This window comes from Tetrao urogallus (genome assembly GCF_951394365.1).
Source record: "Tetrao urogallus genome assembly, chromosome: 6".
Taxonomy (NCBI): domain Eukaryota; kingdom Metazoa; phylum Chordata; class Aves; order Galliformes; family Phasianidae; genus Tetrao; species Tetrao urogallus.
In genome coordinates, this window is record NC_136819.1 from 22755838 (window position 1) to 22827926 (window position 72089).

General features: G+C 34.9%; 1 protein-coding gene across 2 annotated transcripts; it reads left to right on the plus strand.

The window, feature by feature from the left end:
• Nucleotides 1-22451: 22451 nt before the first annotated feature.
• FUT8 (fucosyltransferase 8) lies at nt 22452-57112 on the plus strand (the record flags this gene model as incomplete). Of its 2 annotated transcripts, none has more annotated exons than XM_079536833.1 (9): nt 22452-22654; nt 31282-31397; nt 31523-31688; nt 37651-37765; nt 42928-43165; nt 46828-47074; nt 48781-48957; nt 52924-53074; nt 56795-57112. In XM_079536833.1, the coding sequence occupies 9 exons, from the start codon at nt 22452-22454 to the stop codon at nt 57110-57112; spliced, it is 1731 nt and encodes a 576-aa protein (XP_079392959.1). The 2 variants fall into 2 exon arrangements, with proteins under 2 accessions (XP_079392959.1, XP_079392960.1); XM_079536834.1 differs by having other exon boundaries at nt 31526-31688.
• Between the last annotated feature and the right edge of the window lie 14977 nt (nt 57113-72089).

Here is a 72089-nt window from a genome sequence, read left to right on the forward strand (position 1 = left end):
GAAGTGATGCAGTAACTCCATGCCTTGTGTATAGTCAATGGATATAAAGCTGTTATAGTTATGAAATAAATAAGAGAGCTTGGCAAAGCAGATTATAATAATAAAAAAGAAAATAGATGGAATGCTTATCCATATTCTGGGCTCACTGCAAAACTCAGAGGAGGGATCTCCAGAAGAGATCCTTTCCCACTGGTAGCCAGCTCTTCAGTAGATCTAGGAGAGGCACAGCCAGGCTTCACTCCTTCCGGCAGCACAGGTGAATTGTTGAATTGCCTTCACCTGTGCTCCTGTGGCTGACTCACTGCTCACCTCAGGTGATCAATCAGAGGTTCAGGCTGTGATTCAGCAGTTCCATACACCTTGATAACTCAAAAGTAAGATTTCATTGAAGACAATAACTTCCTTAGCATGTACACTCTGCTATGCATGTTATGTAAAAATATAAACAGACCAATTTAATTTTCTTATATGTTGTTTAAAGGTAGATCCTATTTTTGCCTTTGTAGCAAATATTTTGGTTTGAGTAGTTTATTTTATTTTTGGCATCTGAGACTGTTTTAGAATCCTTGGGCTATAATTTTTTGCAGTTCTTTCCCTCCCCCACCCAGGCCTGGCTATATATATCCAAAGAATTACTCTGCTGCTTTCTTTTCCCCTCACATCCTGAGTTTGTTTCCTAGCTGCCTTGAAAGCCTATACTTTTTTTTTTTTTTTTTTTTTTGGGGGGGGGGGTGGAGGGTGGAGGATGGGAGTGAAGCAGGCATTGCTATTTTTTTCAAATTGCAGTATCAAGAAAGATTATTTATGTCTATTGATTTCTGTTTTCATGGGAGTTACGAGACATGTCGGTTGTCTAATCGTAAAACTGAGCAACTTTTTAAAAATATGGATGTTTACACGCATCTCTTGACTGTATGTAGTGGATAAAGGATGAAAACACATATAAAGATTTAAAAAGAAAAGGGGTAAAAATTAACAATCTTCTTTTCCTCTTCTGTTTTCAGAGAATTAACTAGGCTTCAAAATGAAAGTGAGGAAGAAGAGTCCTGGAAAGTATTAATTTGAACAGGAATTATTGTTGGTAAGTAGATACTTCTTTATTTCTGTGATATTGCTGCCACCAAGACAATGGCTAATGTGATGAAGCTAGATGAGGAACTGTGCTTCTTAAGTAACAACTGAAAACTGCCCTTCTAATGGCAAATCAGTGTCATCTGGAGAAGGCAAACTTTGCAGCACAGAGGTCAGGTCCTTTGCTAGACGTTTTGTGGATTCAGTTTGAAGAATGCCTTTTTCTTTAATGTCAGATTGTTGACAAAACTGGGTCAGTCGAACACCTGTTTCACCTTCCTTTTCTTTCCCTATCTCCTCTAGGAAGTGATTGTTTTATGGATACATTGTGTATCCTCTCTCCTGTGTAAAAGTCCTTCATCTCTATTCTTAGGTCCTTTCATCTTCTCTGAATTGCAGATACTGCATTTGTCAAAGATAAGCAGTACTTCTGTAGAAGTTATACAACGCATGTGATTCTCCCAGGTTTCTCTGTCAGAACTGTGAGAACTACATAATTGCAGCTGGAAATAATTGTGTGCTTTGGGATATTCTAAATCCAGGGCTATGTTTCCTCAAATAGTGACATATTAAAAATGTAATGTTACATGCTCATATGCTTTTGAAGGTCTATTCATGAGCTGTAACATGCATTTAAATAAATGAATAATAATAAATATATCTTAAAATCTTCTTTTTAAATACTGATTATAGAGTGAAATGAACTTCACTGAAATGTCAATTCAGGTGCGAATCTAGAACCCAAGCCTGTTATGACATTATTCTTGTTTGATGCAACTATAGGAAAGACTCTTATGATCATTAGTGGTTATGGTAAGCATAAGAAGATTTTAACAGCTTCCTGAACTTTCAAGACTGAGTTTCACAACCATCTCAGAGCAAGTTTGTTGCAGATGAGATGCTTTTACTGTTCACACAATTTCAGTAATGATTGTGAAGTTATCTGAAGACAGCTAAAGTAGTCTGAATTATTGTGATCTATTTATATGGAATTAACTCTTGAAGGTTACTTAAGGATTTGATGGATGATTTAAAAAACAAAAACAACCTAAAAAACAACAAAAAAAGAGTTTTTGAGGATCTCTTGGCTAAAATAGAACAAGAATATAGAGATAGGTTTCCTCAAATTGGGTTAGCCGTTGTTAGCCTGCAGTTGGAAGACGTTGGCTGTATTTCCTGAACACTGCTCTCACTTCACTTTGTTCTATTTCTGACTAAGTTGAAACCATTTGTGAATTGATTTATGTCAGAAATGTAGCAAAAAGGTGAGTCAGTGGGTTGGATTAACTCAGATAAGATTTCAGAAAGTGTTAAAACGATGCAAAGGAAGAAACAAGAACATGCAGGTGGTAACAATGAGTGTGAGAGCATAACCTGACCATTTAGGCAGCAGAAAGTCAGTCGATCTGTCCAACTTGTGGAAGGGCTTTGTCGAAGTTATTAGGCCAGAAATAGCCTATGTCATTTTTGAGTGGAACAGAGTACAGCTTTTGTGACAGTGTTGGACTAAAACTGGGTAATCTTGCCAAATTTTTCCTGGTCTTTGCTGCGAGTAGGGAGTGACCTTCCAGTACTGAATAGAAACAATGATAGAAAATAAGTTTTGAAAATCTCTTAGCAGGCAACATCTGTAATAGTCTTTCTTCCTCCCTATATGTAAAACCTGTAAATATGTATCGACTTATAAAGATCGTGCAAACCATTTATTTTCAGAATTTGCTGATCCCTTGAACGTGCTGCCCTACAAATTCATAATACAGCAATTGCTCCGTGTCTTTTTACATATTTTTCTATGTACCCATTTGGTTTGCTTGTGTAGTTGATGTTGCAAAGCACTGTAAAATTAAAAGGGTGATCTATATTTGTTTTTAGTTTGAGCCTGAATGTATGTGTTATTGTTGATATTTTACTTGTTGATATTTAGTTTCTGTAGTACAGTTTGTGCTGTGCTCACGCTGCCTTGGTTTGTTGGTGATGGTGGCAATTGTTCCTCTGCTAGAGAATCAGTCCTTCTTTCCTAACTGAAGGAACACTGAGGTTTAGAACTACATGAAACTCTTTTTGCTGAATGGTGAATTTTTCATATTCTGAAAGACATTTTGATCCTTGATTGGAGATGCTGGAAGTTGTTTTTTGTCTATGAGAGAGATAAATACTCCCTGAAAAGGCTTGTATGTGTTGAGTTTTCAATTCATTGAATGGGCACCTGAAATCTTGAATAGATTTTTTTTATTTCTATGGGTAAAAATGTATCAACATGTGATCCCCAATGGAAAAGAAAAATATCTTTCCAAAGGAGTATGTTGCTTATTTAGTTCTTCTTACCAAGATAAAAGCTGAACCATCCCTGTGTGTTTCCAAAGTTTCAGTCTAGTATCTTTCTTGTTTGCAGAAGCAGCATATAATCTTTCCGTGTATTACAATGAGTTTTGGATTTTTATTTTCTGGATGAAACCTTTTCCTCTAATGGTCTAAGTAACTTTACGTCATGAATTGATCTGAATTTAAATTTAAACATTCCAGATCTTAAACATTGAATGGGAATATGAGAAGTTATTCTGATGGATATTATCTGGCTACAAATTAGTATTTTTATAGTGCCTGAAAAATCAAATTTCAAGTATCATTGATAATCTATATCATTTATAATGTCTGAAGTTAATCTTTTACACCAAACTAAGACTGAAATATTGAGGAGTTATTTAAGGAGGTAAGATCAGAGGAAATAGGCAAGAATAAACCAAGAGGTGAACAAATATGAACTTGCTACTTGAAATAAGCGTATGTTTGAAATAATAACTTATTCTTATTTTGGAATTGAGAGGCATTTAATTGACCCAAATAACTGAATAACTTCTTATAGCTTATACTGGTAATATGTCAGTAACTGGGAGATGCAGCTTGAGAATGTTAATGTAATGAAAGCTTATGTGTCCGTTTCTTTAATCAGAAATGCGTTCTGTAATTTGTAGAGTTTGACCGCTTGAATGATTTTAACCTGTTGTAGCCAAATGTCATTGTCTGTCATGCATCCAAATATGCATGCAGCATATGTAATACCAAATGAAGATCATAAAGACAAAAACCTGCATCAATGTGGTAATTCAATTTTTCTGATAGCACGTTCAGATCTACTTGGTGGCCAATTCTTGGTTCTGTAAACCTGTTCCCTTTGATCTGTTTTTTTTTGACTCTGTTCTGGTAGCTGTCAGCTTCAAGTACAAATAGGAGAAGATTAAAAACAAAAAAAGTTTTGTCAAATGTAGATAAACATCAGGATTACTTTTATATAGAAACATTCATAGTTTCTTTTTTATATAGTATGATGTAATCATATTACACGTATTGCAGTATTCTATTGTGTTTACAATTTGGTTATTAAAAGGTAGCTAAGAAACTTCAGAAACTGACAGAACCTGTCAGTTGCTTTTACACTCAGTTGTGGCTGGTTTTTTTTTGTTTTTTTTTTTGGTGTCTTGTTCTGTTTTTAAAGAAATGTTGAAGTAAACCTGAGTCTAAAATGGCTGAGAAAAAAGAAATGCCTTGCCAATTATAGAGTGATGCACTTGAAATTATCCCAGTGATGCTCATACCAACTTTTTGATCAGCTTGATCTTTCCTAAAGATACTTGTTGTAATTGATATTAGCTGTGTTGAAATTGGTTAATGAACAAAAACAACGTTACTCAACAAGGAAATTTCATACCCTGAAGAGGATTCCTTTAAGGCTGAATAATGGGGGCTTTTTAGTCACTGTTTTTGCTAGCTCTTAGAAATACTATATGGCTCAAAATAAACGTGTAAAATTCTATGTTTAGTTACACAACAGTACTGTAATAGTAGGAATAGATCACTAATTGTTAAATTGCTTGGTTAGTTGGGCTTATTTGAAGAACTTGCATTTGGTTAGAGACAAATGTGCGGTCCCAGATCTAGTAACATATTAGTGTAGATAACACTTAAAGGTTAGAGATGGTATTTGGTATTAGATGCTTGAAAAACTGATTTTGATTAGGAAAAAGGAGAAAAAAGTTTGAGAGAGGAATTTTCTCAGCTTCTCTTGTGATTTTAAATGTTCATCAGCCTTTAAATGGTATTAAAAGCTCATCAGCAAGCAGAGATGGGAGGTGTGATACATTAGTGACAGTGCAACAGGACTGTGTAGCATGCTGTCCACTTGAGAATGAAAAAAAGGGAAGATTGTCATTGACTTTGAAAATGGGACTGAAATCTTACTTTACTGCTGAGGGAATGAACGTGTTACAGAATGCTGCAGTCATACCATTACGCTTCTCAGTATCACGCTTCCTTTTGCTAACATCTTAGCAACTGTCTCACTCTTAGCCAAATTCAGCATATTACTGGTAACATTTTACACCAACTTTTATGTAAAACATAATGTGTAACAGTAACAGGGATATTAAATACAGTGAAATCTGTCCTTATCTTGAGGCATTACAAGCTTCTTTTCAATCAAACGCGTATTAAAGGGTCATGTTGCATCATCTTTTACAGTAGTTTTATCACTCCTTTTTTCTCTTTAGAAGTATTTTCCCTGCCAGACTAAGTGTAGAATACTTATGACCAAATATTTGCATTGTAATTCTGCCATTGAATATATGCTTTTCCAAGAAAAATACGAATTGGTTTTTAGAAAATCCTGTTCTTAACGGTGCTTTTTGCACCCTCCTGCCCAACCATGTTAATTAATATTATTTATTTATTTATTTATTTATTAACCATAGAATGTACTCCTTTTACTTCTATATTTAAAATTGGCTTAGGAAGGCAGAACTGGTGTATGTATCTATTCACTCTTGATCCATCTCATTTCAGAACTTCCATTGCCTTAAAATGTTTGTTTTTTTTTTCCTGCATATTACAATTGCAGTGCTACACAAGAAGTCATGCATTTAATATCTCTTTATATGCAGTGATTTCTGTTTAGTTCATATTTCCAATTTCCAATTGATTATCTGGTGACCGATAGTAGTCTGGGATTGCAAACTTCCAGAGAACAATCATTCCATTTTTCCACATTCCCAAATGATTTTGACTGCTGTCAGTGGTGTTAGATGGCAGTTTTGGCACAAATGTATGCTTCCTGTATTAGAAGGATGTGAGGAGATTGCTCATTGTCCTGTGACTGTAACAGTGAATGATCTTATAACTCAGAGCTTTTTTTTCCTCACAGACCCAAAAGCACCACTCAGCACTGTGCAGCTGGTCTGTGAATGCTTGCAGCAGTTGGTGATTTTTATGCACCATCTGTATCATGCTTCCTTTCTCCTTGATTATCTAGTCTTCATTTCAGCTTGATTTGATAGTTGCTGAAGTCAAGCAAATATGGAAAAATTATGTGTGCTTTTGTTATACGTACGTAATACTCATCTGAGAAGGATGATGTTTCTTTGGTAGGGTAGGAGAGTGAAAACTAGTGTAAGGAGCCACAGATATTTTTGGAAGGGCGCCCTAGAAAGCAATTAATGGAGTTGTGGGAACTCTGAGTTTTCATAATTCCTTATTGCTGTGATTAGTATTCTATAGAACATTGCAAAGCCATCTAGTAATTGTATCGTAGGCAATGGTAAAGATGCCTCTGGAATGTCACCTGTATTGGACATGTTTCTGTTGATGGAAGATCTTATGAACAGGAGCTGGAACGTGGGCAAGGACAAGTGTGTGTGAGCTGTAATCTGCCACTGGTAACAGTAGGTTTGTTCTTAAAACTTCCAATATAGCAATGCTATTGGAGTATGTTCTTAAGTTATTTTACTCAAAATATTTTATGGTGTTTGTATTTTTCCTAAGTACTTTCTAAACTAAACTCTATATAAACTATTTGTATTCTCAATAAACATCCAGATCTTAGATACTTGCACTAATTTTGTCCCACTCCGTTTTTTTTTCCCAATCTACCACTCTTTATTTTCTTATACTCTTTTAGCTTGTTACCTGTTTCTCCTAGGGGATTCCGGAAAAGTTACTTATGTGTACTTGGAACCTCTGTTTTTCAGTTAGTAATTGTAGCTATTACCTTGTGGATATTTCTAAACTGTGTTACAGTATGAAATAATTTGTATGTGAATCTGAATTATTAAGCTTAGTTGGAGGGAGGAAGGCAATTAGTGCTGATGCATCTAAAATTATTTTGCACAAATAGTAAATTGAACATTCATTCCATGTCAGCAGTACATGGAACAATTGAACATTCATTCCATGTTAGCAGTACATGGAACTTTGCAGTACGTTTGAAGCCATACATTTCTGAAAATGGCTTGTGTTGTGCTGCATACACTTTGAGTCAAAAGTGATAGCATGCACATGCGTTCCAAACATACTACAGAATCACAGAACTGTTACAACGATTCCAACGTATTTCAACTGGTAGCTTACGGTTTTTAGTTTTTGCTGTTCAGTGCAGTAGCAACAATCCAGGGCATGTCAGTAGGATGTGCTCAGTATAAAATAATCTCTTGTGTTTGGGGGCATTTTACAACGACACTAATACTAGAGTTTGTTGTTATTTTGGTGGTTTTCTAGAGCAGAGAGCATAGCAGAGAATGATGCTAAGTGCAAAGAAAAGTTAAACTCTGTTCACAGAATTGTTTGGATGTAATGCATGCACTCTAATGGCTTCAGGTAGTGTCTTGATAACATAAATGCTCCCACCCCCTCACTCTGCTTGTTTCTTCCACATACGTGCCTTTTGAAGCAATGATCTTTCAGGCTTGAATTCTGTAAATCCCTCCAGGTTTTCCACTCCTGTGTTTGTTTTTTGTTGTTGTTTTCCCACTTGTCTTATATTGAATGATTGCTCCTTGCCTGCATTTCATTCTTTCCTTTGCATTTACTGTTTCATAATTTAGTAACTGGTTGTATACACATCATCTGGAGAAGGAGTAGATGACAGAGAGCATGAGATATTTCCCTGATGCATGCCAAATATGATTCTGAATGGTTTCTTGACAGCTACAGATCTTGTCTAGCACTGTATGTACTGAGACTCAAAACAGGCTATAAAGAAGCATCAGAAGAATTAACTGACTGATAATTTGAACAGAATGTTCTTGCAAGTTAGTGCGTCCATGCAGGTATGCTTTGTTCAAATCTGTAGACTGTCACCAAGTCACTGCCAGCTACTTTCATTAGTGTTTTTTATTTCAGCTCTTTTTCAGTGACCTTTAGAGTGAGTATATACCCACAAGCATACGATGATTTTCGCATTTAGAATCTATACTTTTTAGCATTCAGAGTACAAACAAATGCTTTATTCTTTTTTCTTTTTGTATACACCTACGTTGTTTTTTTGAAATGCAATTTGTTACTCTGCTTAATGCTTTTGATTTTTTTTTTTTCATCTAATTCTTAGGCAGTTGTGATGAGTAATGAACTGTCCTACTCATCTAAAGATTGTTGTATTTATGAATTGATTATCTTTCCTCAGCTGCTCACTATGACTACTGAAGACTCCTGAAGGCATGAAGTATTGTGCTATTTCTCCCTCACCCCCTTTTTCCTCTGAACTGCTTCATTCAGTTGGATTCTTCAGTGTTTTTTCTGGGTGTTTTGGTTTTTTTTCCCCTGTCATTTTATTGTGCAGAATTCAGGAACAGATTGGAAATAAGTTTTTCCTAAGTGAGCAAGTTATTTTGTAACAAGCTAAGAACCAGATGATCACTAAGCTACATCTTAAAAAATAAATAAATAAATAAAATTATGAGAATTCTTTTGAGGTTGTTTTGATAGAACTGATAGCAGCTCAAAGTGTTCAGGGGAAACTGGTGTTTGTTATCAGAAAAAAAAGGATTTTTTTGGTCCCACTTTGTTGTATTATTGGTAATAATCTCCTGAACATTTTAAAATCATCTGGAATTACCAGAATGATAAATATGTAAGGATCTTTCACTGGTAATGTGAGTGCTGTTTTCATAGGATGTAGCTCTATCTCAGTTGATCGTAATCTATTAGGACCAGATAATGCTTATATTTATTTAATAGAATTTTATTGTATAAAATTAAGTATATTGATATCTGTACCAGGAAAAAAAATAGAAGATGACAAATTTAACAGAATCCTATTTTAAAAAAATTCCAAAGGTTGTGTTGGAGGCAAAAGATCTCTAAGTTTTGTTTTTGTACCGGGCAAATCTGGAGAAACTTTGAGAAAGAGTTGTTGGGTGTATGCCCAAGTGTGGTTTATTGGTTTGTTTGGTGATCTGATCAATAAAATGTAATTTGTTTTCTGTTGTTTGCATAGCTTTTCAACGCTCACTGCTGGGAGAATGAAGATGTCCTGTAATAAGAGAAACTGACATTTTGTGAACTTGTAACTCAGTGAGGGAACAGGAAAAACTGGAATCTATGGTTATTTTTCTTAATAAAGTGTAGTACGAGCATAAATCTTATACCATTCAAGGAACTGTGCTGGATCACATGTAGTTCATCGTAAGAATAAATTATCAGGAGAGCAGAGACTCAGAGTTTTTCTAAATAGACTGTATTGAAAACTTCTGCATTATACACAGAAGTAATATTGAGCTAGTGACAATTTGTGTGTGCTCATCTCTTAGGCAGAGTGGGAGTAAAGAAAGTTAGCAATGAGCATGTGTTAGGATCTGGAGGAGGTCTTCCTTTGGGTAGATAGTGCATTTAAAACAAATAACAAATAAGGAAGCAATCTGAATTTAACAAAATAAACCTACAAATGTAGCATTTCATGAAGAAATGGTTGTGTATTCACTATAGCAAGGCAACATCATTTTACACAGTGTTTAAAAACATAAAATATCAAACAGAAACAACAACAAAAAATCAACCAAACTATTTTACACTTTATAGACATAAACTTCCATGGGGTACAAACATTGTTGTTCCTTCCCTTGTGCCCCGAGCCTTTCTATATTTCACTGAAACTGTTTTTATGCACTTAAATAACCAGCAAATTTTTCAGTTTAATTCAATGTGTGTTGGTTCAAATTTAGCAAAATGTCAAAAAACTGCTTTGAGTTCATTTCTGGTTCAAGAGAAAGCAAGATTTTAAGTGAAATTTTTGAGTTCAATTCAACTCACTGCATTAAAGGCATAATTCAAAACAGTGGCCTTAAATGTTCTTGATGTTAGGGAACATTCCTTAGGGAAAAGAACTGAAACATTTTGTGTAGCAGTTGTTGCTGTTTATGGCATCAATTATTTAGTTTTGTGTATTGTAATATGAATATTCAAATATTTTTAAAGTATTTTCTGTGCTCCGACAATGCATTTTTATATTGATGTGTAACTGAGTTTCTTTTAGTTTTTTTTTTTTTTTAATAATTAAATAATTTGAAACAGACTCTTTGGCATTTGTAAATCTGGTGGTAACACACAGTTATTCTTCCTAGCATCCGAAATATCTTGCAGTTTGAGAAGTATTAATGGAGCCACAAAAAGCAGATCAGTATCCTGCTTTCCTTATTTTTTGTTAAATATGCACTGGATCTGAACTTCTAGTCACCCAGTGCTGATTTAGACCTATGTCTCCTGTCATTGCTCTGAAAATAAAGGCAGGCTGATATACTTAAAATGTGTTTATGTTTTTAAAAGTTCTAACGTATGACTGAAATAAAAGATTAAATCAAGCTCTCCAATTCAGGGTATTTTAGTTAATGAGAACTGGATCAGAAGTATTCCTTTTCTGTGGAGCCACCTGTGCAAATCACAGTGAGATAAACTCAGCTTAGATAATTTGCCTTCTGTTGTTGCAAGGAGTTTTTCTTTGAGAAATCTTAAAGTGTGTTCTATAAGTATTAGACAGCTTATAAATAAGGCAGCATAGAAGCATGAAGTATTGGTTTTTGTTTGTTTGTTTTGTAATATGAGTAACTTAAAGAAGAAAAGTTTAAATGTTGGGTATATAAAATAACCAGTTACAGCTTACAGTATATATGGTCACAACTTCCTTTCCCTAAAGGAAAATTAATACCCTCCTTAATATTTAGTATTTGAAAATAAGTTTCTGAAAATCATGACCTAAAAAAATACCCTTATTCTGCTACAGCAGTAGAACATCATAATATTGCATGAATGTTCTCAAGTACAGCTGGTTATGGTTTTGTTTTTTTTTTATTTGGCTCCTTTTCCTTCAGTGTTGCTGTCCTTAATGTCAATTTGAAATTATTTAATAAATAAGTAAAATTCACCTGACTGTCATTGCAAATGGTGTCTTTTTGGCTTTGCTTATTTAAGAAAGCTTACATCAGTTTTGACTTTCTGATACACGGATGCTGATGTCACCTGATGCAGAAGTCATATTTAGTGATCTGTTATTGTGCTCTCTGCAGCCTTGTTGAAAAACATATGGTGATGCTCTCTTCTCATGCTATGGAATCTAAAGTGATAAGAACGTGAAATTCGTGGGTGTTATATGTAAGTTATTTGAATTCCATTACCACAGGTGTAGAGAATGATTTAAGTTCCTTCATAGTAACTGCTTATATGTGTACTTTGTTTAGCTTTCCTGCTATGGCCCTGTATTTCAGCTGTTGCAGTTTAAACATCATTCTGCCTTACAGAATCTTCAAGTGTTTTAGTTTCATTATGCTTATAAAAATGGCTTGTAAAATCCTGTCTTTTGACTCAGGCAAGCTACCATAGGGTTTCACTAGTGTTAAGCATCTGTTTATCTATGTGGGTGATTACATTTCATAGTTAAAATCTGCCTTCCTGTATTCTTTAGGATTTTTTTCATTAAAAATTTACTTTCTATGTGAGAATGATATCAGTATCATCTAAGATCAGGTTTATGAGACCCTTTCTGTCTTATTTTCTTTCTTCTTATTGTCCCTTGGCCCACGAACCTGGAGCTGGTTGCTGGAGATCTTTAAATGTCTTCTCAATGTACTTCTCTGCGTAAAATCTTTGATTTTAGCAAAACCAACTTAAAAAACTGGAATTCATTCTGAGTACTCTGTGGTAGATAGTTGTGTAAATTATGTTGGGGGTATTTGGGGAAGCTCTTCCCCTCCACTTTCTTCTGCTGCCATTTAGGTTTTAGTTCCAAGTTTCTATGTTGACTTTTAAACGACGGGCTGTAAAAATCTGTATGGAACATGGCTTGTCTTTCACATCAGTGTTAAAATGCACCACCCGCTGCCTCACTGTGCTCACGTGTTGTTTGGTCTCCATAAATGTTCAGCAATTGCTGTCAGTGAGTGTCCATGGGTGCTGTTTTTTCAGCATGGAGGAATTCAATTACAAAACTTTGCTTCACGTGCAAGTCTACGTCAGACATCATTTTGTCAGGTGGCCTCTGCTGCCATCTGTTACGTGGCAACATGTAACAAAATATCGGTGGGAAGGTTCAGCCTCTACTGCCATATCTCTAGCGTCCGTCTCCTACACTGTGGGCCAACATGATTAAATAGGAGGTGTTACTTTTGGAGCAGTCATTGTAGATCAGTCTGTACTTGGACATATTTTGCTGGAACAAGTCTCTGAGATTGGCATGCAGTTTTCATCTGTGACTGGCCTGTGTGTGGCGGAACCTACAGTAGAAGTATCTCCAGAGTGGGGGCTGTGGCTGGAGGTGGCTCAGAGCCATGGAGAGCCTTTTGAAGTAGAACAACACACCTCTGTACTAATGTGGCTGCTACAGGGAGGCTGAGCTATTCAGTAATAAAGGAAGCTGAGTGGGTGTCCTAACAAAAGCCACACAGAAAGTGGGGACAAAAGGATAATATCTGATATAAAAGAATAGAGAGTTATTGGAGGAAATGCCACTTGTAAGGTCAAGGGGTTATGGCATGCTAATAATCAACAGCTAAACATAGGAAGACTTGACCATGAAATAGTTACATATATATTACAAAGCGGGCAGGGCGTTTACTGGGGAGGAAAATAATGCTTCTCTCTCGAGTATTGAGTAGGTGCAAGGATTCTGTGAGTTGTTGTTGTTGTTTGTTTGTTTTTTTCTGAAGGCTTGGCCTTTTTTAAAAGCATATTTAGACCCCACGTTACTAATTTGAAATATTTGAATGGCATTTCATTAGAGTTAATTATGAGAAAACAGACAAATTTAAGTCCTTCTTTACAATAAGGCCTTCATGTAGTTTTAATAACTACAGACTTCTTATGACAGTAGCTGTATTTTTAGATTGCTTACTTCTTGAAGTAAAAGAGCCTTTGTTTAATAAAAATAAAGGTTTTTTTTTTTTCTGGATTAATTGTATGTATATATAACTATATATAAATAACATGATCTTGCATATTAAAGAAAATCGCTCACTGAGGTTGATAGTTTCTTACACCACCATGCTTTGTTGGCCAATTTATGACTTACTGATAGGTTGCATTAAAAACAAAAACAGAAAATCTGATTAACAGTTGTACAATCAGTAGGTGTACAATCAATAAATGTACGAAGGGTAGGTGAAGTAGGATTATCGTGGTGGAAAGATAACATGAAAAATGCTCACAGTGTTGTAGGCTCACTATAAACTCCACAAGGAGTGATCTCCAGAAAGAGATCTTTCCTCAGTGGTAGTCAACGCTTATATGGGATCTAGGGATCTGAAGTCACTGTAGTCTGAAGTCACTGTGAAGGTGTAAGCCAATAAGCAGCAACTGAATAAACAATTTCTGGCTTAAATACAGTCATGACCTGCAGCCATAAATAGAAAAAAAACAAGCAGAAAAAAACCCTAAAAAAACAACCCACAAGAAGTGTAGACCTGTGCTCTCACGGCTGACTCATTGCTTGCCTCAGGTGATCAATCAGAGGTTCAAGCTGTGATCAACAGTTCCCATACAACAGTGTAATCCTAATCCTTAATGTTTTTATTAAGCAAAATTAAACAAAGAGCTAATACGTTCAAAAAGTACTTTAAACACAGTACATTTTAAAGCCATATGTCATTCTCCTTTGGTAATGTGTTATATAAATTCTGAAAGAAAAGTTGTTGCCAGCTTTGTCTGGGATTTTGACTTGCAGCTTTCACAGTCTGGTTTATTCATGGCCTTGCTACTGTAGGAAGTAATTTTGAGCGTTTCAATTTATTCATCTTTTAGTGAAAAAAAAAACAACATCACAGATCAGGGCTCTTTACTGTAGTGATGCCAAGATCAGATACAGTAAGCAGTCAAATTTTGGTGGCCCGGAGCTGTAAAGCAGTTTAAATGAGGCAACATAAACCTGCTAATTCAAGTAGCTTGCCGTACTTGAATTAGTTCATTGCTTATAAATCAGGTGTCTGCTGTATTTTTTATGGAGTGTAAAGTTAGAATCATAGAATGGGCTGGGTTTAAAAGGACCACGATGATCATCGAGTTTCAACCCCCTGCTAAGTACAGGGTCACCAACCAGCAAACCAGGCTGCCCAGAGCCACATCCAGCCTGGCCTTGAATGCCTCCAGGGATGGGGCATCCACAACCTCCTTGGGCAACCTGTTCCAGTGTGTCACCACCCTCTGGGTGAAGAACTTCCTCCTAATATCTAATCTAAACCTTCCCTGTCTCAGTTTAAAGCCATTCCTTCTCCCTTGTCCTGTCACTATCCACCTTCGTAAACAGCCATTTCCCCTCTTGTTTATACGTTCCCTTCAAGTACTTCAAGGCCACAATGAGGTCTCCCTGGAGCTTTCTCTTCTCCAAGATAAACAATCCCAGTTCCCTCAACCTTTCTTCATTGGAGAGGTGCTCCAGCTCTCTGATCATCTTAGTGGCCCTCTTCTGGATCTGCTCCAAGAGCTCCACATCATTCCTGTACGGGGGGCCCCAGGCCTGGATGCAGTACTCCAGATGGGGCATCACAAGAGCCGAGTAGAGGGTACAGTCACTTCCCTCTCCCTGCTGGCCACCCCTTTTTTAATGCAGCCCAGCTCAGTGTCCTGAAATATCTATGAAAATAGAATAGCATTTAAAAGAAAATTAGAGAGCCAAGGGGAATTTTTACCCACTAAGATGTGTATATTATGGCACAGTCTATTAAAATTAAGGTACCTTCTTTATCGTATGTCAAAGTTAGTATTTCAATGGTCTTTCACAGTGTTTTTCTTTTTTCTTTTTTCTTTTTTCTTTTTTCTTTTTTCTTTTTTCTTTTTTCTTTTTTCTTTTTTCTTTTTTCTTTTTTCTTTTTTCTTTTTTCTTTTTTCTTTTTTCTTTTTTCTTTTTTCTTTTTTCTTTTTTTTTTTTTTTTTGTAGTAAATGCATTGCAGAAAATAGTTCATTTTAAATTACGAGATAGTTATTCCAAGTGAATCTTTTTATTTCAATAACGACCACTTCAGACATTTTCTCTCTAACGTGGCCCACTCAGAATCATATTCTGACATATCTGTTGCTCAGTTGTCAAATCACCCGATCTCCAACACTCCCATGTGTAGCAAGGAATGCTTTTAGCTCAGTTCTGTGAATTTTCCAGCTTCTGAATGTGGTACAGCTTTGCCAATACCAGGAGTTTGCAAAATCACCTGGTTGCAAATAGAAATCAAGTTTTCTTATGGCTGTCAAGTGTCGTGAATTTTTGCATAACAATTACAAACTCAGCTTACTCATCTGTCTGCTGTTTTGTCTTGATTTTTAGACATCCAGCTAAGTTGTAAACAGACTGGTGCTAAGTTTCTTGTTTATTTTAGATATTGCATGTTGCTTTGATGCCAGCCGGAGAAGGAAGATCTTACCTCTGATCTAGTTTCTGATATTTGCAGCTGTTATGGAGTGATGTGCAGAAGCTGGTGGGAGAGAAGATTTGGTGAAGAGCTTCAGCACCAGCAAGAATGAAAGGATCAAATACTAGCTAGAGGTTGCCTGTTCCTGCCCCTACCATTCTGTTCCTCACCCAAGGTATTGCGATTATGGTGCCAGTTAGCCGCACTGTCTCCCAACAGCATCTGTATCTTTCACCATTTTCTCCAGTTGCTGCCTCTGGCAAATGCCCATTCCTAATAGTCAGTTCTTCAGTGCTGGTGGGCCTGAAGATCTCCATAAGTACCTTCAAGAAACAGTTTCCATCTGGCATTGTATCCCAGAATACACAACTGCTACTGTAACCTGTATTTATATCTTTCCTTTCTACCAAGCTTATTTCCCCTTCGTTTTTCTACATGCATCTTTGTCATCACCAAACTAGTGTGTTACATGCAGTGTTGTTCTGATTTCTTTCTCTCTTCAAGATCTGTGAGGTGGTATGTGGCTATTGATCATGCTAAGATTTTGGTATGTGGCTATTATGTAGGCTAAGAAGACTGGCCTTCTTTGCTTTAGTGGTATTCTACTGATTCCCAGAAGTATTTCATGAAGCTATGGGCATTAAGTTCAATGTTTTATTGAGAACATAGTAAGTTTTAAGTTTTGTGAAGAAAGGCATGCACTTTTTTTTTTGTTATCAAGTTCTACCTGAACTGTGCAGGCCAATACTCAGTTATTTTTAAACTCTGGTAGACTTGTTTATTTCTAGTAAGCATCTTTGATGCTTCAATTTAAATTGAATAAGTGGCAGAGAATCCATTAGTTCCTTAAATCATCTGTTTCGATAGCTTGTTCTCTTAGCGCTTCACATTTATAGGTGTAGGTTTTCCTTTCCCTTTCTCATAAGATCAGTTTGTCTAGATTAAACTCCTAGGCCTTAGATTATGATATGGCTTTGTTTGCAAATGTAATAAACAATTTATCATCAGGTATTTATTTTCATATAATGTTATTGTATCTTGCTAACATTTGTAGACAGTTCTTTTATGATATCACTTCTCACTTTAAGTGAGATTTACGCTCACTTTTTGAAATTAGGTTTTTGCAAGAGCTATCAATAGATTATTAACTTATCACTCTGGAGAAAGATTATGCTTGATGTTTGAATTTTTAATAATTTGATCTTGGCTGTGACTATATTAGACTAGACTTGTATGGTGTTAATAAAGTAAGCAAACAAGAACAAATAAACCTTTCTTTTTATGTAGTTGTGCTGTTCATTTAGTAAAATAACTATCTTAGAAAGGCATTTGGTTAGTTAATAGAAGGGAAAGGTAGGTTTTTTTACCTTGCTATATTTCTGGTTAATGTATTATTTTAGTAGTTAAAAAGGGATTGTAAAACCGAATACTGCTTTATTCATTGCATATTAAAATGAGTTTCTCTATATAATTTTCTTAGAGGAGCCCATCATTCCAACGATTCACTCTCTTCTCTCTCCGAAAGAAAAATCCCAGTTACTTTTAATCTAGTCATTTGAGAGAGAACCTTGAAGGCATTTGGAAACTAAGCTGTGTTTCTCTTTTTAAGATACAATTCTCTTTTTTGCTTAAAATTGTATCAGTAGCTGCCTACATGAAATGTTTCATTTGTTGATGTCTTGTCTACCTTTAAAAAGTTTAACTTTGGTTAATTCTAAATTCCCCTTGAACTGTTTCAGGTTCAATGTCCTATGTATACTTTCTGCTTAAAAATCCTGCGCTGCTGGTATTTCCTCCTGCCAGGGAGTTTTCTGTGCTGAAATCAGAAATTATAGTATATGAAGGCTTCATTACTGAATAAATCCGCACTTGCAATGAAATTCAAATGGGTGGTGAATTCCATGAAGAAAATGTTTAATTAGAGAATAATCTGCTGATTGTATAATAATCTGCTCATCTCACACAAAATTATAAGGGAGTATACAAAGAGAAAATCACACAGATTACTTGGAGGAATCCATAGAGATATACAATTAGGCTTTTATGGAAGCAGTAGTAAAGCTGAAGGTATGGATGTAAGAATAAATAAGACTTGTGATTATGTTTGCTTATTTTCTATAATCCATATAAATAGAAATTAAGAAAGAAAAAAAGGAGTAACTTTACACAATAATGAACATACATTCAGTGTACATACAGAATACTACAAAATGTATGTCTGCATTCTAGAAAAGGCATTAGGAAAGGAAGTGGCTAAAAGTGTGACTTGACATTGACTCATGCTGCAAGGAAGAATATAAGATTGGAAAAGAACAAATTTGTGCAATTCCTTATGGACTGCATCTGTTACCTATTTTAGGTAAAGATGATGTTGTGGTATGACTGTTCCAAATATAATGGATTCTAATGGAAGTTGGGTTACAAAGTAGATAATAGTTGTGATGATCAGAATAATGTGCAGGTATTATTTTACTTGTGATACCAGACTGGTAGAGTAGGCCTAAGTATAATGGCACCAAGTGGAAAGGATTAATAATAAGAACTTCTGTTTATAGGATGGGAACTCATCAATTTGAAGAGGTATACGTGCAGAAAGATTTGGAGCTTTCATGATTGAGGACTGCTAAAGTAAAGTGGCCATGAGAAAGACAAATCCAGGCCTGGGATGCATCAGACAGAGGAAGTCCAAGAGAGAAATGCAAGTATTTGTTTCATGCGAGATACTGGCAGTATCTTATTTGTTGTGTATACAGTTCTGATTCCATATATTATGAAAAGACTTAATCTGAATGGGAGCTTGTCCAAGACATGGAAAATTTGTAAATCTCCTGTGGTGAAGTGCTTGTCCTATTCAAAATAGCACATAAATCTGAGAAAGATTATGGCTGCCTTCTGTAGATGCACTTTTGGGTACAGAACAAACACAGACTAAGCTCTCTAATCAAAATTTATACTCGTGCAAGAAAACAAGTATAGATTCACAATGTATAAATTTAGTTAGAAAATTAAAGAAGGTCTTAAAGCATTGTAAGTAGGAGTTTTGCACCAGTATTCCAGTAGTGAATGGGGTAAGGAAAACCAGTTGTCGGTGTGGTTTTTTGGTGTTTTGTTTTGTTTGTTTTTGAAACTTAATTAATGAACAGGCTTTTGTGGCCTGTAGTTACATGAAATATTAAGATGTACATTTTGACTGAAGAAGTCTTTTCTAAGCCCGTAATACTTGCTACCTATTTGCTTATTTGTATCAAAAAGTAGCATCATTTTCATCTTAAAATAATTATTACTTTAGTGTCCAGTCCTTTGTCAGAGGCTGTGCCATCACATGTAGTCACACGGGAGTTAGAATTTGCAGTTTTTTTCCTAAGAGCTGAGCAATGTGCTTGACTTAGAGTAGAGTGCTTTCCAAAGGAGATAATTTAGTTGGTGGAATTGTGTATTAAGTGAAATTAACAATGATGAGAGAGTACAATCTAAGTCGCATGTAGAGAGAATGTATCATGCTTTTTGAGTGTTTCACGTTTAGTGATCAAAAAGTCAATGTTATACCCCTTAATAGTGGAGTTAGTTTCATATTTCATACTGTGAAAAATAATTGTAGATAATGTATATGTCATTAAATATAAATGCTGTATGTATTAGCTATAATGATGTGAGAATTCTGCTTCATGAATGGCTTTTTCTTTCTTTTCAGCTTATGCAAGGTACACTTGAATAGAGTGGATAGTTGAGCCAAAAGTGCTCGGTTAGCTTGCTTAGAACCAAGTTTGAAATATCTTAAACTACATTGCCAAGAAAAACATAATGCTTTTCTGGGGCCATAATTCTGGCCAGCAAGCAAAAACAAGCAGGAAATCTCCACTCTCTCACTGAATTTGTTATTAAAAGCATGTTGCAAGTAGTAAGCTAACGAAGACCTTATTTAAATCATGGAAGTTTCTAATGTTAAGTATGTCCTTAATCTGTAAATAACCACAAGACATTAATGAAAAAAGATATACTATGCACCCATAGTTAATCCTTTCGCTGTAACAAAAGTACTTAGACTTGTATGCATGTTTTCCTTCTGATGATTATGGAGATACACACCAGTCTCTCATTTTTAACAGAAATCAGTTTAAGTAAGTTTGCATTCTCTTTACCGTTTCCTCTGGGTCGTTTTGTAAACACTGCATTCACTCCTGTGAAGTAGTAGTTTTTTAGAAAAACCTTTCCTTTTAGTTTGACCACAAAACATTTTCTATACTTATAATGAATTTTGGCTTACATGTGTAGTATGAACAATTTGATTTTTAAGGCATTAAAGCAGAACTTATTCTTAGGTAAATATTCTATCTTCTTTTTAATGGAGTCTAAATAAATTTGTGACTCTAACAGGTTTTTTTTATGATGTGCATTTAGCAGTAAATAAATTTTAATGTGACTTTTTTTCTTACAGCTTTCATTTCCTATCAACTGGTGCATTAATGAATCTGTTTTCCTAATGATTTATAATAATAAATACTTATCAAAACTTTTTTGTTTCATTAAATGCTGATACGCTTTATGTTGGCTTCTTATAATAAAGTTACATGATTAAATTAAACCTTAGAAATAGCTTACTGTAGATGATACTTCACTTTCAGTTTAACATTCACTTTAAGTTTTTGTGGTGTAAATGTAAGCAGAGCCATTTACCACTTAGAACTTTAACTTCAGTCCATAGGGGCTTTATAATTTAACTGCTCCTGCTGGTAGCTGATTTGACTCTAAGCTTGCTTTGCTCCTCATTGAGTTCTGAGTATGGCTTGTATTCTTTTATTATTATTATTTTATTCTACAAGTTTTAAAAAAATAATATAATATAAAGCTATCTTAGAGATCTGTAGAAGATGGCTTGCTGTTAAAACATGGAATTCTGACCTTGCTTTCAAAGAAAACAGGTCAGGTCATGCTTCATAATGTCAAAAAAGCATGGAAAGGCCTGAGAGATGTACTACCGATCTTTTCCATTTCCATCCTGCATGCCATCTTACTAGTCTTAAGTGGAATTCTCGTGTTTCTTTCAAAGCTATAGAACAGAATCTCTCCTACAAAATACCATAGAAAATTTTCAGCACTTTAAATTAATTTTTACCTTTGATTTTTTCCTACCTGGAAGTAAGTCTCAGTGCGTATCTCTTGGATTGAATGAACTTGGAAGTTATTGGGAAATCTTTTCTCTAAACTTGAAATGGAATTGAAACAGCAGAAAAAGCTGAATGGAAGGAAAAAAAAATTAAGGTGAAGGAATGATTACACAGAAGAATAATTTGGGAGAATGTGGGTGTGGATGGCATCTCAGAGAAAATTTGGTAGATTTACAAATCTGAGAATTGGAAATAAAGGTAATTTTGAAAATTGAATATAAATGGCATAAGGATAAAAAGGTGGGAGAAATGCTTGTGAACACTTCGGATGTTTCTCTTGATTAAACTTTAGACTTTTCTGGTTTAGTCATTTAATGATAGTTTACCAAGTAGAAAATGAGTCGAGATGATTTTGCATTTTTTTTACTGGATGCAGTGTTTTTAGATGAGAGATGGCACTTTTTAGGCAATTTCATACTTGCGTTCATATTACTTGTCAAAATGGTTTTGGTAGTTTTAACACAGAAAAACATCATTTTAAAGATTAAGTTTTTGAGCTCAAGCTAGATTTTCAAGCGTGTGAGTATAATAGTGCCACATGGGCTTGCTTGAAATCTCTCCTCTCTCTTTTTAAGAGTTTATTGTTTTCTTTGGCAAATGCAGTGGACAGGTGTGGAGAGAAACTGTGTTTGTCTGAATTTTGGCCTTAATTTTAAACGGGCATTTCAGGGGCCATGAAAGGAAGATAGACTGTGTGTCTAGAAACTGTTCATAACAGTCCTTGCCATGCTTAATTTGTGATACAACTGACCTTAGGCCACAGTACTTAGCAATAGTAAAATATTTTGTTCAAATGGCTATGGTTGTTTAGTTATAGGATATTATTTATGATAATGTAAAAGAGAAATCATAAAATTGGGGAAAAAATGGAGGTGAAATTATAATTGAGTAAAAACTCTTTGGTGGTGATAAATGAGATTGCCAATGGAAAGTTCCATGGTTTACCATGGAATTTAAAAAAAAAATATTTTCAGGTCTGAAATGTCAGAACTGATAAATATTTTTGCTATAGAAAACAGTGTTATATATGTATGAATATGTGTGTGTGTGTATGCGTGTGTATATGTAAGTATGGGTGTGTGTGTATATGTATGTATATATGTACTCCTATATAAAGTTACGTTTCTTCTGGTCATTTACAAACCAGAATTGCACATTGTTTACGTGATTTGTTCGTCAACTCAGTGGAAAGTTAGAAGTGCTTTTCTTTTCTGACTTGTCAGAAAGTAATAACGTTTTTGACCATCTACTGAATGTTAATGATAACACATTTAGCTTAATAGCAATCAAATACATTGTTATGTATCAGAATTATAATTTCAGGTTTTTTTAAATTCTTTCCACAGAATATAATCCAAGAACAATACAATGTTAATTCTCTCTATGTTCAACTCCATAAGGATCTTCACTAAGGAGTTGCAGTGAGACAAACACTGAGAAACATTTTTCTTCAGTACAATGTGGTGAAGTGGAGGAACTGAAATTATCCACTTCTGTACAGGCTAAGGACTTAAAATGTGTGTTGCTTTGTGAACAGAAGCAGTTCTGGAGTGAACTGAGCATCTGAAAATGCGGCCATGGACTGGTTCCTGGCGTTGGATTATGCTCATCCTCTTTGCTTGGGGAACTTTACTCTTCTATATTGGTGGACACCTGGTACGAGACAGTGAGCACCCAGATCATTCTAGTCGCGAATTGTCCAAGATACTTGCTAAACTTGAACGTTTAAAGCAACAGAATGAAGACTTAAGGCGGATGGCAGAATCTCTCAGGTAGGATCTAAAGATAAAATTATTAATAAAAAAAAAGAATCAGATTTAAATTTTGTTTTAAGCTTCAAATTTAGCATATTTAAAAACGTGGAAGTATTTGAGGCAGTGCTTTAATGGAAAATGTGCCAAAACATTTAAAGAAGTTAAATAATAATGTGCATGTTGGTTTGCTTTAATTTAAAATTATTTGTCTGAGTGCTGCTGCCACTATAACAGAGTTCTGTACGTGACTGACTCCTCACTGTTGACTTCAAACAGCTGCAATTGTTGTGATGTTTGAACCAATTAGAAAAGCTAGTGACTTTTGTACATTTGTGTGAAGTGACTGAAAGCTTTCATTTTAAAACGGTGAAAATTTGTACACCTTGTTGAAGGTATGTGTGAACTTGTTGGAGATGAACTGCTTATCACTAATTTTTTTCTTTACTTTGCTGCTAAACCAGTAATGGTACTTGTAGAATTGTGTGATCATTTCTCTTTTCCTTATTATTTGTTGCATTATGAATTGGAACTATTACAGTTCAAAATGTTTTCTTTCATCTTTTCAGACAGAGTGCTCTTGATATAGGTATCTCTTCTTATATCTCTGCATTGTTTTCCCAAAAACTTGCAAAAGGAAGAACTTATTAGGGTAGATGTGATGCCACACTCAGATTGCATCTAGATTGCATGAACATCGCTGCACACAACCTTAAAAGCTTTACTTAATTGCGGGGACAAGTGTGGAGGCAAAACTCAGTACAAAATAGGGAATGGGAGAGTGGTATTTAAAACATGTATAAGTGACTCAGTGATCTCAATTCATTTACTTTTCCATCACAATCACATTCAGGCACCAAAGCATATGCAGAAGTGCTCTTGATAGCTGGCAATAAATTCAGGGCCTTCAGCAATTAATTCAAGCTTGTCAGCAAACATTCTGTCTTGGAAATGTTTTTTTCTTCCTGGATGAGCAGGATATCTGGAGCCTAAAAACAGAGTCTTAACATGCCACAAGCTTTGAGGAGGTACGCTGTACTTTGCTAGGGTTGATAATGTAAGATCCATTGCAAGGTCAAAGTGCTAATTAGAAAATAATTCAACGGCAGTGTTTTTTTGTAAATAAGTTCCTGACTTATTTTCAAAATGTAAATATGTCTATGTAACATGTAGAGTAAACATATAGTTTACTCTGATTTGTATCAATAAAACAATTTGTTTATTTCTAGTCTAGGCATGCTAGAGTAGAACATTCCTTCTCGGTACTTCAGATAATTGCTGCAAATTTCTGGACTTAGACTGGATGATCAACTAGGATCATAACTGGATTCAAATCAGTATTTATATGAATATGTTACTGAGATATTTCTGAGACCTTTTGTCCTTGTGATTTTATGTAACTATAGAAGAATTTGAAATTCCTGCACTAGAAAATCTAAAATGACTTTAAAGGCCTATTTGATTAGCAGCACACTTACATGTACATGGGACTGGAAGATACAGTTTTTTGAAGGAAGTGATCTGAGATTGGTGAAGCAGTAGACTTTGAGGGAAGTGACATAAGACAGTATAAAGGCTTTCCATTATTTTTGTTGAACAAAGTCCACAATGTTTTTGTAGAAAATTCACAAATATGTTTGAAAGATGTTTACTGTTCAACCCTCATCATTTATTAATCATAAATGTGATAAAGGATTTCAGTATCTCATTTGTACGTTGACCAGATAGAGCAAGTGATGGTAAAAATAACTGTTGGCTTTAAAATAGCCTGTTCACAGTTTTAGAGTGACGTGGCTACTTAACAGGAGGCAGTAGCCAACAGTCAGTGGTTTGAGTTTGTATCCTGCAAGAGATTAGTGCTGCTGTAAACTTATATCAAAGAAACAAAATCTCCTCAACTTCAGAAAATAAATTAGAGGATTGCTGTTGCTCTAGATGTGGAATATATCGCGTCATGAAACAGGGTTAAGTATACTCACAAATTTAAACATGTTTCAATATTAATTCCAACTTAAGGTCATTGGGAATTTAAACATAACAGGAGTGCCTAGCTGGAAAACTGCAGTAATAAACATCTGATTAACTTCACTAGTAAACATATTTTGACATAATTAGATAAAATTTGTGGGTGGAGAAGATGCCTCAAGTTAACTTATCTCAGTGGGCAAAGAAGCTTTGTGAATGGCAGAAAACTACCATAGTGTTCAGCTCTGCCATTAATATCAGATAGCTTGGCAAGGAGGAAAGGAACAGCAAGAGGATATGATTACAAGAACTGTGTAGCTAGAAGTCATCGAACTGATTTCTGAAGTTAGAGAAAACTGGTATCTGATCTTTAATTGCTAGGAATCCTTAGTTATATAGTAAAATATGTTTAAAACCAGTACGTTTTGATTGCCCATTATATCTCATCAAAATGGGTTCCTGTGGCTTCTTTGACTTCATCTTCACTTGATAAAAAAGCTCAATCATATGGGATGGTTGAAACTAAGTCAGACTGTGCTTAGTTACATTTAATTGTCCACGAAGCCAAGTATATGGCAACAAGAAGTGATCTTTCCAATGCTGTATTGCTACCAATTGATGTATCAGCGTCCCATCCCCACAACCAAGAAAAAAGACCCTATGAGCAGCTTAAGCATATGCACAACCAAGCACATGAAAGCTGTTAATTGTCATATCCACGACAAAGCTTTGTTTGGCCCTTTTTTGCTTTATGATACTTAAAACACAAAAACATGTTTAACCCATGGTTGGTTTTCTTCTCTGTAGGGTGTATGGAATGGGTGGGGAGTAGAATTAGGGTTTAGGGCAGTGAGAAGTCTTTGTTTTGTTTTGTTTTGTTTTTCTAAAATATTTGTGTTTGATTTCACATCATGTTCTCACTATTTTTATGTCTGTATTTTATTGCACATATTGTTTGGGAATGGTTCATATTTTTATAACATTTTTTTGTGAGTTTATGTGAGATACTTAAAAAAAAAAAAAAAAAAAAGTACCTTGACCATGCAATGGTGTGACTTGGAACTGTCTTATATTTTTGAAAATTGCCTGAATTTAAAGTTTTCCTTTATGAATGTAGTGCACTTTGGTATTGCACTTTTGATGACTTCAGGTATCATTTCCTTTTCACAGAGAATTAGGAAAACCTTAAGTGAGAAATGACTAGCTTTTTCTTCTGTCACTGTGATCCCATGTGAAAACTTTTCTTGTTGGCTATAAATAGGCACTGATCTATACTAGTATTGCCAAAGAGAAATGAAATTAAAGGTGTTTTGTACTGCCCGAGCTTTAGAAATTATGTGTGTGATTATCGTTGTATAAAGAGTTTTGGAGAATTACCACAATCCTTACATATTTATAAACAATATTGGTATGAGCAAATCTGGGCTTATTTTTGAAGTAGCCTACATTTCATCTGTACAGAATAGAAATAACATGAAATTCTTTTATACATTTTACTGTTCCATTTCCAGTAGAACTGAAAGAGCTTTTTCAAGAACACGTTATAGATGTCATAGGTCTTGCAACAAGAAGAGAAATCTTAAGTACAATTTTTGTTATTACTTGTGCAAAACATGCTAGAATGTAGAATAAATCACAGTATTGCATAATTTTTCATTGTTAGCCTGCATTGCAATTTTGCCTGAAGTTTGAATTTACGAGTACATTTACGATATGATTGCTGAAAGCTGTCATTGTTGCATATAAATGACACAAGGCCTTCAGGAGGAGGGGAGCTTAAAGTGGTTACTTTTACAATTTCTGATTTTTGTGAATGGAAGCTGGAAAAGGAGTTTGTATGCCATCATCTGTGCCCTAGACTTCATTTAAAAGTGTATTAATGGTTCAGAGTACTCATGTACTCCTTTGTAAGTTGCTGAGAAGATGTTCGCAGTTCTGTCTTTTGTTGTTAGTGGCACCCTTTCCTGGCATATTTGCATGACATTATAGGAACCATCATTTTCAGAATTCTCTTCAGGAAAACAGATAATCTTGTTAAATGTGGTCATATTATGTTTGTTTTACTAATATGTCACAGTTCATTTATATTTAACAATACGTATTTATTCCCTAAAGTCTACTAAACATTACATAATGTAGAACCTGCAATTGTTTTAATAAATACAATAACCTATTTCTTATTTGAATAGGACCAAGTGTTACAAAGTGGAGCAGGAGTGAAAAAGGGCAAAATGTAATCAAACAAATAAAACTAAGAACCAGTTATTCTAGATATTATTTTCGTATTTCTGAGTATAGCTTTGGAGCAAAGAGATAGTACTTTCATTTTGGAAGAGCACTATAAGTGCTTTAATGCAGTTGGAGTTGAGGGTGGACTGAATCCAACCCCGGTATCAATTGATTATATGCAAATTTAATTATTAGAATACTTCTCTCCATTTTTCTGAGCAGTTTTTGGATGACGAAAGCCTGCAGAACCTAATAAGGGCTGAAAGGGAATTGGATGCAAAAATATTTTTGATGTAATTTAAAATATTATTTTAAAATATTATTAAAAAATATTATTTTCTATTAGATGCATTTAAATGATGCAAATTCGAGGCTGAGATGATCTCACAGGGCCAAGGTGTGGGGAAGAAAATCATTCAGGTATATGCTGTGAATTTCTGCTCTTTATTGGTGTTTTTTTTTTCAATAATGAATTAAGGAAAGGGGCACATCTTCAGTGGGTGTAAATCAGCACTGCTGATTTAAATTGGCTAGGAATTCTCACTGGAGGTAACCTTTAGTATTTCCTTTCAGTTTTATTTACTAGGGCGGTTTTATCTTAGAAGTGTGAAGTAACAAATTCCTTCTGTTTGTTTGTACTCACTAATAATCAATAAAGAAAAGACAATCCTAATGTAGATTAAGTTATTTGTGAACCTTCCAGCACTATACAAAGTGCTCAGAAAGGGGAAATGAAAGAATGAGAAAAATATTTGTATGGGAACTGTTAAGTCATGGCCTGAGCCTCTGATGGAGCACCTGGTGATGAGGCATCGCCAGCCCTGGGAGCACAAGTGCAAACAATTCAGCTCCCTTACCTCATTTTAGGACTGGCAGCTGACACAGAAGGATCTCTACTTGGAGATTCTCTCGTGAAGGAGCTTCCAGTAAGTTGTGATCCTCAGAAAGGGGTAAACTACTCTTTCTTTATGACCAAATCATGATCACTGACTTTCTGAAGTGATCTGAAACTGATTAAAAGCAACTGTATCTGCTGCTGCCTATCCTTACAGTATTTGTGTGAGCTTTTGACATCTAACAGTTTTCCTTTTGCTGACTAATTATTGTAAACTTTTAAATACATTGATTGGAAATTGGACAATGTTAGCATATATTTACAATTTCTGGTTAAAATTTGTTTATAATATTTTAACAATTTGGCAGTTAATTGAATGCTGCTCCGTTACATTTTTTAGTTCTTTCTGCTTTTGGAGATTTCAGGTTACAGATGGTTAATTTACCATCCATCTATATTACAAGAATTTAAAAAATGGCCTCAGTGATATGTCTGGTGGGGGTTACACTTAATTCTTTTTTTTTTCTTAGAGTGCAGCTGGATTTATTAAACAAGTTACGAAGTAGAAACTGCTTTTCTGTATAACCTAATTTTTGTGATGTTTAAAGTTCTACAGTAATATATTTATGAGTTCATTATGTAAAAGAGTGATATTTATGTTAAACTGGTAAGAAACAGCATGTGGATATAACAACTTGTAAGTACTGAGGCAAATGCTTAAAATAAAACTACTGTTTGATGTATTATCATGGCTGACTGTGTGAATGGGTTATGAATCTATTTATTTTGTATTTATAACTTAATTTACAATGTTATAGCAATAAATGAAGGTTATGTGCTAGATGCTTACTGACATTTTCATGATAGTTGACATGAACGATCATCATTCAGATAAACTTGTTTTAAATTCACTTCTTAAATTTTAAGGAGCAAGTCAGTTGTCAGGGCTCACTTTGGTATGGAAACCTACGTATAACTTTTCTCAATGAGAAATCTTATCTGTAAGTATGTGTTATTCATAGGGTTGTCTGCATCTGAAGCTATTTGAATAAATACTGTGAAAGTAGTTAAAGATTGCAAACACTTTTCCCTCAAATATTACCTTATCTTCAACTCAAGGATGTACTTGTAGAAGGCATTAACAAGAAAGCTGTGCTAATTACTGAGGAGAAACTTTTCCTTAATTCTAAGATAGGAGGAAGACAGTAGATCCAAGTCTAACAAAGTAACAGATTACGGGGAAAAAAAAAGTTATCTTCGTTATCCTAAAGTGGTGTAATTTTTAAAAATCCAAAGAAGTAGTTTAGGATAATCCCTTCCTACCTCCATCCTTGCTCTTTTTATCTTGCATGTAAACATTTTCCCTGCACTGTGTCAGAGCAAGTTGAGTTTTAAATGGCATGTGCTCCTCTTTTTTTAAAGTCTTGGTTGTATCAGATGATAACAGTTATTGTGCTTCATTCATATTATCCATCCTTCTGTAGGATTTAATTGCTACCTTAGCAGACTGAATTTAAGTTTGGAGGGTTTGTAGGCTGTCTGAAGATTTCCATCGATAACACATTTATATCACATACCTTACTTCACAAGTTCTACTCTTATGGAATGTGACTTGTACAAAATAAGCTGCTCTATTTTTCCTTGAAAACTTACAGTAATTCTGTGGTGAGTTCTCCTGTCACAGTCTAAACTGTGATACCAAACAGATGGATTACAAGCACGTTTCAATCTTGTGGTTATAAAACCTGCTGTAGGAGCTGAAATTCATTTCAATGTAGTTTTTTTTTAATGTTGGTTTGCACAGGGTAATGCCATGTGTTGGTACAGTATTGTACTATGCATTTGTCAGAGAATCAAACTCACGAACATGTGGTCTTTGCTTATTTATACAGGAGGAGGATGTTTTGTGAGTACATTTAAGCTTAGAATATTTTCTATGGTTTTGTTACGTTCACTCTCTCAGCATGCAACAAAACAAATGAGCAGTTATTGATCACTCCTTTCTATTTACCATGGTGGAATGAATGGCAAGAATTTTAATAGGCAGACAAAATATCTCACACTAATTTAATTATCCCTAAATTGCTTCTAATATGGAGTTTTAAGACTAGAATTTTTTACTAAATTTCAATCAGGCCACATAACCTTCTTTTACCTTTTTCTTCCCTCTTTCAGGTGAAATTAAAAAAGGAGGGTCGGGTCTTAATGTAGTGCTTTATGTAATACACTTTTCTCAAATGCATATTGAGTATTTACGCCTTTCAAATGTTTAGTTGCAAATGGACTCTATCATCTCCTAAATTTATGTTACTATTTCATTATCCAGATCTGAGAGGCATTGAGGTTAATGACAGCCTTCTGAAGATTCTACTGAGATGTAATTTCAGTTCTAGGGTGATGATAAATCCTTCTAGCCTCCATTTTCTCTGTGCAAGAGGCATCATTGGTCTGGCAGAAGATCTTTCATTGTCTTGAAACTATTTATGTATGTGTGGAGAGAGTATCTCATTATGATCACATGCTGTTTGGTGATAATGAGGAATCATCTTTGTGTTCTCCAAGGTTGTATTCTTTATTATTTTAGGGATTTTCTTTCTTCTTTTCCTATTCAGGGTCATCTTTTACAAAAGTTTTGTAAAAAATGGAGTAATTTTTAATGCTCAGATCCATTAGAAGTTTCATTTCTGCGTAGTTAAAAAGGGTTTTTATTTTCCCTCAATTTTTAATTCATGAAGCACATAGACAATATCATCTAACTTCTATTCTTCAACAGTTTCAGTTTGTTAATTTGTTGATTCAATTTGAGATGATAAGCAAACCTCTGTAATACTCTAAGGGCTAATAGGCTGACTCACAGGTTTCAGGATCTGTATTTCCATATTTCTCTTGCGCTTATACACCAGAGATTTCACAAATGGATGTTGCGTTTGCTAGTGTTGCTTTAGGTCACCAGTCACTGAGATAAGTGCAGTCATGAAAAATTTTCAAAATAGTGCATTTAAGAAGCTAGGATCTTGTGCTGAATCTTAAAAAACAAACAAACAAACAAAAAACAAACAAACAAACAAAAAAAACATTGAAATCATTGTAGGACAATTAATTCAAAAGTGGAATTGCTATGGCGGAGTCCTGGCTCTCTAGAAATATGTAGCCAGCATTCAAGAGCTGAATGTACTTTTCGTAAAAAATAAAATGTAGTCAGAACTTGAATCTTCTAAAGGCACATCCCTGAATTAGCCTTTGCTTGTGTGCCTGTCAGTCCAATAAATGGCTTTGGTTATTCCTATCAGAAAAGGAGTTAAGCTGCTGCAAATACTGATTTCCTAAGAAGGATCTTGGGTTGATATTGTATCTGAAGGAAAGTCTTGTAAACAGCATAGTGTAATGCAAGGTTGAATCTATGTGCTGCAGCTATGCTATGCATTGTTCTATTTTATGTCTTTGAGGTTTCAATATCTTTATGTTTATATATTTGATTTTTTCTAGTTAAAGAGAAAAATAAAAGCCAAGAACAGTAAACTAACATGAAACAAAAGTCAGAGGAGAGATGAATTATCACACAAAATTTAGTAAATGTAACTTGTTTATAAATCATATTTCTTTATTTTGTATGTCCTAGGATACCAGATGGACCCATTGATCAGGGACCAGCTGCAGGAAAAGTACATGCTTTAGAGGAGCAACTTTTAAAGGCCAAAGAGCAGATAGAAAACTATAAGAAGCAGACAGGAGATGGTTAGTAGATAAGTTCTCTTTTACTTCTGAAATTTTGTTTTTGGTATTCCATGTCACAAATGTTTTAGTTTTCTAACAATTGCTGATGTGGTTTTTTTCTTTTTTTTCTTCTCTGATTTTAATAGGAGGCCTTGGAAAAGACCATGAAATACTAAGAAGAAGGATTGAAAATGGGGCTAAAGAACTTTGGTTTTTCCTCCAGAGTGAATTAAAGAAGTTAAAAAATTTAGAAGGAAGTGAACTGCAGAGGCGCATAGATGAATTTCTGTCTGATTTGGGGCATCAGGAAAGGTATTTTTATTAGCTGCTTTTGCATTTATAGTGGAAGGACTATGGATTGATTTAAATAAAATACTGATGTACTGCTTAAAAATTTATTTGGATAAGTTTCTGGTATTTGGGCTAAAATAGCATGTCTGATGCACGAAAACAAAATTATAATTTAGTGGGGGGTGTAAATTATATATTCAGTTTATGTTACTCCAGCTTACAGTGTGACTCTTTAGCTTCAGTTTTTAATTGAAAGACCTGGGCCTCAGATGCCAGTTGTTGCTTTTCACTTGCATCTATGCATGTGCATGTATGCTGTTTTGATTTAACCCCAGCAGGCAGGTATCTCAGCACCGTACAGCCCCTTGCTCATTCTGCCAAGGTGGAATGTAGAGAATTGGAAAGATAAAAGTGTAAGAACTTGTAGGATAAAAGTTTTCTAGGTAAAGCAAAAGCTGTGAGTGCAAGCAAGTGAAGCAAGGAATTAATTCACTACTTCCTCTCTGATGTTCAGACACTTGCAGGAAAATCAGGTGTGGCACATGCAGCAGTTTGGTGGAAAGACAAACCTCATCACTCTGAACATCCCACCTCCTTCTTCACACCAGCTTTAATTGCTGACTCCATATGATATGGAATGTCTTTGAGTCTGAGTCAGAAGTCCTAGTTGTGTCCCCTCCCAGCTCCTAGTGTATCCCCAGCTTTCTCATTGGCAGGATAGCACAAGAAGTAGAAAAGTCCATAACTCTGTGTAAGCACTACTCTGTAACAACTGAAACATCTGTATGTTACCACTGCTATTTTCATCAGAAATCCAAATCACAGTGTCATAAATTACATTGCTCATTCGATCATTACGTAATTGTAATTAATTTAAAATTGTGTAAGATCATTATTTCAGGATTAATTATCATTCTGAAGTCATTTTTCCCCCACCTTAAAAGCTTAATGGGGAATATATTAGAAATTACCTTTATTAAAGTTTTCATTATTATGTTGTTGATATTCTGGCCTCCATATTGTTGAAATACTATTTGTAGTATACTAAAATTTGCTATGAGTTTTGTTCATTCTCAACAAAATTAATTCATAAGTGTTACAAATTCAGTGAAACCTCTGTAAACCTATTATATTTAAAATGTTATCTTCCCAACAGGATTACAGTGGCAATTTCTGTCTTGTTAGTAAACAGTCAGAAGAAAATTTTGGAGTTAATTAAATATACTACCTTAAGCAAGTATCTCTCCCCAAAAAGCTGAGAAACCTGCATGTTTGAACATCAGTAGTAAAGCATGAGCCTTTGAAAATATTACTGTAGTAGAAGGAAAACCTGGTAAGAAACTTTTGGAAGTCATGTAAAATAATATTTAAAACCAATAGTTTAAAAAATAATGCTTTTGATTATTAGTCTGGGCAAAGACTTCAGTTGATTTAATTTTGTAATTTAATCTTTCAAACACTAAAATGTCACAGATTGATGGTGCTTAAAGTGAGAAGGGACCATTCAATTATCTGGAGTTATTATCTATATAAAATAGATCATTACGTTTCATCCAATTATTTCTCTGCTGAGTGCAGTAATGTATGTTTGAAGTAAAAGAAGTGCTTGGTTAAAGCATAATTTTCTGAAAGATCTCAGGTCTCCAGTTAAACAGTCAACAAACAAATAAGCTACTAATTCCTTAGGCAGTTTGTTTCAGTAGTTAACTCAGAAATATTTATTTTCTTCCAGAGTTATTTTCTTTTTGACTTCTTAGACTTCAAGCCATTGACTCTGACATACCTTTTAAACTGTGTGCCAAAGCTGGAGCAAATAGTATAATGTCAGACTTACTGAGACCTGTCATAGAGACCAAATAACTTCTGTACATGCTACTGCTGTGTTTAAATACCTTAGCTGACTTTAGGCTGTGACGACAGTTGAATCTTGAATCGTGGTGTGATTTGATGGCAGAATACTTTTATGTCCCTCCATTACAGTTAGAAAGATTGACGTGGTGGAAACGCAATAGAGGAGCATAACAGCAAAGGGACTAGCACTGATGAAATGGTGTTACAAGAGAAAGGAAAGGTGCTCACCCATCTCTGAAGATCTGGGCTTGCAGGAAAGACACCACAAGGGAGGGATGGATCTTCAACCATGAATCCTTCCTTAGTGGCAGTCAGCCCTTAAATGGGGTCTAAGAGGGGTGCAGCCAGGCTCCACCCCTTCTGGTCATGCAAGAATTGCCTTCATTTGTGCTCCTAGAGCTGACTGGGTTGTTTTCCCAGGTGCTCAATCAGTGAGTGGTTCAGGCTATGACTTGATAGTTACCATACACCCTGCCTCCCAGCATGAGTTGTTTTCTTATTCCTTTCTTTCCAACACCAATGACTGCTAGTTCATTAAACCAATGTGCAAGTTACCTGTATTTTTGTCTGACAGACTTATCTTCATTTCTGTCTTTACTTAGGATGTGAAGAAGCACATACTTCTTACACTAAATATTGAAAATGTACATTGTAGACCTCTGAAATTTATTAGATGAATCCTTCTATGGAATCACAGAATGGTTTGGGTTGGAAGGGATCTTTAAGATCACCTGGTTCCAGCCCTCTGCTATGGGTAGGGACACCTTCCTCTGACCAGGTTGCTCAAAGCCCCATCCAGCCTGGTCTTTAATGCTTCCAGGGAGGGGGCATCCGCAACCTGACTGGGCAACCTGTTCCACTGTCTCACCACCCTCACAGTAAAGAATTTCTTCTGATATCTAGTCTAAATCTACCCTGTTCCTGTTCCCTTCATCCTGTCACTACATGTGCTTATAAAAAGTTCCTCCCCAGCTTTTCTGTAGGCCCCCTTCAGGTATTGGAAGTCTGCTATAAAGCTCTTCTCCAAGATGAAGAACCCAAGCTCTCTCAACCTGTCCTCATAGGGGAGGTGCTTCAGCCCTCTGCTCATCTTCGTGGCCCTTCTCTGGACCTGCTCCAACTACTTCATGTCCTTCTCTTCTTGGGGTCTCCAGAACTGGACACAGTACTCCAAATGGGGTCTCTTGAGAGCAGAGTAGAAGGGCAGAATCACCTCCCTCAACCTGTTGGTTACTCTTGTCTTGATGCAACTGATTATATGATTGGCTTTCTGGGCTGTAAGTGCATGTTGCGAGCTCATGTTGGATCTCCCATCAGCAGCACTCCCAAATCCTTCTCCTGCAGTCTGCTCTCAAGCCATTACTTGCCCATTCAGTATCTGTGCTTGAGATTGCACCAGCTAAGATGTAGGATGTTGCACTTGGCCTTAGTGAGATTACATAGGCCCGCCTCTCAAGCCTGTCCAGGTCCTTCTGGATAGCATCCTTCCCTGTAGCATGTCAGGTGCATTACTCAACTTGAAAGTCTGAAAGCATTGTAGTACTGGAAGAAGTTTGTAAGATACAATCAATAACAATTGTGCTTCTTCTAAAAAAAATGAAATTTGTTGTAAAAGTAGTCTTAAATTATTTTTCAAAAGCAAAATGTCATGATGCCTGTTGAGTCTTAGAAGCAAATCTGTGCAGGAATTTTATATGGTGAGGTCTTGAAAGAAGACTGAAGTTTTTAGGCAAAAATTGAAAACTGAGAAATTAGTGGCTAGTTTTGTTTTTTAAGAAAGTGTGGAGTGATATTTCAAAATATGAAAACAAAAAGAAACAACGTAAGAGAAGACATTCAAAAATGTTTGGCTGTATTCAGCCTGTGTACTCTGTATTTGCAATGTTGACTTCGGGTACTGTAAAGATCTTGTGTTGCAGGATGCTCTTTTTTGTTGCCTCTAGTCCATAGTACGTTTGTTCTTTCACCTTTAAGGTCTGCTTCTTTCATTGTCATGTCAGTCTTTCTCAATAAGCTACAAGATGACTCCTAGCCTTCCCATGTGCAGCCTTTGGCCTATGAGGCACTGCTGTCTCTGGGATTTTCTTTTCCCTTAGGATATGCAGTAGCCACCTAGACTGTTCTTCCCTACACGCAGTCTGACCTCTTCCCTGAAAATAAGCATAACTTTAGAATGAGCCAATAAAATGCTGTCATTCACTCTGAGAATCACAGGATTTGGGGTGTTTTGGTTGTTGACATGTTTTTCTCTTTTGGAAGTATGTGTGGACTTGTTGATTTGTTTTGGAATTTAAGAAGTTGCTGAGTGTCCTTTTGTTGCCTGAAGTGATGAAGAATGGTTGCCTATGTATCTTAACTAAATGAAATTTCTTATGTTAAGTTGGCATTATATGTGCACACAGACTTGAACATTTCTAATCTAAATTATAGTATGAGAAAAATGTTATTGTTAATTTTAAGTACTTACAGCAATATCTAATTTCTTTGTTATGGGGGAAGCTGACGTATGGGTAAGAAATGTTGAAGTGACAAGAAGCTGTTGAAGCAAAGTAGCTATTTTCCTTATGAACAAGATCTTGTGTAATATGTAAGACTTGTTTCTGTAGAGATGATAGACTTCAAGACAGTTTCTGTGACTCAAGCTAAGTAGTATTGAAGTTCCTTGTTGACCTTAATGCAAATGGACTATTACTAACACGATAGTGCTTCTACTGTCTGATGTCTAATCATTATTTCTTAGTTGTGTCCTTGGATTGTGAAGATTTTCTCTGCAAGGGTGCTGGTCTTGGCAGATGTCTTAGTCCAGTATTTCATCACTACTTCTACTGAAGGAACAATATAGTCTGTTGCAAGTATATTATAGTTGCTAGAGGGAAGACAGTCTTTGAGATCAGCTTCATTTAACAGTGGAAAGGCTATTTGATATAGAGTTAATGTAAAAGAACAGGTTAAACTACTAGTTGTTGTGATTGTATCCCATGTTAGCATTCTGTTGTTTGCAAAGTAGTTTTGTTACCCATGTTTTATTCCTTCTCTTCCCCTTGAGCTGTTATCATGGCTTTTGTGGTAGCTGACCAAACTTTGATGAATAGTATTTGGCATCCTTTCAATTTGGTGACTAATATATATATTTTTTTGTCCTCTGAGTTTTTATTGAACTACAGTCTAACATGCTGATACGTGTGATTTTTGTCATGTGACTAGGATAAATGTCTAGCTGTAAAATGTCTTAATCTATTTTTTTTTTTATTTTGAAACAGATGAAACATCGATCCAGATTCTTTACACATTCTATTTTCTAGGAGCAAAATACTTTTAGAGCACCTCCGAGATTTGAATTTGTGTTAGAAAGCAAAAATAGCAACAACCCATTTATGCTGTTAGTTAGAAATACAATGAAAAAACAAATGTGACTTAATAAATATCTGCAACTCCAGTATCTGAAATCTTTGTCGTCTTAGCCCCTACAGTATCCTCTAATAGTCCTGTTCAGATTCATCTTTTGTCTGTGTTTTCCTATCTTGGGCCTGATCACTGGTCCACCTACTATTAGCTCCCAGTATGGAGACTAACCCTGGTCATGGGTATTTGTCCATATCTTTTATAAGTCTGTATTATTAAGCCAAAGTGATGGTCTCTCATGCTCAAATGAACACAGCAGCTGTAAACTGAAGAATGCATGTTTCCTAGCAAGAAAATCAAAGGAAGTGAATTTTTTGGTCCCTGGTTTACTTCACAGTTTTATAGGAGTAAATATATGTATACATAAAAGATTCTGGACTTGTTCCGATACCTCTTTCATGAGATCGTAAGGTTAGGTTTTGTGGTCACATGACAGTATTTACTTTCTGTGGGTTCCACTATGTTCAAAGAGCATCTTCTCTAGTGTCCGTGAGAATGATTCAGGATGTTTTTTCATTTATAGCCCATCTCCTATGTAACACTATAATTATTTATGGTTATGGAACATATGCTAAATGGAGAACAGTGTCTTTCTTGATTGCTGTTTGAATTCTGGGGTTGGATGAAGAAACTTTTTGAGACGATAACTGAAGTAACTTTCATTTTTCTTTTATTTCATTTAATACTCTTGTGTTGTAATATTACAATTGTTTTCCATTGTTGTTTATAGGTCAATAATGACAGACTTGTACTACCTCAGTCAAACAGATGGAGCAGGAGATTGGCGAGAAAAAGAGGCCAAAGATCTAACAGATCTGGTGCAGAGGAGAATAACTTACTTACAGGTAAAAAAAGAATGCTTTTTAAATGAAGGGAAACATTAAGAATTCTTTTGGTAGAGCACTTAGCTATATCTTTGTAATGAAATAATTGCACTATAGTTTGAAGTGAATGCTTATATATTAATGGAATTCATACAACAGAAATAAGAAAACTTATGTCAAAAACAATTTTGTGTGTGCAGAACAGTATTTCAAGCAAGAGAGTTTAATAAGAAATTGCTGGTTACAGTTCTAATTGTAACTGGGCAGAAGTGTATCAGATCTATGAGAAGCAATAGACTTTTAAATGGAACATTCAAATATGTGTCATCTATCTCTCTCAGATTTTTATCCTTGTTTCTGTGCCTTAAACAAACAAAAAACCTTAAGGTGCAAGCTCCTATCCTGCATGCCTATTCTCAATGCTGGGCATAAGGTTTTTGAGTCATTATGAAGGTTAAAATGCCTATTCTGTAGGGATTGATGATCCCAAACTGAAATGTCTAAGACTGTATTTTGAATGCAAGTTAATGTGTTTTGTAGTAATTATGTTTAAAAATACCTGTGTGGATTTCAGGATTTTGAAGATTGTGGTGCTTAGTATGGAATGTAAAACAGTCCATGGTCTGAAACTGCAGATATGCACCTCCACTAATTATATGACTGTACATAAAAATAAAAATAATAATAATAAAAAAAAGCAACAGTCTCCCTAATTCCAGAAACCAGAAACTTGATGTGGAGCATCCTAGTAAAATTTTTTCTTGCTGAATAATCATAGTACCGTATGGCATTCTTGCTGGGACATGTTTAACTGTGACAGCTATATAATTTTGGGACATCTCCTTGGGAAATCATTTAGATGAATGATTGTGAATAGTGATGACTGCAGCTTCATTTGGATGATATTATCATAAATTTGATTTAATGAGGCTACATTTAGTTTGTTCCTTGTAGTCTGTGCAATACTTAGAAAAAGCTAGGAGCTTATGTTTAACCAAAAGACAGTCTTTTCAGAGATGTTCATCATCAAGCCATTGAAAAGAACATGTAAAAGAAGTCTCTTCTGTAAGTTATTACACAAGGGCTTCAATAGTACTGTATATAGTATAATAATGTCTTTTATGTGTGATAAAGCAAGCAAACAATTAGAAGAGTAGTATTTCATTTTTTTTCACTCTTTTTAAAACGTACGTATTTCAGGAAGTTTGTGATTTTACAGTGCCATCTCCCACTAGAAGAATATTTTTTGCTTTCAATTTGAAAAATTCGAAAATGACATTTTGTTTAACTTTGGAGATTGAAAATGTATGTTAGGTGAAAAACATTACTATAGTAATTGTATCATCAATGAATATACAGATGCTATAATTATGAAATAAACAAGAGAGTTTGGCTAAGCAGGTTATTATACCAAAAAGAAAATAAATAGAGAAAATTTCTGTTGTGTCCCTCATTCTCCCCCTGTACTGTGAGGGGAAGACAGTATGTAAAGGAACTGTTAAAAGCACCACCATACAGAGAGGGAAATAGAAGATTGTGTTAAGTATGTTTGTGATAACTAAGATGACGTGGACCTTCTCTTGATGTCATTCACTCAAAGCTGATATTTGAGTATAAAATAAAATTTTATAATAAAATTTGAGTGAGGCTCTCTCCTCTAGAAGACTGTAACATCAAGGAATAAAGAATTTCGTGAAAATGTACATGCAGAAATCCACACGTTTGTCAATGAGCATTGTATTGTTTATGAGGTTGCCTGCAGCAGAGTGCTTGACTATTCTGCTTTTAACTGTCTTGATTCAATGGACGACAGTACGTTTCCCTAAGCTTTGAACAGTACAAATAACAGTTGTTTTTCTTACAATAGAAGGTTAAATATCAGTGTTTACTTTTTCTAATTTGTGATATGTTTTGGTGACTAACTGCCCACTTGAAAACAGTGGAAGATTATGAGGCATTGAAGCATCACTTTTGACATTTTTTCTGTTTGATCCTGCTGACTGTGTGAATATGCTATAAAAAAAACTGTGGGTTCTTTGAGTGCTGAGAGAAGTGAAAGATGGGAGCCAGGAAATAGTCCTAAGACTATTTTTGCTTAAACAATGACAGGGAATGTTCCCAGGCACTGGAACATAGTATTCCGTATTCTTATTAAGTTATTAGAACAGTTCCTGGCATGCTTTTGACTCCTATTAAGTAGTTTTCTCCAAAACAGTTCTTTGGCTGTGATTGAGAGTTAGCGCCACACAATTTTATTTATCTATTGTGCGTCTACCCTGTTTTAAGAGGTTTAGAGAGTTTAATAACAAGAGCAATCTATTTTGCACCAGTCAGACTATTAGGTACATTTGGATTCATAGTATAGATGTAGTCTATGCATTTCAAATTATCATACTTCTAATAATTTTGATGGTGGCCAACATGTTGACTGTGAGCCAGCAGTGTGCCCTCATGGACAAGTCCAATGGAATCCTGGTGCTCATTAAAAAGAGCGTTGCCAGCGGGTTGAGGGAGATTGTTTTTCCCCCTTCTTTACTGCCCTTGTGAGACCATGTCTGGAGTACTGTGTCATTTGTGAGTTCAAGAATGACAGAGAACTTCTAGGGAGAGTCCAGTGAAGAGCTAAAAAGATGACTGGGGCCTGGAGCATCTCCCTTGTGAGAAAAGGCTAAGAGACCTGGGACTGGTCAGCCTGGAGAAGACTGAGAGGGGATCTTATAAAAGTCTGAGGGATGAGTGTCAAGTGAACAGGCTTAGCAAGGGGCCAGGCTTAGCAACAGAGCAAGGGGCAACAGGCACAAGCTCGAACGCAGAAAGTTTCATCTGCACGTGAAGAATTTTTTTTTTTTTTTTTTTTTACTTTAAGAGTGACAGAGCACTGGAACAGGCTGCCCAGGGAGGTTGTGGAGTCTCCTTCTCTGAAGGTATTCAAAACCCACTTGGATGCTTTCCCGTGTAACTACTAGGCAACCTGCTTTAAAAGGAGAGTGGGACTTCACAATCTTGAGGTCCTTTCCAACCCCTGTGATTCTGTGATTTTAGTTGATTTTTTACTGCTACTGTTGTATGCCAATAATCTGAAGTGAAAATACAACAAACTCTAGTTTTGGATCTATGTTACAATAGGAAAGCACTATGGTTTTTCATTGTCCTTCATTGATTTACAAATTTAGTGGACTGTTTTTGTTTTACTCATTTTACTCAGTCATTCGTCAGGAATAAGAAACAGTGAATGAACTTGTGGTAGAATTAATGTGCTAGAGACCATTAAAGCTATTTAGTCTTTAATTTACATAGAACATACAAGACTAGAAACACGATCTGTTCTGTTCTCACCATTCTTGCTGGTGATTCCATTTAAAATATTGCAGTTTGTTTAGGGGAAAAGTAAATACCCATTCAGTGGTGTCTGTTTCCCAAGATAGGTATAATTTCCATCAAAACTTTTTCCATGTTTTTCTATCTATTTATACAAATACCTTCCAGGAGTTAGGTCGCTCTCTTGCTTTTTTTTCCTTCTTTTGTTGCTGTTATTTTAATTATATTTTTTAATATCATTTATTATATACTTATATAATTTATATTTTTCCTCATTTTCTGAGGCAAAAATAGTTGTATTTTAGATCAATTATTGCAGATATCTGTCTTTAATACCACAAGTATTCTGCAAAAGCTGTACTGAAAATTCTGAGATTGAAGTATGCAGAAGCATTTCATGCTGTTAAGTCATAATCCAATTACACTATCTCTTATGTCATAATAAAACTATAGATTACAGACACCTGCACTGAATTTTGAGTTATGTACAAGAGAGAAGGCAATCATTAGCACATACAGACACAAATACAGTTGAAAATACCATTGAGTAATAAGATTTTGGATTTATAATTCTGTGAAAATATGATTTGTGTTCAGCAATATCTGCATTGTGAATATTCTGTGCAGTGCCTGTCTTCTTGTGTCAGGAGAGATGTGATAGCACTAGAAAACCTGAAGAGGATGATCAAATATGTGGAATGGATAGTTCCAAGAAATAAGGCTAAATAGATTTCAGTCCTAAAGTAAGATGGTGATGTTTGTGTTTCAGATCTGAATTGTTTTCCTTCGTAGTTGAAGGTTTTTGTTTTTTTTTTGCTAAGTATTTTAGGTCTTGGATTATTCAAATTATCTTTAAGAATGCTGTTCTCCAAAAGGTACTTGTTGAATGTGGGAAAGACCTGATTTGTTGTAAAGCTTGAATTACAGAAAATTTTATTTAAAGATGGAGCGGTGCAAGAAAGTTTCTGTTCGTGTTCCAAATATCAGTATTTTCACAGTTTAACTGAAAACTAAGTTTACATCCTAGAGATTTTATAGGGGAAAAGAAAACATTTTGGAATGTGGAAGTATATTGAGAGAATGTAAGGGCAAATATATACAGAAATCTGTTTTACAGAAAGGAAAACTTACGTAGATTTTGCTTCCATCTCATTCAAATACCTAAAAATATTTAGGAATTGATATATCTAAATATACTTAGCATTCACATCCCATGCACATTTGGAAGTATAGTATATTATTTTACTGATAGTGTGTACTATTTTCTATCAATCTATTCAGCTGTCTGTTTTGTAATCTGTAATTTTGTAATATGGTGTTTAGTAAATTAGTGTGGGAAGCAGTCCATTAATAAATGTTTTATTCTGTAGCCTGGAGAATTGAGAATTTCCTTTTTTTTTTTTTTTTTCAGTGATACGTGTAGACATTGAAAGAGAAATAAAAACTTAGAAGAATGCCAAAAGAATTAAAAAAAAAAAAAAAAAAAAAAAAAAATCATTCCAAGACTGAGAACAATGTTGCTTATATGTGAATGTTGTGTACAAATATTAGAGAATCATGTTGGTTGTATGTAAATTCTGAATACAAGTATTAGCTTCTTCCAACAGATTTACAAGTGAGAAACTGATTGAAGATATTCTATTGTATATTAAGATTGTGAAGAATGCTCAATACCAGTTCACATTCACTGTGAAAATCTTGCATAAAATTTTCATGGTGCTGAAGCTTGCTCATTCATTTTAATGAGATGTATTATAGCAGGATGACTTGTGTGATTTATGACATTTGTCAGTTTTTCACAAAAAAGCATGTATGTCTTTGTGTATATCTGCTCCTCAACTTTACTTTTTCATCCATATTTACAGAACCCAAAGGACTGCAGCAAAGCTAAGAAACTTGTCTGTAATATTAACAAAGGCTGTGGCTATGGTTGTCAACTTCATCATGTAGTCTACTGCTTCATGATTGCTTATGGCACTCAGCGAACGCTCATTTTAGAGTCTCAGAATTGGCGCTATGCTACTGGTGGATGGGAGACTGTATTTAGACCTGTAAGCGAGTCCTGTACTGACAGATCTGGTACAACCACTGGACACTGGTCAGGTAACAATTAACTCACTTAACTTCTATTTATTTATTTATTGCAAATTCTATCGTGTAGGACTATTCTGGTAACCCTTTAATGCTATGAGAACCACAGTAACAATGGCTGCAATTGTATGCATAAACGTTTGAATTTTGTTTATTCATTCTACTGAAAAATTAACATTCTTATTAAGAGGACTCTACTGCTTTGGCAGAGATTTTTTTCTTAATAAAAATTTCAGATTTTAAATATAATCCTTCATCAGTCTGCCAATGTGTTATGAGCCAGATATGAATTCAATTTTTGTGGGAACTGAAATGTAAGTAGAAGCTGTTGTTGATAAACTTTAAAATAATAAAGCATGTTTGAAGTATAAAAATAACGTAAATATGAAGAAAATGTGGTCAGTGGAAATTGACACACATACAAAAACCATATTGAAATATATTTTAATATAAACTAAACTGACTTCAACCAAACTTCAAGTTGTAAAAATAATAGCAAAGTTGAAGGTCTTGCTATATGTAGATCCATACATTGATCCTTCCTATTCTGGGCTGAACCATTTTGCTAGTTAAAAAAAAAAAAGCAACCGCATATTCAGATGGGCATTCGTGTTTGAAGGATCAGATAGCTTTATCTCAAAGAAAACAGAGCATTGATTTTAATAAAATTCTTCCAGTCAACATCATAACAGACTAGAAAACCATCAGCATAATTTTGTAGTTTTCCCTGCATATTTAAAACTTTTTTTTTGTATTTGTCAAATTGAGTAGCTGTAGTGTAAGTGTAGATGACCGGCATTTCCTTCTGAATTTATGCTAAACACTAGAAAGAATTTCTTATGTTAATTTTCAGTACAGATAACTTTTATGTGAACAACTGTGAGCTTTTAAGACTGGATTTTATAGACTCCCCCTCCAAATGGTGTTAAAATAGTAATCTGTAATGGTTTAAGTAAGTGCAGGAAAACACAGTTGATTTTAAGAATACAACTGACTTTTCATATAAAAAATAGGTAGGTTTAGAGATATGTCTTCATCATGGAAGATGTGTTAGAGTAGTAGAATTTCAAGTTTGGTAATATGTCATATTAATAACAACTATAGGCCATGTAGTAACTGGGAGATAAATAGATATTCTAACAATGGGTAGAGAATGGGTTAACCTATGGACAAAAACAGTTAACAGTGCGAAACAAGTAAGAGAGATGCTGTGCTGCATTTCTGGTTATAGCCTTTTTATTTGTCAGCACTAGTTTAGCACACGGTGTGATACTCTTACTCCAGAAAGGAATTTTGGCTCAGTAACTCTGCTTAAAGATAGATAACTGATAGTGTTGATTGTTTAGATTAGTTGGGCCTATAGATTCAGTCAGGGAATGTCAGAACACTGTTCTTTGCTCTCTTTCCAGTATATCAAGAAGGAAGTGGTTGGCAGCAGTGAAAGTGGCTTTGGGACATCTGAAAAATGTTAAGGTTTTCAACAGAGAATTGTTTAGGCTACATCTGTCAATAAGAGACTGTGACGCTAATGAGATGTTTTCATAGCATACGGTTTTTTCTCTAGAAATGCAGGTGGTACAGCATGACATCCTCAGACCAGTACTACCCCAGTGCCATAATGGCTATATACAGTTTACTCTTTGGACTAACAATCAGAGCTTTTAGATCCTGAGTTGACAGAAACTATTCTTTCCCTTGCGTTCGTTCTTTTTTTCTTGTTGACAGACACCTTAGCTATAGATTTTCAATGATGCTTAAGGTTATATATCAGCAAGAATGATCAAATGTACAAGCCTGACGCCTTTATCCTAGAGTCACAAGAAATACTCCATTTCTGACATGCACATGGTTACACTGTATTTCAAGAGAACTCTGAGCTTATCACTGGGGTTGGAAGTTAACATCAGTGCTGGAAAGAGGAAAAAAAAAAAAAAGTTTTTTCATTCACTGCATCTGTCTTTCTATCCTGTGAAATGTTTGGTGTGTTCCAGCATTTCATTATATTAAATACTATACAAATACTTTATAGTAATAAATACTTTATAGTAATAAACTTTGAAAACTATTTTTTGGGTTAACAATGTAGGAATCCTTGGATTCCAGTTTTTAACTACTTCTGTGAATTTTGATGACTGTGGCCATTGTCTCTTTTGTGAGACTCAAAACTAAAAGTATCTTGAAAGGATGTTTTTAGCAATAAAATTTTGAACTGCAAAATCACAGTTTTATGTTATCACTGCAATATGCTGAAAAAAGGGTAGACCTCTTTCTCATTTTTACTTGCTGATTTGTGACATCCTGGTTGCATTCTCCAATAATACATTTAAGAAGGGTTATAAACTAAGAAGGGTTATAAAATTTAATATAACTTTTATATTAAATAATATAAAAAAGGCAGTTTTTTTATTATTATTATTTTTTATTTTTTTATTTTTTATTTTTAAGTAGTAAAAATAAAGGAACAATAAACAGAAGAAAAAAACAGATTAAATCAGGTTAAGGACAGGTCACAATAGAGTTAGAAGTTATTTCTGCAGTACACGATGGACGATACAATTTACGTGCTTAAATAATGGTGTGTTCTCCAATAAGACCTGCAAACCATTAGGATGAATCATGAACTGAAACAGGAAACCTGAAGCAAAGTTTCCTGCGGCTTCATTTGAATATTGTCTTTATAGCCTCTAGGTATGGTTTTACGGATGAATTGTTTTAAGGCAGGGCTGCCCAGAGGGGAAGAATGTCAGAGCTGTTCATTCTTAGTGTCATCTTTCAAATATTAATTGAACTATAATTTTTAAAGTATAAGTTCACTAATAATCTTATATGTATAATTCAAGACAGAGGATAAAGATTAGTTATTTAGACACATATAAGAGTAATCTAGTCTTAAGAGAAAGTTCTGTCTAAAACATCTGTATGTTCTCCTTTAGTTGGTATTTAAAAATAACAAATTCTTACATGTAAGTAAATCACATACATCTGTAGTACTTGGTTGTTTTCCTTGATCTATTTAGTTTGCTCCTTACCTTCATAGCTTAGGTTCTTCAAGACAAGAATTGTCTCTGTCAGTAGAACAGCAAATTCTATTTGCTATTTTCTAAATTAGTGGTTCTAATTGATGTTAGAAAAGCTGGAATTTACTAAAATGTATTCAGGAAGTTGAAGGTAAGTGGAAAAATTACATTTAAGAAAAAAAGTAAAACTATGTAGTTATTTTTTTAACAGTTTCTTGGGCCTTAAACAATTTCTCTACTTTTGTCTTAAGCAACTGAATTTAAGCATTTTAGATAGCAAGTTATAGTCAAGTAAACCTCACTCCACAACAATGCTCTGGTCTTACTGAAAAGGAAAAACAGGTATAAATATGTGAACAGAAACACTTAGCTTTTATTGATTGACAGCTGCTAAGATTTCAAAGACCTTCAACATTGTTTTAGTAGAATAGATAGTTTCAGTTTATAAATAGATCTAGCCTAAAATTGTGTTTTTCTTGTATTTTATTTTATTATTTTTTTTTTAATTCTGTTCTGGTGAAGGTAGAGAATGGGTTTGGCAATGTTTTTAAAATTGAAGCTTTTGTTTAGCTGATATGTTTGAAATGCTACAAGGCAGTGATAAAGCTTATTAATTAGTAAACTATCTGACATGTCCTGGTATGTATTTTAATACAGGTGAGGCTAATGATAAGGATGTACAGGTGGTGGAGCTCCCCATTGTTGACAGCTTACATCCACGGCCACCTTATTTACCATTGGCTGTCCCTGAAGACCTGGCTGATAGGCTAATTCGTGTACACGGGGATCCTGCAGTATGGTGGGTCTCACAGTTTGTCAAATACTTGATTCGTCCACAGCCTTGGCTAGAAAAAGAAATAGAGGAAGCCACCAGGAAACTCGGTTTCAAACATCCTGTGATTGGGTGGGTATTTAGTTTTCTTCATTTGTCTGTGCATTAATATATGTATACAGTGATTCCTGTTCATAAGTTTTTTTTATAATGGTGTTCCAAGAGCCTGAAGTATTTTGAGGGATTGGGGGATACTTTTTAGACTAAGTCATCATGATTAGTAAGCTGTGCATAATACAAATTGATCGCAAGTATTCCTTTTCTTCTTGTCCTGTTGTTGGAAATAGATGTAGGTTCAGTAGAAGAATTAAATGTCCTTTGATATCTAGAAATGTAACATTGAATTACATTCACGTAATTGCCTTGCAGTTTATATTCCAGACACTTTTCTATCTGTGTCTTCTTCTAAAGTGATTGTAACCTTTATCATTGAGGGGAAAAGTGTATACTTCACATGCTGCAATCCACTGCTAATTGTCTTGTTGACTGCACTTGATCATGGTGTGTGCCTTTTCTGCTGATGTTTTAATTGTTGCTAGCAGCATCTATGCATTGGAAAGGACTGTATGGGGAGCTGTAGGGAGCAGGAAGGTACCTATGTGCAATGAAGAACAGCTTGTGGAAGGAAGGTTTTTACTGTCTTGTGATGTGACAGTTTTTGCTGCTGCTTCCTTTACTATATTTTTCTTTCAATACTTCATCTTTCTTTTTCTAATATATAGTAGTTCTGTCCAAATATTAGTTCTTTAACTGGCTTTTGACCATTGACCTGATAGGCTACTTCTCTACTGGCAGATCTTAAGACTTGTTAGGTTTCAAGAGTAGGAGGAGGATGTATTTTAAGTACCTTTATTCAAACCCTGTCTTATAGTGGTGTCCCAATATACCTATGATGCAAATATTCTTATTTTGCTTATTTGTTTATGTATTAAACAAGCATTATGCTTGATAATTTCTGTCGGTAAGAAATACTCAGTATGTTTTAATTGAACCTCCATTTTTTTTTTCTTTCAGTTGCTCCCTGCGTTCTTTACAAGATAGGTTGCTCCAAAATTAATGCCTCCTATTTATTTCCATGGAAACTACAACAGATAAAAAGGATGTGTTAACACTATTTGATAGAGCAAATTCTCAGCTACGAAACACTAGTTTTCAACATATTCACCACCATTAGCTATGCACCAGTGATGAGCAAAAACCTGCATGCTACTTGCATAAAAATCCCTCGCTGTGTTTGCGTTCACTGTTTGGTCGCCATAAACATTCAGCAAGCATCAATGAGTGTTAGTGGGTGCCATTTTTTTCTATGTGGAGGAATTCAGTAATACAGATTTGCTTCATACGTACTTTCATGTCAGGCACCATTTTGTCAGACTGCCCTTCTGCTGCCATCTGTTTCACATCAACAACACGTAATGAAATATTGGTGGGAAGGTTCAGCCTCTACTGCTATACCACCAGCATCTGCCTCTGGCATTGTGGGCCCAACATTAAATTAGGAGGCATTACTTTCAGAGCAGCCTTCCTATATTACATTCAAGAGGAGGCTCACAGTAAACTTTATGTTGTTATAAAGTCTGATATATATGTTTCAGATCTTGCAGTTAATAATTTCTCAAGTCAGCATGTCGTGATGGCTATCAATGACTTCTAATCATTCCTTGTTTAATGTACGGATTCAATTTGCAGCATAGGCATGAAATTTAAAGTTAAGATTTCACTTGTTTAAGTATGTGTTGTGTTTACATTCTGAATTCCTAGTTTCTGTCCTGTTCCAGTGTTCATGTTCGGAGGACAGACAAAGTAGGAACAGAAGCAGCATTTCATCCCATTGAAGAATATATGGTGCATGTTGAAGAGCGGTTTGAACTTCTTGCTCGTAGAATGCATGTTGATAAAAAGAGAGTATATTTGGCTACAGATGACCCTTCGTTATTGCAGGAGGCCAAATCCAAGTAAGATGAACTATGATTATCTTACAGTTGGTTCCTTCTAATTACTGTTTACAGTTTCTGGCTATTGTGGGCGCAGGTCTTGTTTTATGATCTTTTATGCAGTAAAGAATTTCAGCTTCCTGTACTTTTGATTTTTCTCTTAGAAATTCTTTTCATGGATGATGGTTGTTTTTTTTTTTCGTTTCTTTTTTTTCCCCCAAGTATGCATAGATTTAAAGCTTAATTCTAGAAGAGTTTAGCAATATCTTTGACTATATAAAAGCAATCCAACCAACTCTCTAAAGGAGAAGTAAAATATGAGTAATATAAACACACCAAACTTCTAATAAAACATGCATATTAAAAGAAAGTATTTAGAAATAAAGTTGCCAACTAGTTAATATGCTAAAAAATTTCATCTGTGCAAACACTACCTTTTTGTGAGTAGATGGTCCATGACTTGGAAGTGACCCTTGAAGATCACTGAGTCCAACTTGGGATATTCCTCGATTCTATGATTCTAGTTGCCAGAGGAATTTTTAAAAGTTAGTTGAAAAAATTGTGACTTTTTTAAAAAAAATTGTACATATTCAGTACGTAAAATATGTTTTTGTTTCTTTTTTTTCGTTCTATCCATGAATAAATGTAAGGTTTGTCTTTTATGTAGATGGGATTCTTGGTCTCTTTACGGCTCTTTGTCTAATAGCTCTCTAGAACATGGCTGTGACAAACTTTTCCTAGCTATATGATATCCCTAGCTCGTATAGCAAATGTAACTGTTCAAACCTGTCAGTACATGTATGCATTCATTTACTCATAATGCAGCCTCTGAATTTTCTTTGTATATGCAAGGAATAGAAAACTTATTTTCTAACAGGAATTATTTGCAGCCTTGCAAGCCTGTGTATTTCAATTGTGCGATTTCTATTTTACATCTATAAAAACCTGCTGCTTAAAGTTGGGGAAGTCAGAAAAAACTAAATGAAATATATGCAGTGCCACATATGATGGAAATCTAATCCATCTTTTTGTATATATACAGACAAGAACCGTAGCAGAAGCAATTAGGGTAGCATAACATTTAAAGTGCAGATCTGAACAATGAAAAGACAGGTAATACAAAAGTTAGGTTGTAATATTTAATGAATTACATGATCATAAATGACATTGATTACTCCTTGTACAATAACAAATTTGATACTTCATTACCAATCTTAGACATTTTTTTTTTCCTGTTTTCAACTTTTGAATCCTTAGCACTGTATGCTTTAAGTCTGTGAGTAAGATACATTAACAGTGTAAAGATATCACCCCAATCTGCAGATACTAAACCTTACAGGAGAATTTTGATTTAATGTTAATAGTTTTGCAGCTGTTTTGGCTCAATTCTTTTTTTTTTTTTTTTTTTTTTTTTTTTTTTTTTTTTTTTTTTCTTATTCCCAGGAACAAAACTAATTACATTTGACCAAAAACAAACAAACAAACAAAAAAAAAAACCAAGCAAATAAAGTTCTAGTCACACTGCTTTCATAGAAACAACTGTCCCATTGTATTTGAGTTACATTGGATCTGATACTGGGTGCAGAAGAAGCTCTGTCTCTACATGAGAGTGATTGTCCATCAAACAATATTGGAATTTAAATAATGAAAATCCTGCTAACATACACACAAGTATGTTCTTTATAGCAAGAAAAATATTTCAAACTATTCATAGCCATAAAAACAGTACTGTTCTGGCTTGCAGTTAGATATCTGCACAGTACAAGTATGGTAAGAAAGGTAGTAGAGATAGTAGTCTCAGTTTGTAGCATTTATGAGTGTTTTTGCCTTTTTTGGAGTCACATTTGAAAAACAAAGTATGTTTTCAAATTTAGGATGATGTATAACAAGATGGTTACAGACTAACTGTAGTGATTATGGAATAAAAGTACTTGAGAATTTCTGGTAAGCAGAGGTTATGACACTTGTCATAGATAGGATTGCTGTAAAATGCTTGTTCTTTAGCTGATCTAATGGTTTTCAATAACAAACTCCTGGATTTTCTAGTGTATGTATTTCTAGTCTACATTATTATTGACAGCATCTTCTTTAAGGTGTACAGTGTTCAAAATACTACAGCTGAACATGCCTGTGATGTATTAAGGAACCATATTCAACACCTTTCTAGCTTACATACGAATCTGTTTGAGGGATGTATGCTGTGTATAGATGATTCTGTCAGTAAGAGGCTGACATCTTATTATTCGTTTTTCATTTATCTCATGAATACTTACAATGGGCATTGCCAGAGTTCTGTTTAAAAAGGAAAGAAAGAATACACAAAAGCTCGCAATGTACATATCACATTAATTGTCACATACAGATGGGAAAGCAAATAGGAGGCACTTTACCTGTAGAGCTTTAGAAATTCCATTTTCTTTGTTCTTTGTAGTTACTGTGGTAAGAATAACTTTAAATTGAGTATAAAGCACTATATATAGTGAGTGGGAAGAAGAATTAAACCTCACCTGCTGGAGGCAGACGGTGGGCCACATGTGGCTAAGCTTATGAAGATTTAAGCTTTGGCCAGTTACTCTGTTTTTCTTTATGCTGTGCTTTCAGCCTGGTTGGAAACAGGATTCAGGACTAGAAGACTCGTTGCTCTGGCTGCCTGTGTCTGCTATTACACTCACATTTTAGATGTTTAAAGGAATCCTCTTTTTCCAAGCATGAATGTAGCATTAGGATGGGGAACTGGACGGGGTACAAAAAATACTTCTTTGAAAACTTAAGTATGTGAGTTTATCAGTACTAGGCTGGAATCACTGTGTTCAAGAAATGGGTTGAATTCTGATGGCTAAATGATTTAGAATCAACATTACAAAATGGAAACGGAGTCCGGGTTTAAAAGTGACTTGAACACCATTTCCTGAATTAAAGGTGGAAGGGAAATTGTCTAACTGTATATGTAAGATAATATATAGGTAATTTTGGGGTGCAGTGAACCTTAAATTTGAAATAACTTAAAGAAACAGGTGCTGCTTATAAAATTAATTTTCAGTATTTTCAGTACCCCAAGGTGCATAGTAACATTAGTCATACTTCAAATCTTTCTATGAAAATTTAAGATGTTTTGAAGTCTCTGATGTTTCTGATGATAAAGCAACCTACTGTGAAGCCCTTTTACTTTTGGATTCTCTATTTCAGTCTGTGGTATAAGAGGGATTTTTTTAATGCTGCTGTTAGAAGCACAAAACAATAGATGAGGTTTTTTAAAGCAATATCCAAAACAACACTTTTCTTTTTATCAAGTTACTGGACTGACTGTTTGCTAGTAAAAAAACACAAATTCTTTAGGAAAAGATTTCAGAAGGAAACTTAACATAGATGCATTGATTTACTGTTAGAGCAGGTGATTCACTTAATATTTTTAAAATTTATATTTCAAATTTAAAAAATTTGGACTTAATTACTAATTTCTTTGTGTCAGTACACCTTTCTTTACATATCAAAGTTCTAAATTTCCTTCATTTCCTTTTAAACAGTAAATTGTGAAATCTGTTCTCCACACAATCTTAACTGGAAAAACAATTGTCTTTTAAATTCAGATTCATTTATTTAATGTGGCCCTTCAGAGGTGACTACTTTTCTTGCAAGGCATCATAATCAGTATCTAATAAAAAAATACCTTAATGAACAGAAACAGTTTAGTAAGGACAGTCCTGTATTCCACTTAGTAGTAGAGAAAGCAAGATGTGTGTGTGTTTTATGTAAAATCAGTAGGATTAACAGAAAACAGCATCCACTTCCTCGTATTTTACAGTGATGTCTTAGGCTTTCTTCTTACTTAAGTTCCTTTTGATCAATTGAGGGCATGCTTGGTGGCAGTAGTAATATTCTAGAGTGCAAAGGAGTGACTCACATTAACTATCTTATCTTACAGCAGCAAAGATGATGCTTCTTAACAACACCAGACGCTACAGTTAACAGTGTATTATATTTTCATAGGTATCCAAATTATGAATTTATCAGTGATAACTCCATATCTTGGTCAGCTGGACTTCATAATCGATACACTGAGAACTCCCTAAGAGGTGTCATTCTGGATATCCACTTCTTGTCTCAGGCAGACTTCCTGGTCTGTACATTTTCATCCCAGGTAAACTGCATTATAAATACAATATGGAATATATGTACTGATTCTGAATCTTCCTTTTCTTCTTGCTTCTGTTATCTTGGTCTCAGTTCTCTTTCATAAAAATTTCATGGGACTATTGTGATTTTTTTTATATAATATCTGAAAATGTAGATGACTTGGCACTGGTTGATTACTTCTCCCCTATTGAATTTATTGGCTTAACTAAGGCATTTCAATTAAGAAAAAAAACGTTTTCTAGTTTTATATAAAGTTAATATGTAACTTGTGCATTTGTTTCTACACTGCTTAGTTAAGGCATACAAGTAAGTAAAAATAATTTTGAACATTTAACACTTCTGAACTTTGCATAAAGTTAATATCTATCTTGTATCCGTCCATCTCTATAATTCAAAGCGCTCAGCGATAGCTTAAACATATTGCTTGACTTAATAGCAGGAGTGACAAGGGAGAAATTTAATTTCTTATTAGAGACTATTATGTTTCTAGATATCCAGGAACAGGGTAGTAAATGTGAATTCTGGTCACTGCAATCTACAGAGAATTCTTATTGCAGATGATTATGCACTGTGATTTTTTTTTTTTCTTGTTGTTTTTGAACTTGAAGCAAGATGGGTGGAGTCTGTAGGAAAACTGAATCATGTAACTGTCACCGTCATCTACTGTATTACATATGTTACACCATAGTATATATTAATTTCATATTCATCATGAAAAGCAGTTTTTAAAAGCTGCTGGAAGGTTTAAAAAATAAAACAAAAAACAGAAAACGGTTTTCTCTTGCATGTGGTAATCCATCTAATTCAGGTACAGCAAAATATCATCAAAATCAAACTGAACATATTTAACCTACGTTCGTCAAATATGCTCTCTGTTTAGGAAAGTGTTCAGTTGTAGATGGTAATAGGTTGTGATCTTATGCAAATGTTCTATTATGTGGAAGTAGACACAAAAACTGAAAGTTAAAAAATTACTTCAAAAAAAAGTTTTCTCTAACTTCAAATGTAAATTGTTTTCTGCACTGTAATGAAAAATAAATAAGCATAATATTAATATATGATCACTAGAGTAATTTATTCACATTGACTGCCAAAAGTCATAATTGTGTTATTATGACAAGACGACAGCAAAACCAGAGAAAAATGTAGAAAAGTCCTTTATCTCTTAGTCGTGCTTATGGTTGCATTTTGCTCACTATTCATCAGACCATGTGAAGAAAACTACTTTTTAAAAAGCATATTTAGAAGGTTATTAATGTTGGCTACTTCAGGGCAAGATAGGAATAAATTCCAAAGTAAAAAATCCCTGGTAAGAAAAGTCTGTGAGAAGCCATCCACTTAAAAAAAAAAAAAAATGCTGTATTCACCTGAATTATTTTCACAAGGTGATTATCAGCTAAGACCTAGGACTGTGTATGTCAGATGTGGTAAAAATTTCACGTTCTAAAGGAAGTGTTATGTGCTTTTTGGTAAAAAAACAAAACAAAAACAGAAACACAAAAGCCTCAAAACAAAACAAAAAAAACCCACAACTTAATGAGAAATCTATGATGTGATCTGCTATTATATTTAGATAGCTGTGTTAAAAACATACCAGATATAAGTGTAGAAGAACAGTGTTTAAATTTAGGTTTTAGAATTGCTTTGACAGAATATATTTTAGGTGAATTGTAGCTGTTTCAAAAGGAGAACATATGCTAAAATAAATTAGTATAGTTAAAGTCAAAAAGATTGAAGGTGACCTCTGGAGGTCTTCTGGTATTAACCCCCCTTTGAGAGTACGTTTGAGTTGCACAGTATCCTTGAGCTCTATCCTCATTCTCCATCTCTGTGCATTAACAGTAGATATTTTTCCTGGATGACAGTTTTCAGCAGTGTAAAATTCTGCTGAAGTCTAGAAAGTCTTGTATTAAACTGTAACTTTCAGTAGCTGGGACTGTAATTTAGTCCAACCTCATTTACTCTTAGTGATTTCTTTTGCTTTAATAATTCATACTCCTCAATTTTGCTGGACATGTACCAATGCAAATATCTGCACTATTGTACTTCTCTAAGATCTATTGCAGTTTTTTTCTGATGTTGAGAAATATTTCGCTTTTATGGAATTAAAAATTCTTTTCTAACATTTGATATACTGTCACTGTCCTGTCATCAATGAAATAAACAGTTTGGCAGATGCTATGGCTTGACTGTAAGCAAAACCAGGCTAATGATGACCATCCAGTATGTAATCTGTGTGAAGAGAAAGTAAGGGTGGGAATTTATTTTCAGAGTGATTTTGGACTGTCTATTCTATCTTGGATTTTTTCCATTTTCTTTTCCTTGAGGGGGGAAGAAAAAAACCAGTGTTCACTACAGAGGTATTTTTAGAAAATTACTGTATACTTGAATAAGATCAAACTTTTTTGGAAATGTCCTATATTCTTACTTGTGCTATGAAAGCTAAATGAATATTGAGTATAAGTTTGTTGTTTAAAAATTAGGCCTGCCAAGAGAAGGCTAAAATCTACCTTGACTTTGTTTGCTCTGTGTCACATTAATTGAAATGTGTGAAAAAGCCACAGAGCAGTAAAACAAATCATAAAACAACTGCAGAATTAAGGTTGTGCATTAAATAAACAGCTATTTTGTCTCTTCAGTCTTCATTTAGATGAAGTTGTAGCTCTGTCTGAGAGACTTATTTTTCCTGATAATCTCACTTTCTTTCAGGGTTTACTAGTCCTATATTTTGCATTGTAACTGTAAGTATGTAGTTTGCAAAGCAAATAAATCTATGAAGAAAAATAAGAAACAATCGTACTTAGTTGAATGTGTAATTCTTTATGTGGATTCTTTGCCTGCTGTTGTTGACAGGTTAGTTTTCTAGGTTCACAGCTATAAAGGAAGTAATTACTGAATGGAAACTTTCAATGCTTTGTCAGATTTGAAGGATTTACAAGAATGATTCATACTGAAAAGATTTAAAATCTTTCAGAGTTGTGTGTCTTTCCTCATCATTGGATGCACACATGCAGAGAACAAAACTTCAAAAACCACAAACCATAACATCTTACTAAAGTAATGGTAATCAAAATCAGAGAAAGATATAGTAATCTAGATTACAAGTCAGAGAAATCACAGTGACTAAATCAGGCATTTGACATGTGAAACTGAATGTGTATCTATGAGGCCCGTGCATCCCAAGGTCCTGAAGGCCACTGCCCGATGTAATTGCCAAGCTAATCTCCATCATACCCAAAAAGTCGTATCTGTCACAAGAAGGCCCCAGTGACTGGAAAAATCACACCCATTTTTAAGGAAGGGAGAAAGGAAGATCCAGGACCATCATTACTACAGAGTAGACTTTGAAAATGTAAGTTCTAAAAGTTCATCAAGAAGTAAAATATACTTTAGTCAAAAAAGAAAACAAATTTGCTTTTATGTTTGATTAGCTGCAAGTTATTCATTTTAAAAGGCAGAATGGCTAGTGTTCATCTGGGAGTTCACAATTTTTACTGAAAAGTAGACCACTGAAAGTAGTTATTTGCTATGTCTATACAGAATCCCAGTTCAGAGCTGTGTGCTTCTTGTTAGCAAATACCTAGTGTTTTCAAATACTTCTTAAAAAGTAATCTTGTTCTTCCTTTTGTAAAATATACTTGTTACACATTGTTTACTGACTATGATATATTTTAGGCACACGCACACAATATTTATAAGTTCTCTTTTTTTTTTTATTTCCAAGGTTTGTCGAGTTGCCTATGAAATTATGCAGACATTGCATCCAGATGCTTCAGCATATTTCCATTCTTTGGATGATATCTACTACTTTGGGGGACAGAATGCACATAACCAGATTGCTGTTTATGCTCATCATCCACGAACTGCTGATGAAATTCCTATGGAACCTGGAGACATAATTGGAGTAGCTGGAAATCACTGGGATGGTTATTCAAAAGGAATCAATAGGAAATTAGGAAAAACAGGCCTGTACCCGTCCTATAAAGTTAAGGAGAAAATTGAGACAGTCAAATACCCTACATACCCAGAAGCTGAAAAGTAGAATAACAGGAAGACGTATGGCAGTAATTCTCACTTCTTTGACTCAAATCAGTCAACATACTAATGGTTTATATGGGATTTGAATTTGCATTTTAACATGCATTGAAAATCAAAGCCTTTGGTAATGAAACTGGAAAAGAAACTGAGAACAAATGGATGGGCTGTTATCTGAACTCACTCCTAAACATTTTTTGTTATATGCACTATCACACATGCACACCACAAACGCATACAGCAGGAAAACTGTTGTTTTATACTTTTTGTCTCTTCAAGATTTGTCCCAGTCAGTAGTCTCATGTGAGCTTTCAGCTCTTCTCTCTGCCATTATATGACAATAATGCTCAGACTTATAACACTGCCATATTGTGTAATTTGAGTAACATGAACATATTTTGTATGTGCAAAATTTAAAACATGGTGCCTATATTTGAAAGATTTGTGACATTTTTAAAAGAGCCATGCCTATTTCACTGATGCGCAAGAATCAGTTTTCAACTGTTACCATGATCACTGAATTTGCTTCAAAGAGATTCAAATTTCAGAGTAGATTTCTTTACAAGTTTATTTTTAGCATTCCATTGGTTACTTCTCATGATTAATAAAATAAAGGATACATCCAACAATGAAATAGTCACTGTCTGTTAGGAACTTTTGTAAAACAATGCCATAAACAAATTTGTCTGTGCTGAATGTTTTTGAACATTGCTTTTGATTTAAAGCAAAACAACAGGGGAAAAAAAAAAAAAAGGAAGGAAAAAGTGGCAGAACTGGAGTTTTATCAAATGTACATGCACTTAGAATGACAACAGGTGGTGGCAGAGTGGTTCTTGGTTCTGTGGACAGCAGGTTTTAGCAGGATGATTCCAGTGGCTTATTTTCTTACATCCACTTTCAAGCATTTTCTTTTACCCTCTATGTTTCTCTTTCAAAAGTATTATTTTTTTGGGGGGGGGGGTATTATAGGTAGCTGTTTACAGTTCTGGCATTGTATCTAGTTGATTTGAAGCAAAAATACTCCAAGTCTCCTATTTTTAGATTCCTTCAATGCACATGTAATTTCAGAAGGAGTATATGCTGTTTTCACTGCATTAGTACTCAAAAAAGTAAAAAAGTCAAAAAATATGACAGTTTACCCAGAAAATAGTAGGTTCCAGTAAGATATACACAAGGGTACATTTTTATGCATGGTATTAAGTTGTTAGTAATTCTTAGTGTTTTGAGATCTGCTGCTAGTCTATACAGAAAAGAGAATTTAATAATTTTACAGATTTGCAGATTTGAGGATTATATATGCGTGTGTATATATAAATGTACAAGATATTGAGAGTATTTCCAATTGAGAATACTTTCGTACAGGTTCTAGTGCTGTCAAAGTTGGAATACTGGAAGTAAAGAAAATCTTTACTCTTCAGACACTGAGAAAATGCCACATGGGTAAATGTGGCTTTTAAAAGCTAAAAGTTAAAAAGATATTTAATTATATTTATGAAGAGATCAAGGACGGTTTTGACCCAAGGACAAACAGATGCACTTGATCATGAATAATTTCTACTGTAAAGTAGAAGGAAATCCCTGGAGCTGTGAAGTTTAGCAATAGTTTTCTAATTGAAATAGTGATGAATTAGGTGGAATATGATTGGTATATGATGGAATTAACTGCTTAGTTCTCTGTGGCATTATTTGCAGGGCATATCCTGTAGATCCTTTGCAGTTATGTGTTCCTCAAGTGAAAAGCTATTGTCTCTTGAAAAAGAACAACAAAATCGAAACTGCTGTGGAGAAAAAAGATAAGTTACCTGCTACTAGTATTAAATAGAGATCTCGGTAAAAAATAAAATAGATACCAGATATTTTTAATGAGTAATTGAAGAGTAAAGTCAAATGAATAAAAGAGCGGGCAAGAAATGCTAAAGTTGATGAATATTTGTGACTAAAGCTGACTCAAGTTAACTAGCATTTCTGTATTTTTTAGAAGAACTGAGGAAGCTGTTTAATGTTAGATTTTCATCTAAGTGGTTTTGACAAATTTTTCACCAGTGTAAGCCAAACTTGTGATATTTTGGAGGCATGAAGGAAAGCTAATACACAACTTTTCATTAAATTTCTATAGTCCATGTAAAGCTATTATTGCTATTATTATTTTTCAACTTGAAAATATTCAAAGTCAAAAATATTTCTTCCTCAATATTAATCATTAATTTAATAATTAAATAAATGCATTTTGTTTTGGGGAAATGTAATTTTTAACTATTTCCACACAAGTATTACATTATCTGTTTGATATTTTAAATTTTGAAAATGTTTTACTTTTGAGGCTCTTTATTTACACCTTCAGACATCATAGTTCCAAGCTCATTTTTTGAGTGACACAGAAATAGTATAAATGAATTAACATATGAGAAAATCCTCTGTAGTGAGGTAAGTTGATAGAAAATATCACTAAAAAGGAGAAATAACAGACTATCTAAGATGAACACAAAGGCAGGAATGTATCTTCTGATGTAGTAACCATAGAACTGAAAACACTGATGCTGTTGAGTAAATATCCTTATAATTTGGCTATTGCTTAACTAACTGTAAAGCTGACAAAATATTGGCAAGGTGCTTGTGTGTTCTTACATATTGCAAGTACCTAATAAATAATTCTTATTGTCTTTGATGGAAATGATGGTTAAATCGTATGAAATTATAGAATTTTTGTTAATAATTAAGACATATTTTAATGTAAATGCTCTGATCTTATTCCATTGGATCATATGACTCTCTATTGCTTACAGCGCAGTGCTTCTTAGAGGAAGCATCATAGCATAGGCTGTTTGCTGGATGTATCTGTCTCTAGAGATGTTTTCCTAAAGACTACGAGTCAGTTATGTCTTAAGAGTCCTGGGACCTTGGGATGTTAAAAGTGATTCTCAGTTACAGGGAAATCAAGATAGTATGGACAAGAGGGATCTATGGTTAAATGAAGATGAGACCTCCAAATTTTCATTGTAGCTAACCAAAAAATGAAATAACAGGAATAAAAAATTGTCTTACATACCTGAAAGAATGCTGAGTTTTTGGAAGTTTTAAACTCATTAAGGTACTATCCAGAATGCTTGCAAGCAGGCATTTACACATATTGTTTGTTTCACTCTGTAGCTCTGCAACGATTTTTTCCCCATACCAAGCTACCAAGTCCTTATATTCTTTCAAGCAAGATAATATTTAATTAAATTTTTTCTCTTTAAGAAGCATTTGTGCATGTGTGAGTGTGTGTTGTATTCATAAAGAAAAAACAAACAAGAAACAATGCTGTTTCCTTCGTTAATTTATAATTGTTACATTCTTTGTAATAACTTATTTTCTAGGTAAATGTATTCTCTGTATAAAAAACATCCTAATTCTCACTAGCTGGGCTAAGAAATATACTCTGCTATTCACTTGACTAGTCTTCACTGACCGTGGTGCACCTTGTAACCTGGGATCGTAGTCAGTTCACTGCTGCAATTACACCAACCTGAGTTCTACTTTTTTTTCACCTCAGCCTGCAGTCACTGCATGGAATTCCCAAATGTCCTGTACCAAACATGCAGAGTATTATGGATTTGTTCATGAAGGATGATGTTTTATTTCAAAATTTTAAAGTATTTTTCTTCAGAGAAATGTTTTGTTTTCTTCAGAGAAATGTTTTGTCTACCCCTTCTACCACTAGACTTCAAGGAAACTTGTGATTATCAGAAAGATTTATCTTCTTTACTGATTTTTCAGAAAAGAGAACTGATCATACTTCTTTTATGGAGAGATATTTGTAGTCTGAAAGCTTCCACCAAAACTGAAACATGTTTGTTTTCACAGTAGGGTTTTGTTTCTTTAGTTTGCAGATAAAAGATGTATCACCTTCTGAGGTAAAATCATAATAATATATAAAACAAAAAATTTTCATTACAAATTCTCCTTGCTAAAGGGAGGATGATTTTCCTTCATGCCAGTGGAGTAGCACCTACGATTTAGATCTTTTTCAAAGCAGTGAATTGAACTTTTGTTTTTTCAGTTCATAGGATTCTTTGCAATGTGATCTCCTAAATATTTGAAGAATCCAGGTGAAAAGCCTTTGCGTAGATTGTGAGGTGGGAATAAGTCTAATGCAACTAGATATTTTACACTTCTAAGTTGCTGGATCAATTTTATAAAGCCACAGGATACAAATAAATCTTTCAGAGATTAACGATCTCTGCCAGCAGATTCTTGCCATAAATACTTAATTTGCAGTCCCTTTTTTTGATTTTGCCAAGTACAAGTCTTAGTCTTGTTTATAAACATCTTGCTGATTACGTTCTGGTCATTGGCTGTTGCTGTATTACTTATTTGCTGTTTTGTTGATGAATGCTAGCTGGAACACTCTTAAAGGACGTAAGTTTTATTTGGTTTACATATTCTGTTGAATTAAAATTACATTTAAAACTCACTAAAATTCAATTTGCTTAAGCCACCACTAGAATTATTTTCAAAGGCTGCAGACTTGTGTCAAGGACTACATTATGTAGTGCAGGTGTTTATGGAGCAAGACCGAAGCACAAAAAAAAATCATGTATAAATGTTAACCACAAACAAGCTGGGCTAGACTTCTTAGTATTCTGTTCATTTCTAAAGGTATGAAATATGACATTACAAGAGACAAGTAAGAGGGTAGTATAAAATTACCAAGCCTGCAAAGAGCTGGTAGCGTCTGCACTCATTACTGTTTGCATTCATTGTTTACAAGATTATTTCAGAATCGAAGTACATGAGGCAGAGGTCTTTCAGCAGTACAAGAGGAAAAATCTCTGGCACGATGTGGTTGCAATGAAAAGGTCTTTACTATTGTTGGTACTTTGTACAAGTGCCTAATGCTACTGATGGTGTTTGCTGTTCAGTGGAACCTTTGTTTTGCATATTTCCTTTGATGTAACTTACTTGCTGATAGAATCCTGTTGCCACTTCAGTTGAAACAAGTTTGGATTATTCAAAGTATTTGCACCAAAATATCTTTTACAGTTTCTTAAAATTGTCTCCATGCTCTTAGGCTGACTCCCAAGGAGAGACTAGAGGGAAGGATCTATTTCTGCTGGCCCAGACAGTTCTATGTTATATAATTGCTGACACATACAAATTTTATTTTCAAGTTTGTATTTCACATTTTTAATAGATGAAAAAAATATATTTTTAATATTAGTTTATTTATGAAGTGTTTTATTGGCCATGGTGAGATAAAATCCCAACTATCCTACGTTTTGTTGAATAAATCTATCAACCCATTCACTCTAATTATCATAGACATCTGCCAGTCTCAGCATTCTAATAGAACCTTCTAGGTTGTTATTTCTTGAAGGCTATGACATCTTTATGCTTTTCCATTAACCCTGCTGACTACTTACTTGCATCTGTGGCTGATCTGTATAGTGCTGTATGAACCTTTATCAGAACTTTTTGCTTAGTGTATTTTGATTCTTTTGCTAATGCTTGGTGATTGCTACTTGACCAGAAAAGCAAGGGGACAGCAAGTGTGAAAATTTAGTTTTTTATCTCTTCCATTTTTCGTTTTAGTTGTTTTATTTATTTGCAAAATGCATTTGAATCAGAAGAGAACACTTGCTATTTGTACCATGGCAAATTTCTTGACCGGATGAAGGATGTCCTTGCATAGCATTCCTGATCCATTCATTTTTTTATTTGTCTAGCACCTCTAATACAGTAACACTTGCAGTGTAGACAAGTGATAAGGGACATAATCTGAATGCAGTCTTTTACAGAACTGAAAGAATCAGGTTATTTTCTTCAGTCTTAAAATCCCTTATTTTAGCTTTGTCTTAGGCTTCTTGCTTTTCCTTTGTCATATATTCTGCTGTAATAGAGCTGCACAGTTCTCAAATACTTGACTGGAAGTAGAACCACAAGAATATTGGATGCTTCTCTGCGAGAACGCATTGAATGTGGAAACTACTGTCCATTTCAGCTGTCTACAAAAGATCTGTCTCTGAAAGAAGCCAAGTGTGTTTGCTGAAGTCTTTCCCAACTTGCAGCCTGGAGGTGTGGAAGGTGACCAAAAACCAGGACTTAATTCTTCACGAATGGAAGGAATCTGACATCTGTTATGTCCAGCCAAGATGCTGGAAAGAAACTGGCGAGTTGTCTCACTGCTTCAACTTAGTGTTGGAGGATGATGTGATGAATTTATAATTTTAAATCTGTGGTCTCTTTGTAACATCTATAAAACTTGATTTGATTTCACTGAAGAATAAAGTTATTATACTGAAGGAATAAATTCAGATTTATGGGCTTATGCTGCCAAAAACAGTATTTCTTCCTGCCTTGGATGGAGTTCATTGTGCATTAACATTTCTGAAAACGATTTCTGTGACTATATTTCAGTTATTCAGTGAGTTGACCATTTTCAATGTGAGCTTAACTAGATATTGTGCAAAGACTAGAATTAACGAATGTTTACATAATAGTTTAAGGGTTGATGGACATGTAATTTTTTTTCCTTTGTACTTGTATTTTTTCTTTTGAATTTGATTTTGTAGTGTTTGCTTTTATTTGCAGTTATTTCTGTTACATTAATATTTTGTTTAGGTGTTTATATTGATTACTGTCATGTGTATGAAAAGAAATTCTTAAACCAAACCAAACTGCTAGCCTAAATATCAGACATCAGATTCAGGATGTATTCTTAGTACCTTCTGACATGCTGGTGACATTTATTATTGTTAGTATATTTATATGTTTGATTCTGAAACAACACAGTGGTTTAAGAAATTATCTGTATGCTTTGTTTGCTTTTATTCCAGCTTTTGTATCTTAGCAACTGACCAAGCATATGCTAAATGTATTTCAGCATGAACTGAATTAGGTTCATTTATGCCACTGCTGATTGGGTTAGTGAGAGTTTTGGAGGTAAAAATGAAGGTACCTTCATTTTTGTGTTTATAAAATTGTGTGGTAGGAGAGTCAGTGCAAGAACAAATGTGATAATAGGCTTTTGTTACCCTTTGTTGGACTGGCTAGAACTTACTCCTCCTCCTTTTTAGTCTCAAGATGTTTTGCAGTAATGCTCTGTGGAGGAAAAAATGATATGCCTTTGCAGACATACATATCTAACAGGAAGGGATGAAATCTGTTGAAGAGTCTAGAAATCTCAGAAGATGAAGAAGATGTGTCCAAAGTAATGGTTGGCTTGACGTGAGATTGCTGGAGGTCTTGGTCTTTCCGGACTGCCCTGTCAGAACTAATTTAAGACATTATTCAATCACGCTGGATAGATATTTGTTCCAGAACATGCTGTTCCTTTCTGATTAGGTGCATCTTGTAAATGTAGGTGCTCTGCTCTTCTATATAATGAACAAGTCTAGCTTTTTACTGCAGTATTTACTTCATGTTGATCTCGCTTGAAAGTCTCCCTGGAAGCTCTGAGAAAGAAAGACATACATTGGGTTAAGAGAGAAAAAAAAAAAAAAAAAAGTCTTTTGCTATTTATGTCTCATGTTTTATTTCTGAGATACTTGTAGTTTGTCATCTTAGAAAATCGCAACGTAGCTTTTCCTTTCTGTGGCAAGTAGTAAGATCTGTAGCCAACAATTTGGAGTTACTGCTGTCTGAGAGGACAGTGACCCCTTCGACAGTGGATGTACAGTAGCCTCAAAAAGCAGTGTGAGCTAATTCTATGTTGTATACTTCTTACCAGTATTATCACTGTTTTGCCTTATAATTTTTAATCCAACTTTGCTTTATAGTTTATCTTGCAGTTGCAGAAGGATGTGACAATACTGTTGCCTGTGCTCAAAAGGCAGTTGTAAATGAATTTTCTAAGTATGCCGCTGGTAGAAGGCACAACAATGGTCATTAATCTCTTTACTTATGCAATTTCTTCCCCAAAACTTCTGTATCAGTGCTGCCAACTTAGTTTCTTTTTTTCCAATTGATTTCCTCCATCTCTGTGTCTTGTACATAGAATGCTCTGCTACTCTATTCATTCAGATCTCTCTGAAAAAGAAAATATTTTTATACGTACAAAGAATGAACAGAACTAAATGCAATTATATTATCAACAGATTTGCTTTTTCATCAAATTCTATCTTTTATATATCCTTTTCTTTTTATAACTTCTTTTTTGACTGAAGACAAAGTATTAATTACACACTCTAACCTTTTCCAGTTGTACATAGTAAAATTCCAGACCGTGCTCAATAAAAGCTCAGTTTGAATAGTGGGGAGAAGTCTACAAAGAAAATTTAACTGTGTAAAAGTGTATGTTTTTAACTTTTAAATTCCTGCTCATTATGGCTGTAGTTTTCTTTCTAAGCTTTGGCCTCCTCCCAGTATTTACTGTGCGTGTACTTGCAATCTCTTAGAGCCTTTTGTCCTTTAGAAGGCAGTATTCTTCATTTTTACACTCTTTCACAAAATTTCTAAAATAATTTGAACTTTGCAATGTGTTTCATGCCTTGTGTTGCCTTTCTTAATCTCTTTTTGTCTGTATGATTTTAAGACTGAAAGATAGAATACTTATTTGGAAGTTTTCACTTCAGACGTCCTGACAGACTTGTGCATGTGCTCTGTTTCCTTCTTAAAAGTTTTCTATTAACTCGGAAATGAAGACCCTAAAAACCACAGAAAATATACACAGCAGTTGTCATAATGGCCATTATCTTTAGTTGGTTTTGAATTAAGCTATTCAGAATTTGCTTATTTTGAGAGACTGTCAAGCTCTATAATTTGCACCAAAAATGTTCAAACTTACATATCCCAGATATGCAGCGTAGTGCAGTGTTATGAACTATCAAAAATACCAGTGCTGAATATAGTCACAGCACAACTATTTTAACCAGTTTCACTCATTGATGCACACAAGAAGGTAATGTAGACTTCTGCAAAGACATTTTACAAAGCATTTTGAATGACTTTTTCTCAGTATGTTTTCTAGCTTGGACTTATTTCTTACCATAGTCATTTATTGATTGAGGGAAAATGACAGTTGAATAAGTATAGACACTTGAAGAAAAAGTTAATTGTCTATCTAAAAGCTTACCTTTGTAACCAGTATGTTCCCATAGATATTCTGCTTTCATCCAACTTTTCCCTTAGCTTCAAATTTGCTTATACCTCTGGAAATCTATAATAGAGAAGAAGTAAGAGTGTTATGTTTCCTTTATACCATGTGTAAATGGTAGTTCTGGATTTATGAACTGAGGGGTCTCAATTCTCTGACTTCAGGTACAGGAATGCATGCCCAGCTCCACTGGATTGTACAGTAACAGTACACCTGGAAAACAAGCTTCTATAAAGGTATGTGCTTTTTTTAATTATTAAGGTTTTAATATTAAGAGGGTGGTGTATCTGCTCTTTTCTCTGTGGCTGTCTTTCATGTATATTCTGCTCTTAAATGTGTTATCAATGTCATGGATGTTTTAGTTATCTTCTATGTTTTTGGACTGAGTCAGCTCTTACAGCTGCTGTCTCTGAGGATTTAGGGCATGCAGACAAAAATAGTCAGTTCTTTCCTTTCCAATATAGGCTAAGAGATGGAATAACTAGTAGTGCTTTTCTTCAAATATATAGTTGCCAAATTAATAGTTACATCTTTTTCAGCCATTGCTGACTTTAGCAGGATTTGTCCATGTATGCTAGTTCTAGAATATGTGTAAACATCTTACTGTCTATTTTGTTTTTAAGCCTTTTATTTTGAGGAATGTTGTTAGAGGATACTGACATGGCTTTTACGGGAAACCTCAAGTCTTATATCTTAGGATTTTTTTCCCTTACTATCCAAGTCCAAGTATTCACAAACAACGGTGATCACACTAAATGTCAATATGGCAGTGTAAATGATGGGTGCTTATTAGTCCTGATCCTTTTGTTTCTAAGGTCGCTATAGCTTTATGTTTTGGTCTTGTAAAATCTTGAACCCTGCTCAATTATTTGCTTGAAAAAATATATATTTTTTCCTTTTTATTTAAGTAAAAATAATGCTAACACTAAGTGCCAAGGACACCTGAACTACAGGTCCCAAAATTTTGGATTGGATAAACGATTTAGATTCAGTCATTGCTTAGACTAATTGCACTGATTTTAGCACTATTGCAGTATCTAGACGAGGTCAGTATCAGCTAAATACTAGCTGTAGCTATTACTGCAACACAGTCTTATCGCTGAATGAAGTCACAGAATTTGCTCTCTGTCTCAGCAGGATAAACAATGCATATTAGCGAGGCTCAATCCATTATCTCTAAGAATTCAACCACCTGGATGTGAAAATGAATTCAATCTCTATGCAGGTTTGTGGGAGATGTGCTGAATACAATTTGGCTGGCAATTTGCTTTGTTGTACAATTAAAATCTCAAACACAGCACAGATCCACATAATCTTGTAGTTTGAGAGGAAATACACAAAACTTGTTTTTCATATGGTTAGATGAGTAGAGTATGCATGCAATGCTAGAATTAATCTCATGATGGAAGACTGGGCTTAGATTATATGGTATCTTCACTTCGTAGCTGAATTAGAGAACTGTGCTTAACTGCAGGCCTGGGTTTTGAATTTATTATTAGGTCTATATTAAAAACCAAGTATTAGGCAGAGACTCACTGAAGCGAAAATAGGGGTCAGTCACTTAACCATCCCTACCTTTAAGCAGTACGCATAGTGTTGTTGTGACTGAGTGTAAATGTGACTGAAGTAACCTCTTAATTCATAACAAATAAAACTGACTTAAATATATTGTGACTTACAGGGGTTATATGTATTTCACGCCATGTAAACTGAGCTGTTTCTGTCAGTAAATTGGATACAAACCATTTATTACAGCATGTTAATTTCTTTACTCAGTTTATCACAGTCTGTTTTGTACTCAGATTGATTCACTACTTTTCCAGCATTATTTACTCAACTGCATTATCATTTGTGCATACTGTGGGTTTTTATTACTCTAATTTCAGGATCCATATTGATCTCTAGAAATCGATACTGGGAAATTAGCCTAATCTGATCATATGTCAAATGAATAGAGGCTAATATTTATTGATATAACTGATAATAAAAGCATGCTATCAGGTGGTGATCTCTATCTTTGCCATAACTTCATTTAGGTTAGAGTAGTGGCAGAACCCTCTCAGCTTCTGGCCAGGCAGTACATAATACAAGCCATAAAATATGGGAAACGTTAGGAACCTGTGTTTAAGTTCATACAATGTCACCATTTATTGATGTTAGTAGTTTTAAAAGTTTTAATTAACAAAAATATTAATATACTGTAAGTTTAATTATGTACATTGGATCTATTTTCAATTGAAATAATTGGCTCTTTCTTTTAAAAGTAAGGTAGCATTTCAAAATTAGAATGGAGGCTTGGAAGTCTGGGCTGAATTGCACATCTCAAATAATTGTCAAGAAAAAGTAGAAAGCATTTAAAATACTGAAATGTGAAGATAGGATGACAGTGCACTTTCTTTTAGATCAAAAAACTTGCCTTGCCATTGGGCCTTGACACTTATTTTGAAATGGCTTCACATGGCTCATCTCATTTAGTTTGAAAGGCAGTTTACATATTAGCTTCCAAGAAGTGTTAGCTTTTTCTTGCATTATCACATTCTTCCTTGTTAATAGAATCACAAATACTTATTCCCATTTCAACACATTTTAAACCCCCAGTTGGAGAATGATTCCCCACCGCTTCACAGCTCAGAGGAACAGGTGTTTGACTAATGTTCAGTGAAGATGAAAACACTTCCTGACAGATGTTCAGAGAAAAAAGAAAACATAATCATTATTGCTGGGTAATTGTAAATTGTATTTTGCTTTAATTGTGCCTTAGTCCATAAGTGCCGTAAGATGGTAAAGCCATGAGAAAAGTCCTCATCATCATGTACGTCTGTATCTCAGTGGTCCACTGTCTAAACTTCAGTGCAGTATGGTCAGACATACTTTGGATAATTTTAATACACAATTTGGTATGACAGCAGCAATCTAAACACAGTAAAGTGAAAGTCATTGTAGTGTAACTAACCCTACATTCTTTTTAACCCTGGACTGAGCATATCTGTCCAAGAATGAAGTCATAATTGTAATGCACTTGAAAAAATTATTCTTAAGCTGGCTTAAGCTCCTAGTGGCTATCAGACCTAATGAAAACTGTTTGAAAACTCAATGATACCTGTCATCTAGAAAGGGGAGTCCTATTTAAGTTGGTTGAGAATTTTATCCTTTGCTGCTGGCAAGCTATTATTTTCTGAAAGTGATAGGTTAATTAATGTATTGTAACCATAAGGGAGGTTTTTATTTGCTTGTTGTCTCCTGGAAAGAAAAACAGCAGATGAACTTGGCATACAACACTGTGTCCTGTGAGGAAATTCTAAGTGAATGTTATGTTCCAAAAGTGGAAAGTTACCCATCTGCTTATCTGTGACAGTTTTCTCTCCATCAAAAAAGTTTTAAGGGAGGTATTAAGATTTTTTAATTTATACTTTATTTTAGATTGAGTGGAATCTTTTTTCCTGTTCTGTTTGTATTCCATTCTCTTCTGATTCTTCAAAGAATAAGACATTATAGAATTAAATGGTTTCTTTTTATTTTCTACCTTTCCAAACTGTGACACATTTTTGACCTGTTATGCCTTGATTGTGGATCCCTTGTAAAATAACAATTTTTAGTCTGCTTCACTCTACCTCGTTCTGATTGTTTGCATGCTCACTTTTGAAGAACGTTAATACATTGATTTTGATTATTTTGAGAACATAAAACCAATTTCTATGGCAAGAATCTCTGCCTCCCCTTCCCCCCATGAGGCAAATGCTATTTTTCTCTTTGTCAGTACAGAAAAGATCTCATTTCTGACCCATTCTTTATTTTTATTTTATTCCATGTAAATACTTGTCTTATTTTCATTTAGGCTGTGTTTTCTTAAGCTGATTTATTTTTTTGGCCCCTGACACCGGTGAGAAAATCTGAAGCGAGGAGGATTTATCCTGCGTTGGGGAGAGTTAGGCTAGGAAAAATTTGAATGAACTGGGCATACACGAGTCCTGATGTGGACCTGAATCAGCAAGTGCTGATGAAGTTCACGGATGTCCTTGTAAGGTCACTCAAATTTTTTTTTTTTTTTCAAAGGTCTTTGTGTTTAGGGATGATCACTAAGGGATAGAAAAAAAGCAAATATTACTCTTATCATCAAGAAGGGCAAAAAAGAGGAGCTACAAATTGGTCAGCCTCACCTCAGTTCCTGGGAAGTCATAGAGCAAATAATCAGGGAAATTGTTCCTAAACAATTTAAAGACAGAAGATGACTGATGGTAGTTGGTGTGGATTCATGAAAGGAGTAAACATGATGCTTGACTACCTGGTAGCCTTACTGAAAAGCTATGAAAGGATGATCAGCAAGGTAGATGATGAGAGAACAGTGGATGTTATTTTTCTTGATTTTAGTAAGATTTTATGTAGTCTCCAAGTTACATCATCTAGAATAACTTAAATGCTGACTAGAAAAGTGAACTGTAGAATTGAAAACTAGCTGAACTGCTGACCTTAGCTGTTTTTGTCAACAGCGCGGAGTCCAGCTGGAAACCATATACCAAGGGTCAACACCAGGATCAATACTGTCTAATATGGGGGGAGAGCAGTGGATGTAGTCTACCTTGATTTCAGCAAGGCATTTGATACTGTCCCCCACGACATCCTTATAACAAAGCTGAGGAAGTGTGGGATAGATGAGTGGACAGTGAGGTGGGTTGAGAACTGGCTGACTGGCAGAGCGCAGAGGGTCGTTGTTGGTGGTGCAGAGTCCGGTTGGAGGCCTGTAACCAGCGGTGTTCCTCAGGGGTCTGTGCTGGGTCCGGTCTTGTTCAACATCTTCATCAATGACCTTGATGAGGGGATAATGGCCACCCTCAGCAAGTTTGCCGATGATACGAAGTTGGGAGGATTGGCTGACACGCCTGAAGGCTCTGTTGCCATTCAGCAAGACCTGGATAGGCTGGAGAGCTGGGCAGAAAAAAACCGGATGAGGTTTAACAAAAGCAAGTGTAGGGTCTTGCATCTGGGGAGGAATAATTCCATGCACCAGTACAGGTTGGGGGATGACCTGCTGGAGGGGAGCTCTGCGGAAAGGGACCTGGGTGTCCTGGTGGATGACAGGTTGGCCATGAGCCAGCAGTGTGCCCTTGTAGCCAAAAAGGCCAATGGCTTACTGGGGTGCATTAAAAAGAGCGTGGCCAGCAGGTCGAGGGAGGTGATCCTCCCCCTCTACTCTGCCCTGGTGAGGCCTCATCTGGAGTACTGCGTCCAGTTCTGGGCTCCCCAGTACAAAAAAGACAAGGATCTCTTGGAAGGAGTCCAGCGGAGGGCCACGAAGATGGTGAAGGGCCTGGAGCATCTCCCCTATGAGGAAAGGCTGAGTGAACTGGGTCTGTTCAGCCTTGGGAAGAGAAGACTGAGAGGGGACCTGATCCAGGTCTATAAATATCTAAGGTGTGGGAGGCAGAATGGCGAGGCCAGACTGTTTTCAGTGGTGAGTGGAGACAGGACAAGGGTAAACGGCTGGAAACTGCAGCATAGGAAGTTCCGCACAAACGTGCGCAAGAACTTCTTTACAGTGAGGGTGACGGAGCACTGGAACAGGCTGCCCAGGGAGGTGGTGGAGTCTCCTTCTCTGGAGATGTTCAAGACCTGCCTGGATGCCTACCTGTGCGACCTGGTGTAGGGAACCTGCTTTGGCAGGGGGGTTGGACTCGATGATCTCTGGAGGTCCCTTCCAACCCCTACAATTCTGTGATTCTGTGATTCTGTAATATTTTCATTGATGGCTTAGGTTATAAAATGAGAGTAGACCTACTGCAAGTTTGCAAATAATACAAGATTGAGAAGGAGAGTTTATACAACAGATAGTTGTGCTGCTATTCATAGGGACTTGAAATTAGTGGAGAAATGGGACTGTCTACTACTCTAAATATTGTGGCCCTTCTCATATTTA